Source organism: Lygodium microphyllum, chromosome 28 (genome assembly GCF_053477565.2).
Source record: "Lygodium microphyllum isolate KBCC chromosome 28, Lygodium_microphyllum_v1.1.10, whole genome shotgun sequence".
Taxonomy (NCBI): domain Eukaryota; kingdom Viridiplantae; phylum Streptophyta; class Polypodiopsida; order Schizaeales; family Lygodiaceae; genus Lygodium; species Lygodium microphyllum.
In genome coordinates, this window is record NC_141162.1 from 54,745,308 (window position 1) to 54,817,396 (window position 72,089).

Here is a 72,089-nt window from a genome sequence, read left to right on the forward strand (position 1 = left end):
TGTTTAGCACTCTCATGGACCCTCCACAATTGTGCTTCAACCTCTCTTTGCTCTTGAGTATTGCAAACCATTGCAATAGTCTTCATATGATTTATCAATGCCACCTTAGATGCAAGTCCACTTGCATATACATCTAATACAACCTCATGAGCATCATTGAATGCTTTGATTGTAGTTTCCATAACTTTCATTTTCTTTCTCAAAACGGCCTTTGCAATCCTTTGTTCTTCTTCAAGATCTTCATCATTGCACTCCTTGTCCAAGCCTTCAAAGTCCAAAATGGAAGGCTTGTTGACATTGTTTATATATCGCTCAAAATTGATGAAGCTTTTCTCCATGGTCACTAATGTCAAAACCACAAAAGAATCTATAGATCCAAAAGTAAACGTTCTATCCATTGGTAGGAAATCAACACTACCAACTAGCATGCGATACTTGCAAGAAATGCTTTTAAGAGCATTTTCCAAAGCTGCCATTTGCTTTCGATCAAGAAATGATAACAACGTGAATTGTTTAGGTTCACATGTCATTTGTAGTAGAGTGGATACAACCTTTCCAAACTTTATAGAGTCCCATTTCATTCCCTTAACCCCATGTGCCGCATCTAGAACAACAACCCCAATGGTAATTGGATCTCTATAAACATTATGTATAAGATCAAAGGTTTCTAGATTGCATTCGACAACATATACACGCCAAGGGGAAGTAGTGGAGGATTGAAGAGGATTTTGCTTTTTTCCAATTAAGAAGTTCACAATATCTTTTTCTCCATTTGGTAGGGACCCTGCATCAGCTCCACGTATGAGCTTCTTTGATACCCAATCATTGCAAATGCCTAAAATATTTGTGTAGACTTCATCATTGATATCATAATCATCAACAAGCTCTTCCCAAGTCTTCATCACAGCGCTACTTTCTGGAACTGAAGTATTGAAAAGAGTGACTAATTCCTCCTTTAGGACCCTATCTTGCTTGATTTGCTTAGCCCTTGTTTCCATATCAATCATATCTTCCTTATCCCATTTGTTTCTAAGAAAAAGGATATGACCTTCATTGATCTCCTCTTATAGTGTAAGGATATCTCCATCCTTTAAACCCATAAGGCAACGAAATGCAGCAGGAGAAGGTTGCCTTCCCTTTTTTCTCGAACTCTCCTGTTGGGATATAAGTTCACCTCTAGAGTATCTCTTCATGATTTTGATCCAACTATCAAATATTTCTTGGGAGCTAACAAACATATGGCAATCTCTAGATGCACAATTTTCTCCAATGTATGCCACAAATCTCTGCAAAAAAAAAGATCAAAATAGTGAGCATAGAACAAAAGAAAGAGCATCACACTAATCTTCACAAAAAAAGAAGGTAAGCTTATATATGATTACCTGCCATGGTACTCTTTGAGAGCTTGTCTTAGAAAGCCCTTATTGGGGTTTTGGTGGAGAACCAAATGCTAGCCACTGATCTCTTAATTGTTGAAGTTGCTCAACATAAGGTGCATTCTTCATAACATTATGTGATTCCATATTTGTCATTCGTGAAAGCTCAATGCACATTTCTGTAGGACAATCAACTAATATTCTAGCATTTCTTGTGGTGTATAAATGCTTGGTTGCTAGACAACGTGTAGTATTACTCTGAATATATATCTTTGCTGCATGAATTGAGTGAAGCCCTGATATAATCCAATAACTATAAGTGTCCAACTTATTAGCATCCACCTCATCACGATGCATGAGTCTCTTCTCATTGTTGTCTTGTACAAAAGGCATAAGATATGCTGTTGTTGCTAGGTTCATGGGAGTCTTTATGAAAGACGTGGTTAGCTTCTCTACATAATCCCAACATACTGACCTATAAGCATACAAAGGAGGTACCTCATAACACCTATCAACGAGAATAGGAAATTGTGTTGTTGGCCCAAATGGAAAGAATTTTTCAAACATGTGAAATCCTGATTCTTCCTTCTTTCCCTTCTTCTTAACTATTTCAGGAAAATCGAATGTTCTTTCTACTCCCTTGACCTCAAGAGAAATTATTGGCTTTGCAGGTGTAACTTCTAACATGAAAGGTAAAGTGGCATCATTCTTAGTAGTGTTAGCAGCCATACTAACAACAAGAGCTTGTGACAAGGAACTTTGTTGAGGTGATTTTGACTTTGAGCTTCTGGGATTCCATGAATTATTTTCTTCTTGAGGAGAAGATGAAGATCTCAAGTCTATTTGTTTATCTTGGAGCTTCATTCTTTTGTTGGGGCGATCACATTTTCTTGATAGGAAAAGTAGCTCACTATTTTGAACAGCTTGGAATGCTAATATAATGTCTTCTGTGCCCTTTACCTCCTCAAATAAGGTCCATCCCATTGTTTTCAAAGAGTATTCTTCATCCTCTTTAATACTGGCAAAGTGAAATGACAAAGGATCAAGCTTGTATACTACATTTTTCCCCTTGATCTTAACAAGATTACATGGTATTCTCTCTTTCCCAGCACATCCATCTGTTATCTTCTCTATGACACCATCTTGTTGAAAAAATGTAATATCACTCTTCAAAGTGAATAAGAGAACATTGTCAGCTCTTTTTCCTTGACTATCATAAACATCCACATACCATGGATACACAAAACCACCACTAACTCCATCAATGGTTTGGGTCTCCTTTTTGGATGTGCTATCTTTCTTTGCCATTGAATAGTTCTACAAAGAGAAAAAGTTGTTAGACAAAAGTGGATTTAAAAATATTCAAAATTCACAGAATCCAAATAAATGTGTAAGATTTCTAAGTTGAAAATTGAAAACACAACAACACAAGATTTTACGATATACAAGACAAATGTACTCTAAAGGGACTCTTCCATAAAATGAAATATTGAAATTTGAGATTAAGTGTGGTATGAGATCTAACCATAAATATGTGTGCTTATGTATCGAATCTCATGTATTATCCTGGACCTAAGTTAGCATTAATTATGTTTCTCTTGCAAGAATCATATAGTAAAAACTTTGCCATGGACTTTGGTGAGAAGATCAAATTCTATTAATAGTGAGACTTGACCATGGGCTTAACCAAATGGTCAAGTGATAATGAAATGTTGAGTGTGAGTGTGGTATGAGATATAGTGAAAAATCATTGTGGTTATGTAGAAAATGTCATGGATGATTTTGTCCCTAAGTTAATATTGGATTTCTTCTCCATGTAAGTTTCCTATGCAAGGATCATACTCTCACAACTTTGCTAAGATTTTTGGCCATGTGGTCAAATCCTATTTAATCAAAGAATGAGATTTAGTCCAATATGAGATCCACCTATATATCAATGTGGTTATGTAGCAATCTCACAATTCCATTTGGCCCAAAGTTAACATTTTAATTACTACACATGCAAGTTTCCCTTGAAATGAGCTATATTTAGAAACATTGTCATTGGTTTTAGCCATGTGGTCAAATCCTATTTAGTCATAAGACTTATCTATCAGATTAGAAACTTTGCCATGGTTTTTTACCATAGGGTTCTTAAAGGCTAGTTAAAGGGAGGATGCAGTTTATTGTGATATGAGATTCACATATAAACAAATATAGCTATGTAGCAAATCCGAAGATAAAGCGAAAAACACTTGAAAGGTGGAGATTTGACCTCATGGCAAAACCTACAAGACAAGACGATTTCTATAAACTAGTTTTAACCATATGGCCAAATCTAGTTTCATAACCATATGAAGAAAGTGATTCATTTGTTGTAACATGCTGTGAAATTGGATTTGACTATATATCCAAATATTGTTTTATAATGGAATGAAAAAGTAGTCTCATGGTTTGTAAGATTTATGAGATTAGATTTGATCATATGGCTGAACAAAACAAGAATGGGGGATTCTTGGATGCTAGTATTGATAACAAAATGAAAGATTTGACCATATGGCCAATTTTTATTTTGTAGTGGAATGGAAAAAGTGGCTAATTTGTGGCAAAATGATATGATATTTATAGGAAGTAATGAAAAATTGAAATGAAAGAAATGGTTAATGGAAACAAAGTGGTTTTTTTGTTGCACAACAAGTTTTGACTACATGGCGAGACTTCCTATAAATATAGTAGGTAATCAAGGAGTTCAAGGTAGAACATGGTCTTTCTTTTTTGGAGATAATATAGAAGATGTTTTTCTTAGAACATTTTTCCATACAACCAAATCTAGCATACCCAAAATTTGTGTGATTGAATCCACCATAGATTTAGTCTTAATTTTTTTAGGATCAAATTCCAAAAAAGTGGTTCGTTTGTTGCAAGACAAGATTTTACCACATGGCCAAATTATAGAAAGTAAGGAATTCTAAGTAGAAACTAGTCTTTCCCTTTTTTGGAAGTAAGCAAGGGTTGATAATATAAGAAAGCATTTGACCAAATGGAAAAATGTCATTCTTGTAGTAGTAAAATGAACAAAGTGCTTGATTGGTTGCAAGATATTATGATACTACAGGAGTCCTTATTTTGGCCAAGAGATAGCTTAAGGAGAAGATTTGGCCACATGGCAAAATCTCATAGTATATTGGAAAAAAGAACATAAATTACTTCTTATATTATAAGAAAATATTTGACCTCATGGCCAAATCTCAGATTGTATTGAATAAAATAACAAAAAGTACTTCTTATATTGCAAGAAAATTTTTTACCATACGGTCTAATATATAAATTGATGAAAGATCATGATATGTGTTGTTAGAAAATCAAATTACATCCTATGGCAAAATCATATTGAGTATTTGTAAGTATTGTATAGCCATATGCTTATTGCAAAATTATAAAAAGTGTAACCATAAAATCTTATGGTAATGCTTTTACTATGAAAATGCAATATAATGGAAAGTTCTATATAGTAAAGTATAATACAATGTATAAGAACTTGATAAAATGCTCTAATATTACAAAATGATACAACAAATATAAGGCTAGGTTTAGCCTTGAGGAAAAATCTTGAGGTATATAGCATCACAGAATAGAAAGAAAGGCTAGTATTTTGAAAGCACTCATCATTGATAAAAGCATTGCACAAACCATTTATTCCATATTCACATCTAAGAGACTTTTTGCAACATTATACAAATCATATACTTCATATACACAACAAAAAGAGTATTTTCAACAGTGCAAGAAGTCATGTTTTCAATATTGACGTAGAGTGAAGCTATCACTTGCAAGGTAGTGGTTGAACAACAAAAAACACAAGTACTCCAGGAGATCAATCAAGCAATCGAGAAGAAGAAGAAGACATTGAATTCTCAAGAGTGAGTGCCTAATCTCATTGCTACAGAAATACATATACAGAAATACATATTGCATTTAGTTTTCATACATGATTCTTATTTAGAAAATGCTTTTGGTGTTTGATCTTAATATTATTCAATACTAATCATACAAAAGAGTAGTAGTGTGATTTGTAGAAATTGTATGGATTGAAATGGTCATAATCAATGTAGTTTAACTCAAAATCAGAAATGAAGTAGGGAAAAGTTGAAAACCTGTTGTAATTAGTAGGTCAATAATGTGTGCCAACGTAACAAAAATCACCCGTGAAGTAGGAGCAGACACGGTGTGGACTAGCGATCATTCACTAGCTTGTTGAATTGTTGAAGCCTTGGAGCAAGATTTTTGATTTGAAGACGCACATACTTTTGGTCATAATACCCTGATTCAAACCAAAAATTGCATTGCACAATGTGTTTCAGTTTGAGAAAATGAAACAGTGAAGAGTAGTCAAAGAAATATCCTGATTTAAACCAGAAATTGAACTGCACAATCTGTTTCAGTTTGAGAAAATGAAATAGTGGAGAGTAGTCAAAGAAATACCCTGATTCAAACCAGAAATTGCACTGCACAATCTGTTTTAGTTTGAGAAAATGAAACAGTGGAGAATAGTCAAAGAAGAGGAGGGGGATAGAGCCGCCAAAGATTAGGGCTGCAACACCTGTAGTAAGAGAGAGGCGATAGGAGCAGAGATAAAAATGCAGAGGATCAGAGATGTGAAACCTGCAATTGTAAAAACGCAACAGAGAAAATGCCCAAGTTAAGGAGTTACGTACAAGAGAGAGGGAGGGGAAGAGAAACTCATTTTGAAAAATGTCATGATTAGTTGTAAAGACCGACTCATGAAACGAATCATTTAATGTATCATACTATTCGAATAACCATAACTTGTTACGGAATACGAGTAGATTTAGATCTTATTTTTGTGTCTATTTTTTAATTTTATTAAAGATTTCAAGTCGCGATTTTTTCAAAAATCACGTAATGGCTATACCCCGCCGTTGGGGGCGTTGCCCCCAAACCCCCACAAGGGGGCGCTGCCCCTGAACCCCCGTTGGGAGCGTTGCCCCCAAACCCCCACAAGGGGGCGTTGCCCCCGGACCCCGCCGTTGGGGGCGTTGCCCCCAAACCCCCATTGAGGGCGCTGCCCCCGAACCCTCACTGGGGGCGTTGCCCCCAAATCCCCACAGGGGGGCGCTGCCCCCCGAACCCCCCATTGGGGGCATTCCCCCCAAACCCCCACCGGGGGCACTGCCCCCGAACCCCCGTTGGGGGCGTTGCCCCCTGGACCCCCTGTTGGGGACATTGCCCCCAAACCCCCACACCAAGGGCACTACCCTCGGACCCCCGCTAGGGGCGTTGCCCCCAAACCCCATCAGGGACATTGCCCCCAAACCCCCACACCAGGGGCACTACCCTCAAACCCCCGCTAGGGGTGTTGCCCCCAAACCCCCATCAAGGACACTACCCCCAACCCCTTACTAGGGGTGTTGCCCGCATACCCCCACCAAGGGCCCTACAACTTAAATCCCCCATTGGGAGCTTTGCCCCCAAATCCCTACAACGAGTGCTATCTTGAAACCCCAACTAGGGGCATTGCTCCCAAACCTCCACTAAGGAAGACATTGCCCTCAAACTCTTACTAGGGGCATTTCTCCTAGACCGGCTCTTTCCCCCTCGCCCCTTCTTAAGAACCCACCATTGTGATATTGCCCCTATTTCCACAGCTAGAGATTTTTCCTACATACTCTCTATCCTACCCTACTAGAGATTCTACTCTCGAACTATCACTAAGGTGGGTTCAAAATCCTCAATGATATTACACATTACATATTAGATACATTTAATATACATAATCTTACAAAATATGATTTAATATATTTAAATTATATTTATTAATTATTAATAAATTAATTTAATATATATATATTTTTAAATTATATTTTGATAATATATTCCATAATATGCACATAGTATGATATACTAATATAACATGATTTAGACTAGTAGTATAACTTAAAAATAAAATGTAATATGATACATTTTACTATTATCAACAAGTAGGTAGTATAAGATTTATAAATATTTAACCATGATAAAAATTATCTTTCCTTCTCAAATAGCTTCTAATTGATGCTCAAATTTTCTCAATATTTATAACTAGTGTCATAGTGAATGAAATCTCCTATTCTTTAGAGGTCATTGTGGTTTCAACATTTAAGCACAAGGTCAAAGTCTCTCAAAAATATCTTTTTCCTTGTTGTCATGTGGAATACATGAAATAAAGATTTTGATCATTTGATCAAATATTTTCCAATGGAGATCACAAAAATTATTTATTCTTGTTGACATATAATAAAGGCTTTGAACATTTGGCTAAATCTTGTTCTATGGACATCACAAAAAATTATTATTCTTGCTATCATCTAGGTTAAATACATATTTTGACCATATGGCTAAATTTTTTTCTTGTGGATATCACAAAGAATTTTAATCCTAAGTCTTGTCTAAAATAGTTGCAATAGAGGTTTTGATAATCTGGCTAAATCCTTTTCCATAAAGATCACAATGAACTTTTATCATTGTTATATGTATTTGGCTTGAGTTTTGACCATTTGGCTAAATATTTTTCTATGGAGACCACAATGAGCTTTTATCCTTTTTGTCATGTGAAATACATACAACAAAGGTTTCAATCATTTGACTATGTTTTCCCCTATGGGGATCACAAATAATTTTTATATTTGCTATGGTATGGAATACATACAATAGATTTTTGACCACGTGACTAAATCTTTTCCTATACACATTATAAATAATTTTAATCATTGTTCTCGTGTTGAATAGATATAGTACAAGTTTTGAGCATCTGTTATATCTTTTCCCAATGAGAACACACAATGAAGTTTTTGCTTACTCAAAGAGTAGCTACTAAAATAAAGTAAAATCAAGGCAACTAAAAATAATAGAAGAAACTTTTCTTATTTACTTTAGGGTGGCACAGTTCATAAGAAAGTTTGTTTTTGGCCATATGGTCAAATCTATCCCCTTCTTTCTGTACGATGTTTCCATTAAGACTTTTATTATGGAAGTTGGACTCATTCTATCTAATGTTTAAGTACTTTTTTTGTTTCAATGAAATTTGATACTTCATTGTATTTAGCAATTTCATCACTATTTTCTTCTTTTTGAGAGGTGACAACATAAAAATGATAAAATCTCCATTTTCTCACTTGTACAGGTATCATGAATAACGAATTTTATTTTGGAGAAACTATGAATTTGCTAGTTGATCATGAGATTGTTGCACTTGGTAGAGTGCATGCAATACATCCAAATGAGACATGCCATGGAGAAACACTTGAAGATGGATATATTTCAGTGGCTATTGATAAATATTTAAATGTAGCAGCGTATTTGCCATTCCCAACAATTGATGCAATGAAGGTTCATGAAGCTGTAGGTGGTTTTTCAAAATGGGGAAAGAAAGATGTGGTGGTTGTTTCAAACTCAATAACAATTCATGACAGAGGAGATGATTACGAATCAAACCATGTCCTACCTTCTGAGGATATTGATGTGCTTAGCATTCGTGAAAGTTGGAGAGAACGTAGAGTGATGCTATGGACAGAAGGCAACATTGTGTGTGTTGGGACAGGGGTTATATGCTAGGAGAAGAGGATGTTGGTGTGGTGGTAGATAAAGCCCTTGATCAAGCCACACGAACATACATAGATGACAACCTCCACTGTGTCACTTTGGAAAGATGGCCTATTAATCAAGTCACCTTTGATGATGGAACATCAGTGCTACAACAACAATCATACATGCAATTTGTCTCTACAAATGCTTGTGCCAAAAACATGGAAGATACCAATGAAGATTATGTTTCTGCAAAAAAATCAATTTTTGTTTAGAAGAGATCATATTGTATGGTCAATAGAAAGCCTCGAATTATTGACCCTAAAGGTGCAAACTTGAGGACTTCTATGGACTCCATTTCACAGGTTTCCATGATTGATTGTTGCCAAGAAAAGTGTTGTCAGTCTGTTGATAGAGAAGCAATGCAACAATTACGTAAATACTTTTGGGGATTGCAATTTGAAGACCGCACAAACTATGTTTATGACAAGTTTGAATCATCATGCAGGATTGATTACTTGGGAACAAGGAAGTACATCTTTATCTTCAATGGACAAGTGGTATATGGAAGGACATGGTATGAGATTCATGGAATCCCAAAGACATCTTTTTACAGGTACAAAACACAAATTGAGCATGGCGTGAGGAGGGCAATGCATGGAAATAAGGGAGTAATAAGAGCAACTTGGGATCACATAGAGATGGGAAGAGCCATCCTTAGAGACTTTGTTAAGAACAATGCACAGCAAATGCCACACAAGAGTAGAACAATGCAAGATGGATCAAGGGAGACACAATTGGTCATCCCAGATGTTTATAAGCAGGTAGATATATGGGCAGAAGTAAATACAACATTGAGTGGTATTGGATGTAAGCAAATGTCCTTGTCCACCTTCAATCGTATTTGGAACATAGAGTTCAAGCATGTAACCTTAGCAAAGACAAGTGAGTTCTCCAAATGTAGTATTTTCTCAGAGATCAAAGAGCAACTTGCAGCAACAAAGTGTCTTCAAGAGCGAAATGTGCTTCTAAAGAAGCGTCAATGTCACATGCTACAACAACAAAGTTGTCCGAACATATACTACAGTTGGCGCTTGGCCTTAGCACTAGATCCAAATAAAAACTTGTGCATCATACATGATAAAATGGACCAGCAAAAGACAGCTATCCCTAGGTTAAGGCTTCAATCAAAAGAGACTGAAAGATCTATTCAACTACCAGTTTCTTTAACAGGCATGATTACACATGGACATGGACAAGGTAGATATGGGCATTTCTCACTTGATCTATGGCCTCATGATCCTAACTTCACAATTGCCTCATTGTCATTGTGCTTTAGGAACTTAGAGCGACTACATAGGCATGCAAATGGTGATCTACAAGTAGATGGAATGCCAAGATCAACCTCTGTGCTACTAAATGCCCTCAACTTGAAAAAAGCACTAGACCACCATCAAGGTGTTGCACAAAATAAATCATGCATGGAAGATAATACACCACAGGATGACCATCATCATTTCAAACGATTGCCAGAGAACTTACTTCTACAACTTGATAATTGTGGGTCAGAAAACAAAAATCGCTATCTCTTTGCATATCTATCATTGCTTGTTGCACGAGGAACATTCAAGATGATCCAGCTTGGGTTTCTCATGGTGGGTCATACACATGAAGACATCGATGCAATGTTCAGCAAATTTTCAGAGAAGCTAAGGATGAGCATGACCTTCACTTTTCCTCATCTTATGCAACATGTTCAATCATGCCAGATGACTAGTCCTACACCTTTCTTATTGACACATGTGCCTGACTTTAGGAGATACATTGAGGGATACTTGTGTGATTCGAAAGATACACTTGTTGGTCACTCAAAACCTCTTCAATTTCGGTTTTATATGCAAGGAGATACACTTGTCATGCAATACAAGATGCATCCAAAGTCCCCAGACTGGTTACCAAGAGAAGGTGGCATTGAATTATGGAAGAGAGACCTTGCAGGAAAGCCTACTCTTCCAAAGGGTGTTCCAATGTTACTGCCCATGTTTGAGTACGTTAAGGATCATCAAGAAGTAGTAAGTGGAGTTAAAGATTATCTGAAGTATTGGGAAAGATGGTCAAATGTACAAGGACCTGAAGTAGAGTTCACAAAGTTTATAACACCAGTGATTGATTATTGAAAACATTTGATCTACACTCTTCAAACTCCAAATGTCCAAGAAGATTTATTTTTCATAGATTTTTGGCCAAGAACACAAAGTGATGTAACCAATATAGATGTAGATAATGCAGATGACTTCATTGGATTGGAAGAGTTGAATGATCACTATTGTGGTCCTCTGAGCAAACGACCCAAACATGCATTTGAACCAATGCTTGATGTTAAGAAAGATGACTTTGTGCTTGTTAGACCTTCAAATCCAATATATCCAATATGGCTTGGTGTTGCACAAACTAAGGTCGATACAAATAGACATTCCAAAAACTTCAACAAGGTACATATACAATATTGGGCACCAGTTTGTAGTCGTCAAAATGCTACAGATGTAGAGGTGTATTTTAATTGTTGGGATAAATATTGGATGTGCAACAAAAAAGATCCTGAACGATGGGAAACAATAGATAGCATTGTCTTCTCTTGGATGAAGAAAGGTACAAAATCTCCCAAAAAAATCAAAATTCCCCCAAAGGTTGTATTGAAGGCTAAAGAAAGTCTACATGAATCCATCGACTAAAGATTTTCCTTGAATATTTCAAGGATATTAAAACTAAGGTGTTTATTAACACCACCTTTTTGAGTTTTTTTCAATCTCTTGGAAACAACCATAAGCAGTAATATGTTTAATTGCACCAAGTTCCAAATTAATGAAATTCCCAAAATTCATGAAATCCATTTTGATTTGGTTTTCCCATATTGATGGGAAATTCCCAAAATCTCGAATATGGAGTTTAAATATGATTTGATTGTTTCCTGAATGTTCTTCAAACTCTCTCACTTTGATATTTTTAAGATTAAATATGATTTGATTGTTTCCTGAATGTTCTTAAAACTCTCTCTTCTCTCAACTTTTACTTTTGTCAATGTTTTAGGAAGACTTCTTGGAAACTTCTACCAAAAGTTCACCAAAAAATTATGTGCCATTGTATCCTCTTACAAGGATAGTTCCAATGTTGCATTATATGCAAAGAAATACTCCAAGATCCAAAGAAACCTTTTCCTTCACAACGTACATTTTTTGGGACTCAATGCAAAGTGTTGTATAAAAAATATGCTTTGAAGTTGTACACAATGCTCATTCACATATGGATTGAGAAGAAATGCAAAGCCAGATCCATGCTTATGCAATCATAAAAGCAATGCCCCAAATGAAAAGATGGATGCACTAAAAAATATAGTGCCTAGCCTATCTACAAGTGCCCATGCGATATGAAATATGCAAACACAATTCCTTGATTACTTTAGGATTCGTAACCTCACCTCTCATTGCTCAGTAAGAAAAGAAATATTGTACTCTGCTCCAACTACCTAAAATCTCACAATCACTTAACAAAAAGATGGTCATAATGATGTTAACTAATAAAACAACCATCTCATAACTGAAGGCATCATTCATGACTCTCAAACTCACCCAACCACCTTTCCCACTCAACCAGTGGTTCCTATTTTGGTGTTGAATATCCCACTCTCATGCATCAAAAAAATTGTGCATACATAATGAAAGGTGCACTCTTAAGTGCATGTGCATCGAAAAATTACTGCATATAGCTGCAATAGGCATCATGTCATGCTAGTGCTCAATGATGGCATAAAATATACATCAATCCAACCCTTTGTATGTAAGTAATTGATCAAAGTAGGAGATGACCCCTAAGTAGAGTGTATTTGACAAGTGCAATGTGAAGTGCTCATGAATCCATAATCCTTGTGTAACATGCAAGAGTATCAACTTAGGTGAGGTACTCATGAATATATGTGTGCATCACATGGGTTCAAAATAAGGTTTTTTAAAAATACAATTTAAATATATTTTTTACATATAGAAAGGTGTAATATAAAGGGGTTATTTACTGATTGAATAGAAAACTGTTATATGTTATTCAAGAAAAATTCAAAGATAAGGATATTTATAAATAGGCCTTGAATGCACGTGATGTAGAGGATACACATATAATAGTTTCCCCAGAGTATTAGAGCAAGAAAATATACCTATTTTAAGATTTTTGGTGGCTACTATCTATATCCTTCTTCAATCTATCCAAAAAAGCACTAATATCCAACCAAGGCTATCAAGTTTTCACACTCAAAAAATCCAAATGAAATGAAAAAAGCAATTCCCAATTGAGACAAATACAAATAAATTCTAGCTACAAAAAAACAAAATAAACAATCATACAACCACAAGTAAGCTACAAAAATCCTACCTACCTGAAATTTTTATAAGGGGTTTTCAATTTAAACAAAATTGGTTGATATATTTAACCCTCCCCCTAGTTTTCAAGCATTTATGCACAGGAGTTTCTTTCATAAAGTGATGCTACATCTATCATTCATTCAAGTTCCTCATTCTTTTGTTTTACAAGTTTCTATTGTGACCCCTCTTCTAACTAAATTGTCATCAATACTAAAACATAATTCTTTAATCTATATCCATTGATTCTTTTTTTATGTGCCTTTCCATCTAAATCTTCTAATGCATAAGTCCCATTTTTATATCATGTTTCTATGACCCTGAATGGTCCTTCCCATTTTGTTTGAAATTTATTTTAGAAAGTATGATGGTGTTGTTATACCTTAAAACCACATCCCTTTTTTATCCTTTTTTTTAAATTAGTTTGTTGAAGATTTCTTTCTTGGATCCTTTCATAATGGTCATGCACCTCTTGTTTGTTTAATTGTGGTTCTTGTAATTGCAACAATCTCTCTATGAGATAATTTTTGTCCCCACTCTCACTATAATTTTCAAACATTCTTAAAGTTGGTATTTCTAATTCTATAGGTAACAAGGATTCTCTTCCATAAACCATTTTAAGTGAGGAAAATCATGTACTCTCTTTCTTGGCTAAATGATAAGCCCACAAAGCACTTGGAAGATCAATATCCTAGGTTTGAGGAATGCCTTTTGTCATTTTTGATAGCATTCTTATTAGCTCACCATTGAATTGCTCATTGAGACCATTACACTAAGGATAATATTATGAAGAAAACCTCTTTGTTATCTTCGTTTTCTCACAAAGATAATCAATTAACTCTCCTTTGAAACCTAGTCCCCTATTAGACAAAATCTCTAAAGGTGTTCCAAACTTCTAGCAAATGTCCTAATGTATAAATTTATCCACATCTATGGCTTTGATGTTCTTAACTGCTTTAGATTTTGCCCAAGTAGAAACATAATCAAGTGCGATCAAAATATATATCTTTCCTCTTGATGTATGCGATAATGGACAATTTTCTATGATTGATGAAGGTTGAGCTCTTGAAAGCTTACTGAATAGTTTTTTATAGTTTTGGATGGTTTTAGTATGAGTTATGAGGTTCTGATGTTCTTTGATGATCTTCTATTAACTCTTTGTAGACCTTCTGTAGAGCCGCTGTTCTGTTCTGTTTTGTAGATCTTCTATAAGTGTTCTATGGAATGTATATGTGACTTTGGGAAAGTTTTCTAACTTTTGGAAAGGATAAATCTCTGTTCAAAAGAGCTTTAAAAAATGGAAGAAGTAACTAGTGAAAACTGAAGAGAAGACTAAAGTGCAGTGATAGTAGTGAGCTATGAAGAGATACTGTAGTGGCTTTGGTGCCCTTTCATATCTCCCATACCTCTTGGGAGGTGCATTCACGAACTAAGAAGGATTATTGAGAGTGATTATTGAGTATTGTAGTGAGGAGATGATGTCCTATTGACAGAGAAAGAAAGAGAGAGTCAGAAATAACCAATTCTATCAAAACAATGTATCTATTTATGATAGATTGACAGAGAAAAATATGAAGACAATAAAGATAAATACTATGTGATAATTTTCATTCAAAAATGGTGTATTATTTTGTGTTTCTTGTTCTATTGATGGATTCTATGAAGATGTTGAAGATTATGGTTGATTCTATCAAATCCATGGGACATGTCTACTATGATGCTGCGTGAAGATTTGTTCTTTTCCTTGTTGTGGTTCTCTAAAGAATAAAATAAAATCTTGTTGATGTTACAAGATAGATTTTCTTGCAATAGAAACCCCTTTTCCTTGGTGTTCCTCTTGCGGCTCCATGTTTTTGGTGCACAGATGGGAAAACTTGCCATTAACAAGCATTAGAAGAGGCTAAAAATTAAGGAGATGGCATTGCCAAAGAAGAAATAATTCAATGGATGTTTGCAAAGTTCCTTCTTCCACTATAGAGTTGAATATTCTCATTACCAAAGCCACTTTCTACAAGAAACTCATTGCACAATGGTGAAAACATATAAGCATCATGATGCAAGCTCTATGTGGTGGACTATTTCCTCTTTCAGTTGAAGCAACAGATACATGTATCTTGGTGGCAAATTGTTTGGGAAAAAACTGAAGAGTAGAAACAGAGAGAATGAAAATCCATGGAAGATTTGGCATTCATTAAGAAGTTTCCAAACATCATCAAGTGGGAGATCGTGAAGAAGCTTCAGGAGTCATGGTTAGTGTGGAGGTTCACGAAAATAAGAAAGAAAAGAGTTAGAATTTGTTCGTGAATACTCAATAGTAAGATACGTGGGATGCTTGGTGTTCAGACAATCTTCTATTTGTCTGATTAGCAACTCACCGAAAGTTGGTAGACAGAGTGTTCTTTACATCATACACTGTTGTTGAAACCATCAAAAGCTAGCATTATTATGATGATGGCATAACAAGATCCTAAGAAGAATGATTTCTTATACTTTCAAAATGGAATCTCCCCCTTTGTAGTGGTTTGAAAGTTGAATTCAAAGATGTTGAAAAGAAGGAAGTACAAGAAATGTTAGCCAGAGAGTCCTCTAGATACTGAAGCCCCTCTGATTCTATTCTATTGAGTATAGACCAACTGGTTTGATCCAACCCCCTAATGAATGATACAATCAAGAGGCAATCACTAGAATGAGTCCAAAGGTACACGAGACGAGAGAATGAAAGAATCAAGAATGAGAACAAGCTTGCAGTAGAAGCCTCATTTGATGCCTTAAAAGCACCCTTTACAAAAGTCCCCATGGTGACTCAAGGTCCCCTTCCTAGTTAGATTCGTCCTGGAAATATTGATGACAAGCCAGAAAATGTAGTCCCATTCCAATTTTTAAGGGAGAGTACAATGTAGACCTTGATCTTCATGTAGCAGAGTTTATGGTAGCATGTGTGGACAACAATGTGAGAATCCTTAAGCATTGGTTAGCAATCTTCCCCACCACTTTCAAGGGCGTGGCGTTTCAATGGTACAAGAGACAAATAGTAGGAACTTTTGGCAGATGGGATGACTTGAAGTTAGCCTTCCTCACTAAATTTAGGCGTGAAGGTTTTGAAGAGCGGATGTGAGAGGAGTTCATGAACCTAAGTCAATCCTCTGGAGAAAGAGTAGAAGCCTATTTCTCATGAATGGAATCCATCCTAGTGAGATGGACCAATCATCATTTGAATGAAGGCATCCAGAAAGGAGCGCAAGTTCGTGGAATTGAGAAGACTAGTCAATCTACAAGCTCTAGTGGAAGGTGCAAGACTATATGACAAAGTTGAAGCAAGGCTGTCAATGACTCCAGGGAGAGGAGTCTTACCTCCTCTCATGCCAGGAATGGTATACCCACCAAATGGAGTTCCAAGGATAGTTCCCTACCTCTACCCCTAGATGCAAACAATGTCACCATACAATGCACCTAATCCGCAGTGGCCGCAAATGACAATGCCTCAAATGATGGTTCAACCATAAGAGCAATGGCCTCAAAGAGTTCCTCCAATGGCAACTTAACAATAGTGGAATCCTACCCACTGGAATCAATAACCCCAAGTCCCAATAGGAGCTCTGAATCAGAATCAGAATAGAGGACCTCTTTTATCAACCCAACCTCTGAATGCACTAATAACAGAAACTTCCCAAAACCCTACTACAAGTACTTTAGGAGGTGAAAATATGAAGGACTACCTATCTATCTCAAATTTAAAGGACTACTTCAAGAGCTTATGGATGTGATTACATAACAACTACAACACTGAAGGTAAATACCACCAATATATCCACTCTTGAGGGAGGTGGGAGAGATGTAATGCATTCAAATACATGGTGCGGAAAGTGCCATCAAGTGGGACATTTAGGCACTGAATGTACTAGAAAACCAACCATTCTTGGAGCCTTCTATTCAGATTGTTTGAAGAAGAACCATACAGAGCATATCTGCTCTCTAAAAGAGATGCAAGAACCAAGAAAGAAATATGAAAATACAAGATTCAACTTGCTAGAATTCAAAATGACAACGCAGGACATTGGACAAAGCCTAGGGAGTTTGGTCCTAATTTCGGTCCAAGGAGGTTTCCGTCTCAAAGTTATAGAGGATGACATTTTGGTGGTGGCTAGAGATCAGAAGTGGAATGTTACAGATGTGGAGAAAAGGTTCGTATCTCACTCAATTGTCCAAACCCTAGAAGATCTACAAATTACAAGCCCTTATGCAGTCAATGCAAAGAAGAAGGTCACAGTGCAAAAGATTGTCCAAGTCCAGTCCTTGTGAAATCTACTTCTGATACCCAATAGAAGACCCAAGAACCTGCTTCCAATTTGGTGGAATTGGAAGTGGCCATAACAACACGAGCAAAGAAGAGAGAACCCGTACTTCCAAACGAGAACGTTCCTTCTACCAAGACTGTGAAGTTCAACCTTCCTCGGGAAAAACAGAACAATGAAATCCAAAATAAGGAAGTACAAAGCACTACAGAGCCATAGAGAGCTACAGAGACAGTTGCAAAGACAAGACTAGAGGTCCAAGAAATAGAGATGTAGAAGTACGTCCTCATGAGGAAGAAGCATAGCTTTTCCTGGTCCTGGAAGAAAAAGTGAAGATAAAAGTGGGCGTGGCCCCATTTCCCAATCGATTGGAAAATCGTGTGGATCCTATTAAAGTGTATGATTTGGTGAAAGACCTAGATATCTTTAAACCAAAACTAACATTCCAACAATTGTTGATACTGTCTCCTAGTTGCTGAAAAAGATTCAAAAGGAACTTGACAAGAAGACGCTGACTAAGGATTGCTCCCCCAACCACAACAAAGTACAATAAAGTCTCAAAACCTATGAAAGAAGTGGATGTGGCTAATGCTTTCCTAGATCTTGGAACCCCAAAGATTAATGTATAGATAGAAGGATGCTTTACTTCAGATGCATTGATTGATGGAGGCTCATCAGTAAACATAATGACGGATGTGACAATGAAGAATTTAGGTTTGTAAGGAATTCAAGTTATACAGTTGCTTATTAGATTGGCAGACCAAAGCAAAATCAAACCATTGGGCATTCTCCCACACGTAAAAACAACCCTTACAGGAAGAGACTATTGGTTGACTTATTTGATGGTCAAACTGAATTCCTACAGGACCTCATACCCTCTACTATTGGGAAGACCTTGGCTTTTTGAAGCAAGAGCAAGGACGGACTGGTTCAAAGAAACCATAACCCTTGGTAGAGGACCCAATGAAGTGGTGTTGAAATTGTATGGATCGTAAAAAGGAAATGGATCCACATCCATCAAAGTCATAACAAACTCCTCCAATGAAGTAACAAATGGTACATTAGGAGACGAGGAGGATTTCAAACAAATCTTTCCCAAGAAAATAGATGGTACCTCTGACAACGAAATAGAAGCATGGATGTACTGTTTTCCCTGTTACATGGTAGTTGCAGAGTTAGAGACCAAGTCAGAAGTAAATATAGAGCTAGAGACAGAGGTAGAAGTAGTAGTAGACACAAAGATGGAGGACCTATTCTTCTCCTACAAAGCCTCTACAGACACTACAAGATATAGGCCATATACCAACGTTAAAAGCCACGAAAATGTAAATTACAAAAATTTCCCCCATCGTCGCAAAAAGCGTTGTTATTGGCGACACCATAGAACAGTTGGTATTAGCGTCGCTATTTGCATCGATATGCGACACTGATATCGACACAAATAACGACCATAATAGCGATGCTCTGCGATGCTAATAATGACGCCAATAACGATGCGTGTAGGTAAATTTGCGATGCTAATAGCGACGGTAATAGGGAAAAAAAATTTGTGGCAGGGCTGTAAGCTGTCGTGCCATATATAGCACTATGTGCTTTATTTGGGCCATACAAAATAGTTTGTGCACTGTGTACAATGCTCGTGTAAACAAAAAAAAAGTGTATTTAAATCATAACACTGATACATGAAATAAATACATGATCGCATAATGAAAGCGACTGGTATAATCATGACAAGATATCACTACTACATAGAAAATGTCTACACAGATCAGGCGACCAAAAAAGAAGAAAGTGTGAGCTCTAGGGATCCAAGGGTGAGGTATATATCATCGCCATCCGAAAGCTCATCTTGCCGCAAAGGCGCACTGAACGGACTTTGCAAAAAAAGAAACAAATACACATCAGTCTACCATACAATAATGCATTCTAATTAAACATGGTAACTATGGACAAAAAAGATGAGTGACTTACAGGGCTGTTGTGTCTATACATTCAGTCAATCAATGTAGTGAGATCGTGCCTCTCTGCATATTGAGTCTCAAGGCCGGTCGGATCGCGATTTGTAATGGAGTGCTGCAAAGAAAACAAAATACTAACTGTTAGAAACATCATTGTTAGTACAAAGGATATTGCAAAAAAATAAGTAAGTAAAACAAAAAAAACATACAAAGTCCTCCAGATATGTCATGTGGCCGCCACTCCCAAGATGATGGACCACTCCGGCCTCTAGTCGTGCGCTTGCCACCTCGCGCTACTGACTCCAACATCCTAGAGAGTCTCTAGCCTCCTCCCTCAGTCGGCACCAGTCATCCACATCTAGCCACTCGGGCTTTGCAGCCCCACTCTTGAGTACCTTGCGTGTGTCCGATCGTCTGTGACATATATGCATGCATGCAGTCCATCATCCAACCCCTAGAAAGCCTATCTGTTGTGGCTGGAACCAGAAACTCCTCATGCAAGGATGCTACTATGTAGTCCTTGCTCCCCTCTGGTATGTTTTTCCAATGATCTAAGACATTGTGCTGAAAATCTTGTTGGCACAACTCTCTCATGTGAGCCATCTCCCTCCTCCCCTCATCATTCATGATGATGGCTCCTGACCTATCATCGACAAGATAGGCATATCCCTTTGGGGTATGCCTAAGATGGGTCCTCTCCCACCTATGTCCACGCTCCTGGGCATATCCAAGAGAACCCTATACATCCGGTGTACTGACCAAGGTAGTATCTATCGATGTAGCACCCATAGGGGTGCCACCTACAAACCACTGAGCAAAAGCCGGAGTAACTAGAGTATATGTCCCCACAGGTGTGACAAATCCTGGAGGTGATGCAACTCCAGCAAAATGACGAGATGGAGATGTTAGATATGATCAATTCCCCACCCTCATTAGGTGTCACCAATGATCCATGGTGCTCAATGTTGTAAGGCCCCCATTATGAGGAGAAGACAAATGTGAGCTCGGACATTGGTTGAGTCTTGACTTTATATCAGATGAGGTCTATGTGACCGAATGGCAAAAAAGTGACCGTTGTGGGTCTAGTATTTGGGTTAGATGGAGTGGTTAAGACGATAGCAACTCGTGGCGCATTGCATCGAGTTGCGGGGTAAGAGAGTTAAATGGCACCGACTAGTGGAGACTCATATGGTAGGTCGGTCATGCCGACCTAACGGCCTTCACGGGCTATAAAAGCTTAGCCCCTTCACAGCTATCCATCATTCATCTTTCACCCAGTCAAAGTTGTTGTTCCAGCTAGCCTTAAGCACTTCATCTATCTTCTGTCTAGATTTCCATCTAAGCTTCACATAGTGGAAGCGCACACGTGGATAGAGCCAACTTTGTATCGGTTGTTTGGAGCTAAAGAGTTTACTGATTCTCCTCTTATCTGTTGTGTACTCTCTATCTCTTTCTCAGATTTTGTTTGCTGCACCGTGTAATTTTTTACATGGTATCAGAGACTAGGGGGCTCTAGAGAATTGGAGAGTGTGCAAGAGGCAAAGGCTTCAATAATAAAGAGAAACTATGTCGACTTCCGGAAGCGGTTCTAGTGCATCAGGAAGCGGTGCAAGAGGTGGTGCTGCTGTACCGGCTATTCAAACACTAAGGATTCATCCACCAACCTTCAACGAAGGCAAGTTAGATGGTACAAAATGCACCTTGTGGAAGTTTAAAATTACAAGTATCCTTGATTTTTATGAGCTTCTAGAGACTGTGCTGGGGACTGACGCAGAACGACAGCCTATCCCCGACACATCAAATTCTAGTGTGATGATTCCTCCGTATGCAGATCTTCTACGAGCTTGGAAACGAAGGAATGAAGATGCATTGTGTGCCTTAGTTACAAGCTGTTCTGATAGTGTTCTGACTTTGATTCAGTATACAACCAAAGCATCAGAGGCTTGGAATGTACTAAGGAGTCAGTATGAAATACGAAACCAAACAAGGATTCAAAACTTGGAGAATCAACTAGTAGCGGAGAAGTTTGCTGAAGGAGAGACGGTTGAAGCATTCATCTCAGATTAAGAATCTGCGTGACCAGATAGCTGGCATTGGGATACAAAAGACTAGCGAAGAGCTAGCTCGGAGGTGTCTTCGGATTTGTCCACAAAAGTTTGATGGACTAGTAACTGCCCTTAATACTCAGGTGAGACCTCAAGCTTTGACTTTTGAGGAGTTTTGTGCATTATTGATGGAGGAGGAGTTGAGGCTGAAAGCTAGAGAAGGAAGCAACAATAGAGATGCTACACTCTCTGCCAATGCAAAAGGCAAAGATGGTTCCTCCACCAAAAATGATGGTGACAAAAAGAAGAATGACGGCAAGAAGAAGTTTCAAGGAGAGTGCTTCTACTGTAAGAAGAAAGGACATGCAATTGCAGATTATCGTGTCAAGAAGGTAGATGAAAAGAATGGTACCCTTAAAAGTAAAGGGAAAGAGACAACCAATATGGCTGAAACAAAGTTGGAATTATTCATGGCGACCATTGAGGAAGTATGCTCCTCCGCGCAAGAAGAATCTACCATAGACTCATGGGTGTTGGATAGTGGGGCCTCCCGTCAGATGACCAACAAGAAAGGTCTATACAGTTCTATGCAGCCTCTACAAGAATCCATCACTGTGACGGTTGGAAATGATGCTAAATGCCCTACTGCGGGCACAGGTACTATTTCTTTTGTTGCTGCAAATGGTGAAGCCAAAAATCTTTCAAATGTGTTGTATGTTTCCGAAATCAGAAGAAATTAGTTATCAGTTGTTACCTTAACTGATCTTGGTCATGAAGTGAGATTCAAGAAGATAGGTGCATAAATTCTTGATAGTGCTGGCACAATTGTTGGCAAACGAGAAAGAAGGAACAACCTATATGAGCTAAATGCTCTTACAGCCACCGCTGGAGTGGGCACAAGTAAGCTTTGGCATGAAAGGTTTGGACACATCGGATTTGCAGTGTTGAAGGAGATGCAAAAGCAAGGTATGGTTGCTCACCTACCTACAATAACTGAATTGAAGGAACCATGTGAAGCTTGTATGATGGGCAAGCAATAGAGAAAGGCATTTCCACAAGAAAGCAAGAATAGAGCACAGGCTCCTCTAGAGTTGGTGCATGCTGACTTGTGTGGTAAGATGCCTACACAGGCCTTGGGGGGATCTTCTTATTTTATGTTGATTGTCGACGACTACAATAGGAAGATGTGGGTGTACTTCCTTCGTGATAAGGCTCAAGCTTTTGGTAAGTTTAAAGAATGGCTAAAACTTGTTGAGAATGAAACAGGGAAAAGTGCGAAGAAATTTAGAATAGATGGTGGTGGTGAGTTCAACTCAAAGGTGTTTGAAGACTTTTGCAAGAGCAAAGGGATCAAGCGTCAATTGACGATGCCTCACACACCTCAGCAGAACGGTGTTGTGGAATGCAAGAATTGTACCATTGTGGAGATGGCAAGATGCATGCTAAAGGGCAAGGGATTGCCTAACCATTTTTGGGCTGAAGCTGTTAATACTACAGTCTACATTCTAAATTAGAGCAACACAAAGGCTCTCAAGGGAAAAACACCTCATGAGGCTTACACTGGTAAGAAACCATCTGTCTCACATTTCAGAATTTTTGGATGCGAATGTTATACACATGTTCCAGATGAGAAGAGAAACAAGTTAAAACCAAAAAGCAGAAAATGTATCTTCTTGGGTTATAGTGATGAGCAGAAGGCTTAGAAATTATATGACCAAGAGGCAAAGAAGATCATCGTGAGCCGTGATGTGGTGTTTAAGGAGGAGCCGCATACAATGGAGGAGGAGAATGCAAGTTCTTCCACTTTATCATCAAGCATAGAAGTAGTCCACTATGAACCTGTCCCGAGAGCTGTCCCTATCCTTAAGGAGGAGGAAGCATCATCTTCAAATGATGAGGAAAAAGTTCACCAACCTAACATCACCCCACCAAAAAATCCATTGCTGCGCTGGGTGAAGCAGCTCTATGATCACAATAATCCTATGCTTGTAACTGTTGAGGAGAATGGAGACGGACCAAGGAGTTCTCAAAGAATAGAGGAGCAAAGGAGGGCTTCTGCTCACATAGTCAATATGGCCTTGATGGTTGAGATTATGAGAGAAGTAAAGGGAGTCCAGACGGGGAAATTGCCAAGAAGTTGGGCAAGATTTGAAGAGGTGGACATTGGAGTGGCCAAATGGTCATGACCTTTGGGGAAGGTTGGGGCCCAAATTTTATGACACATAAAATGTAGCAATCGTGGAGAGAGAAGATGAGAAAAAAGCGAGGAAGAAGGCACCTCTCAACCGAAAATTGCGCTTAAAGGATGGGAGATGCCTCATGCTGCCTGTGAACAACCATGCCAACTGATCATTGGCCCTCATTCCCCTCTGTATGCTGATCTTATCGCCGCCCTTTGCTCTTCAATTGATGGCCTAAATACTGAGATGGAAATCTAGTCTTTCTCTCTCCTCCCTCTCTCTCTTCTAAGGGGGAATTCATGTGGGAAGAAGAAGGAAGAAGAAAGAATGGTGGAGGCTTAATCGGATTGCTCCACGGGCTGGAAATGGTGATTTGTGATTATGCTGGACATGAAGTGCTGCTGATTTTCAGATTTGTAGCCATAGACACGAAACCCGAAACACGCAAATAAGCGGTAATTCAATTTTTTCAAAGGAAATTTGAGATTTCATGGCTTTTGATTGATAAAATGTTGTTCATGTGGGCTAAAAATTGTTTATGCTGTTGTTTTCCATGAGTACTTGTTGATCATAATCAGAAAATCAGAAAAACATGCATCTTGTGACTCAAAATAATACACTAAAACACGTAAAATATGGAAAATCAAGGGAAAATGATGTTTTTGGGCATAAAATTGGAAAAATGAATAGGAACACGAACTAAATTTTCATTTTGTTGCAAGAAGGAACTAAGGGCCACAGCCCATAACCTGTTTTGAATTTTTAGTAATAAAATAATGCAGAAAATAAGGAAAAATACAATGAAAATAGAGGAAAATCACTAAAAATAGGGGAAAATGCATTTTGGGTGCAGAAAATTAATGAAAATTAAGAACAATGCTTGTGAATGTTTATGGGGACTGAAGCATGAGGATTTTCCTCAGTTCAACCCCACCTTCTTGTTCTAGTGTGTTTTTCCCGCTTTTTACACATAAAATGATGGCAAAATGCCCTATAAATCTATACAACAATGCAACATTTGATCGATGGGAGGGTAGAGTGGTTAGAATGTGTCTAAATGTGGAGTCAAATGATGAAAAGATTGCTGTTTTTGGTTGCATGCCATATAGGTCGGTGAATAATTATAAAATAAGGGCCTAGTAGCACGAGGGTTTCCTCGGTGCTAGGTTCGTGCAACGCCGCATAAGAATGGTAGTTGAAAATCATTAAAAGGATGTTTTCCACATGTGCACAATATTGATTTTATAACTGTTTGAGCACTTGGCATTCACACTATGCATAAATCATGGAAATATTTAAAGGTATCAGAAATCCTGGATGCACATCAATTGTTTTCATTAGGACCTTGACCCACGTTGAGTGAGAGACAGGACACCCTAAGCCATAGGCTAGTCGTGGGGTCTAGGGAAAAGAGAAGTAAGGGTGGTACATTCCTGTATACGATTAAATGGTACCTTGAGTGGATTTTGTGCGACATGTTTATATGTTGAGCGACGCACCGAGGGGCCAATCCTGAAGGTGTAGGAGAGTCGCAGAGGGGTGGCGGCACTCAGCTGGAGGACCCCCTATGTCTGTGCTTCGTGCCATTAGGCAATGTGTAAGGGACTCCCTCTGAGGAGTAGTAGGTGAGAGAAAAGTGGACTACAAACGACGTAATACAAACGCAAGACATTTAGGAAGGCAATGTATGTGTCATCAGCGCTCCTGGCCGCGAGGTCGTGGGGTTGTTGAGCACGTGAGATAGAGGTCCGGCTAGTGCACGACGAACCAGTGCCGGCCTGTTCTAGGTTCCATCAGTGGTGCGTCTGTCGGGAGCCGCTTAAAAGTGGCGGTCCTCGAATCCTGGTTGTCTAGGGACCAACTAGTAGTTTATGCCAAAGGATACTGAGATTGATCCGTTATTTATCAATAAGCATCATCTAGCAGAAATCCAAAAGCAAGAAAGAGATGAAAGAGCTAGGCGACGTGCTGAAATTTTTAGGAGATATTCCCCCAAGCGTAGCGGGGCTGAACCCTTACGAGGGAGTGGATCTAGTGGTCTTGGGGCCACAAGCAGTAAGTTAGGAGAAGGTGGAAGCTCTAATGCTCCCCTTCCTTCCATAATCCAGTCTATATCAAGTGCGGGAGATGTAACCCCACCGTCCCCTATTCCTAGTGCAAATCCAATCCTCGTCATGGCGCAGCCTATTGCAATTCCAGCAGAAACGATGGATTTGTCGGCTCTAGGTTACCCGCTACCCATTTTTAATGGGCTAGTTGAGGAAGATGCGGAACTCCACATTAGGGAGTTTCAAAAGCTGATGTTTAACTGTCGCATTCAAGAAGAAGGACATTTAATGATGTTCTTCAATATGGCTCTCAAAGGAAGAGCTGCCATATGGTATCATGGTTTAGAAGCCGGAACCATATTGAATATTGATGCATTTTATGGAGCTTTTCGAAGGGAGTTTGCCCCTGAAAGAGGTGAGCAATATTGGTTGCGTGTACTCAACGTGACGCGCCAAGAACCACACGAGGATATTCGTGCTTATGCGAAGAAAATAAAAGAGGTTTTCCGTAAGTTGGACACCTCTATTCCTATCCTGCAACTGCCCAGTTGCAATATTTCCTACATGGTTTAGACTTTAATATCCAATTGCAGTTGAGTAGTGTACCCTTGGGGGATATAGATACTACCATTACACGAGCACAAGAGGTGGAATCCCGACTACAAGCGGCCTATGCTTCTCGAGGCAATTCGAATATGGGTTTAGTATTGGGAAATAATGTGGCAATGGCCAATGGCAGTAGTGGCCAAGGGATAGCGATGGCTAACCCTAATGGGAGAGGGAACATGATGCGGAATGTCCCTTTATTACCAGCTCCCCCTAGCATGTCGATGCAATCAAATGGCTCCAAGTGGTGGAGACCAAGCGATCAATTCTAATACCATGCATGTGGCTCAACAACCAATGCCTAATCGAATAGTTAGGCCGATGGAACGACATGGTAATGACCAAGGATATGAGTCGAGCGCTTCCAATGTTCTTGGCAAGGTTAAGGACATGATGAAGCATTATACCGACATGATTATGGAGCAGTATCGGCAAATAGCCGTTGATGTCAACTTCCTTAAAAAACAACAAAATTTGATAGGAAGTAGATACCCAGAGGAGGGTGCACCTTCGAGGTTTAGTTGCAAATGGTGTGGTGGGCAGCACTATCCAAGAAATTGCCCAAATGTTAAGTGCGACATTTGTGGAAAATCCGGCCATTTAGCACAGCTACTTGCTGGAGTAAGATCAGTTCCCTCCAGCGAGGAAGTCGACAACCAGGGCCTATTAATCATCGTGCGCAAGGAAATGATTCCCAGCGAGAAGATGGACCTAAACAAATACTTCAACGACCAAAGACTACAGTGGAGGAGCTACCAAGTGGTAGTGGGGTTAGTTTGATTGAGGCTGTACGCTTTAACGATGCTGAAACCTCTAATCTGCGAGCTGTTCTTACAAGAGGTCAAAAGGGTAGAGAAGCCGACAAGGATAAGCCTGTCGACGGAAACCCTAAACAAGGCGACAAAGGAACGCAAGTTTTGGATCCTGCCATGGAAGGGGGACCTTTGAAGCCCATGGAGAGTAAAGCCGATAAGGAACCACCAAAGAAGAAGGTGAAAGTTAAGAAAGAGGCAATAAAGCCAGTTCAGCGACCTAAAGAGCGGATGGTTTGGCGTGAAAAGCGAGCTCTATCGAACTATCATGAATTTGATTTGGCGAGCTCTCTTTGCGAAGTCAAGCCGGATGTGAATCTTTTACAGCTTATTAAGCTTTCCGCAGGAGTACACAAGGAATTTAGAAAGATCCTACGTACCGGGTATATCGTAGAACCTTTGGGTATTGCGTGAGTTGGTGATGATTGGTTCGAGCATGCTGAGAAGCATTGCCCAAGGATTGCAGCCTATGTCGATGGGATATTAGTAGATTATGCCATTGTCGACACGGGATCATCTGTTAACATTATGAGTTCTGAACTGATGGAAAGGTTGGGTCTTGCGATCCAAGAAGGATACCTCCACAATTCTCAAAATGGCAGATGATAGTTTGAGACAGCCGGAAGGCCGCATTACTAAGGTCCATGTCACTGTTGCAAATGTAGAATGCCTGTTGGACTTTAGGGTGATTCGTTTTGCAGGCCGTCCAAGTTACCAAGTATTACTCGGACGACCTTGGATCTTGCAAGCGGACTGCCAAGTAGATATACCCGCCGGTCGACTAATATTCGGCAGAGGTGCCCAGCGTGTGGTGGTTGATGCTTATCCTGAGTCCCCGCAGAGTGAGAGAACTCCTCTATCTTCTACAGAATTGGAGACATTAGAAGATTTATCTGCCAATGAGACATCATCGAGTGATGAGTCCAAAGAGGGATCCACCATGGAGGGCCAAGATCGTATAAGAGATGCAGATGTTATCGAGCTAGACCTTGGTACGCCTGATGATTCGCGGCTAATCAAATTAGGTTCTATGCTCAGCACAGCAGAAAGGGAGGACTATGTGGCCCTGATCCAAGAATTCCGTGATATCTTTGCCTGGAGTTATGATGAGTTGAGAGGCATTCCTTCTAGTCTTGCTGCTCATACAATTCCGTTGAAAGAGGGCAGTCGTCTTGTACGACAGAAAGTAAGGCGTATGCCTTTCGAACTGAGGGACGGGCTGTTTGAAGAGTTACAGAAGCTTCGGAAAGCAAGTTTGATTTTTCCTGTGCAACACACGGAATGGTGTTCGCCAGTTGTGATCAGAAAAAAGAAAAATAATCAAATTCAATTATGTGTAGACTTTAGGGAGCTGAATAAGCAGACAGTTAAGGACTACTACCCGTTGCCATTTATTGACCAGATTTTGGATCAATTAGCGGGTAGGGAGATATATTTGTTTATGGATTGCTTTGCAGGATATAACGAGATGGAAATTGCAGAAGAGGACAAGTTGAAAACAACTTTTATTACTGTATTTGGTACTTTTGCGTACCATGTGATGGCCTTTGGTTTATGCAATGCGCCTGGTTTGTGGCAACGAACAACAGATAAGACATTCGGTGACATATCCCCTGAAGAGTTGAAGGTGTTTATTAATGACTTAGGGGCCGCCACCGTGAGAGGAAGGCAGCTGATCATTTTAAGAAAATGCTTTGAGCGCTGTAGACAATTTTGCATCGCCCTAAACCCACGGAAGTGTGTTTTTGGAGTACCTTATGGGCTATTGCTGGGTCATGTGGTCAGTTCGGTAGGAATTGCGACAGACCCCGAGAAGGTCAAAGTTATAGTTGCCATGGGTCCACCACGCACTCCGAAAGAAGTTCATAGCTTTCTGTCTTCGGTTGGTTACTACTGTAGATTCATAAACGCCTTGGCAGAAAGAACGTCGCCGTTTACAAATTTATTGTCCTTTAGCTGTTCATTTGTGTGGGGCGACCCTTGTAAGATAGCATTCGAGGATGTGAAACAGGAGCTAGCAAGAGCTCCCGTTTTAAAAGCACCTAAAAGAGGTGAGGTGTTCTATATATTTTCGGTAGCCACCATGTATAGTATCAGCTGCTGTTTAGCCCAAACTTGGGAAGAGAAGTGGTATCATCCGATAGCCTTTGCTAGTCAGAAATTGGGCATTTCAGAGATCAATTATACCTACATGGAGAAGTTGTGTCTAGCGATGGTCTTTGGGACCAAGAAATTCAGGCATTATATTCTCTATGAGAAAGTCGTGCTTTATACGAAGGTGGAGGGACTTCGATTATTGATGAATAAGCTACAACCGCCTGATCGTCTAGCGAAGTGGTTAATCACTTTGCAGGAGTTTGATTATGAAATCAGGAGTAAGCCACCAAGGTTGCAAGGCATCGTGGAATGTCTTGTGGACTTTGGGGAGCCGAAAGAATCTGTGGGCTGAAGGTAGTGACATGGAGTTGTTATTTAAAATAGATACGACATCTATTTCCTCCTGGTATGCTGCAATAACGCATTATTTATCAATGGGAGAGGCGGGATCTGAATTATCTAAAGCTGAGAGAAGGAAAATTAAGTAGCAAGCGTTAAAGTTTGCCTTGATCGCAGGTATATTATATCGACAGGGGGTTGATGACATCTATCGCCGATGTGTGATGCTTGACAAGGTGCCATTCATTTTGGAAGAGTGCCGTGATTCTGCTTGCGGTGGCCATTTTGCTGGACGGCTTACAGCACAAAAGGCTTTAAGAGCAAGTTATTGGTGGCCTGCCATCTTCCAGGATGCGTTTGCGTATGTTAAGAGATGTGATATTTGTCAACGACATGATAGTCGAGAGAATAGGAAACGACCACTCACCCCTATTATGGCGATACTTCCATTTGAGAAGTGGGGAATAGACTTTGTGGGTCCTATTACTCCGTCGTCAACTACGCAAAAGAGGTACATCATTGTAGCAACTGACTACTTCACGAAGTGGTCAGAAGCACGTGCAATAAGGAAAGATGATGCTAAAGAAACTGCTGGTTTCCTTTTAGAGCAGATAATATGCCATTTTGGTCCGCCAAAAGAATTAGTGTCGGACCGCGGAACCCATTTCCTGAATAAGGTGATCAAAGGTTTGACAGAGATGTGGTAAATCAAGCATAACAAGACAACCCCATATAACCCGCAAGCCAATGGGCAAGTTGAAAGCACCAACAAGCAGCTTGTGGGCATCCTGTCCAAAATTGTGTCGGAAAAGAAACCGGATTGGGATAAAAAGTTATACGTGGCAGTGTGGGCCTATAATACGACCTTCAAATGAGCCACTGGCCATACCCCGTTCAAGTTAGTATATGGGGAGGAGTGTGTCTTGCCTTTAGAGATTGAGCTGCCGACTATTCGGTTTGCCATCAATTATTCTTTGAGTGATGAAGACGCACTTTTTGAGCGCTCGACGACACTAGCACATTTAGATGAGCTTAAGCTGCAAAGCTTGTTACACCAAGAAGTGGCGAAGCACCGAATGAAGCAGTTACACGACCTCAAAGCCAAGAAATACACCTTCAAGAAAGGACAGCTTGTTTTGTATTATGATGCCCGACGTGAATTATTTCCAGGCAAGCTAGAGCCCAAATGGGACGGGCCTATAGGATCGTTAGAATAAGAAAGAATAAATCTACAGTCTTGTTAGCTGACCTTGCGGGGATAGAATTTAAAAATAAGGTTAATCTTAATAAGATTAAACCTTATTATTTCTGATTGCACTAATGATATGACTGCCTTGCAGGTCTAGGCGAGATCGATTAAACATCTGCAAGGAAATCGTGATAGAGGTTGATGGGTCGTCTGATCCCTTATTTAGAACACCCATATTTAGAACAGAGGTATCATCAGGGAAAGCTCATTTGGTGGAGCAAAGGATATAAGGTGACTGAGCAAGAAGGCGGGACATTTATTTGGGAGATCAAGGTCTTCTGCCATCACTGCCTACAAATTTTGACGAGGATCCCTATTGAATTCAATGATGATGGAGGGATGGAGCCTATGGTCCACCCGTTGAATATGCTGAATTTCGATTACCATAATTACGAGTAGAGTTCAGGATGGTGGGATATGTAAACCCTTTATGGACGTACACCTTGTACTTTGATGGGGCGTCCAGGGGTGCATGCAAAAAAGGAAGTGTAGGAGTTGTCATCCGAGACTCCCGACGACGCATTGTCATGAAGTTAGCTGCTTATCTCATGGTGAATTTTACCAATAATATGGTAGAATACAAAGCATTGATTATGGATTTGAATATTGCAAAGAAGGGTGGTATCCGCCAGTTATTGGTGAAAGGGGATTCTCAGTTGGTTTTAAATCAACTCAATGGGACGTACATGGTACGAAACCCCATCCTTTGCATGTACCATCATACTGCCATAGCCCTGCTAGACGAATTCGATAGAGTGTCTTTTCAGCTGGTTCCACGAAATCGGAATCAGTTCGCCGATTCATTGGCTAATTTGGCGTATGAAGAAGACCTCTTCTTTAATTGTGGCCCTTGTCCCTATATATCTATTGATGATGAGACAAGACCTGGTCGTTTGTGGGGTATGCTTTCTGGACATGCCCTCTTTGGCAGACGATGGTTGATCTGGGTGATGCAAAGGGTTAGTGAGACTCATCTGCCTTTATTATTTTGGACCCACAGACTGATTAGACGACATGTGATGCGAACACCTCTTGCGATATACGCAGGAGGGATGGGTCATAATTTAATGCACCTAGTTTAGGGCTACGAGCCTTTGTTCCCCTGGGAATGGTATGCTTTGATGTCTATCATAGTTGTTTCTAGGAGGATGTTATGCGTAGTATTATTTGATTTCATTAGGCCAAGAGGGCCGATTCAGTTTTGTAGTGAAGTGGTTTATTTCATTAGGCCAAGAGGGCGGATTCAGTTTTGTAGTGAAGTGTTTCATTTCATTAGGCCAAGAGGGCCATTTCCCTGTCTAGTGCGGGTGCGTTTAATTGGGTTTTTGTTTTAAGTGTTGTGTTGGACAGATTTCGTGGTTCGTGGAATTTGGTGGAGCCTGGAGGAGCCTTTGCTGCAATGGAAGCTTCTTGTGGCCAATCCAGGTGATACCTCTCCTTTACGAGTACCTTTCTTTCCTGTTGTATGTGTATTTGTACTTGTCAAGGGGATACATTTTGTTGGGGACCGGCAACCAAGGCATGAAGTCCCAGGTTCAGGCTCAGTATGTTTGAGGGAGGTCGGAGTAGTCACTGCCTCCTGTAAAGACATTGTCAGGCGTCGAAAGACTTGTTTTGGAAGGAAGACCTAGTGGCCCTGTTCTGCTAAGCCTGCTAAGCAGCCATTCTAGGAGTTCTTATTAGTAGTGAGGTAGTTAGAGAAGCCTGCCAGCATATAATAATGATGATGCCAAGAAACCCTGAACATCTCAAAAGATGAATATAAATACGAAGGTGTGTAAAAAGGGGTTCTAACCCCTATCAAAGAAAAGAAATGGAATGAAAATTATAAGCAGTTGATCATTGCCTTGCGAAGGCCTGGTAGGTTCCTGGGGACGAGTCAGACTCGGGGCCGATACCTTGTCTTCCTAGGGGTGGCATCTTGCTGGAAAAGAAGAAAATAAGGTTGGAGCGAAAATAAAAGTGAGCGTCAAAAAATGATTAAGTATCGCCTTGCAAGGGCTTGGTAGGTTCTTGGGTGCCGAGACAGGTCCTGAGGTCGATGCCCTGTTCTCCTTGAGTCACTACGCTCAGCTCCCTCCTTTTTACATACCCAAGTATATTCATAAAATAAAAACCCTAAAAGAAGACATGTACTGAAAGAAAATACTCCTTGATCAAGCTATAGGAGTCCTCACCTTGTAGGAGCTCCTAGTTGTGTTGTCTTTAGTTGGTAAGTAGTTCAGACTACCACTAGGGCAACCTCTTTGGTAGGGTTTTTAGTTTGGCTGTGTGGGAGCAGTTGGTTAGCGATTCACTTCGGAACTTCTATTAGATGATGCTAGCCCTACTCCTTGTGGATGTCATGCCTTGGTTCTGCCCAGGGGTAGGGGGAGCATTGTGCTGAGTTTTATTATATATTTGTTTTGTATCAGTTTGATACTTCTTTGGTTATTTATGTGCAGATATGTTCGTGGATTCAACGGGCTGAGTCGCCCTATCCCGTGGTCGCCAATGAGAGCGAAATTTTGGTGCTGAGAAGTGCTTAAAAATAGCTAAAAATTATGAATATCAAGGGAAAAATATGCAATGTCAAAGGCGGCGGCTCGATCTAGGACGATTTTAAGCGCCAAAGTGCTTTAAAGGTGCCCAAGTGACACTTGTGATTTGTCTAAAAATTACGACATGTGACTTAATCTTTCCATGCATAATCAAAGGTGTACTACAATAATCTCAAATTTGTAATGATAGTCATTAGTAATTGTTCTAGATTCGTTACTTTGCAATGCACAAAGGCTACTTGCTAAAAATGCATAGATACCTTACGTTCTTTTTCATTCATTCCATTGAAAAATACAAATGACCGATCTTCAATCGTGAGTTACTTCCTTTAAAAATGGCCAATGTAATTCATTCGCATCAACTAGGTGGATTTGACAAGCAAAAGTGCATCCTAATTCCATGAATTAACCATGCATAATTGCAATACTTCGACATAAATCAAAAATAGGAAGAAAACCTAGACTTGTGGGTTCGGTGAAATATCCACATGAATATTAGGAGATTATCCTCCTGTGGTTGGGCCTTGTGACTTTTTAGGGGTCATCGTGAAATCCACTTCTAGTTTACCTTTGTGAATTCAAACTTCTTGCCTTGGCTTGCACTCTTATGATCTTTGTCCATCTCCCTCCTACACGCAAATCCCTTTGAGGTACGGCAGAAGTACCGACTTGCAGAATTCGGCTTTGGAAGGCCTTAGGGTTCTTGTGAAGGCCCTTGCAGAAAAGGGAACTTTAAATCCCAAGCCTAGGGGCTTGTGGATGATTGGTGTTTACACTTATTTTATTCAAAAATCCCGGGGTTTAAAGATCTTGTGGACAAGGGGGTTTAGGGAAATTCTATTCTTCTCTACAAGACCCAAGGAAAAAATAGGGATGGGCTTATGGGGGAAATCTAGTGGGAAGGGCTTTGTAGCTTCCTATCCTTCAAAGCCGAGATGTGCTTATTGAGGATCTAATGGGAAGGGGGACTTTAAAACCACGCTACGGAATGGCTTGTGTGGGATCCAATGGGAAGGGGGCTTAGAGAACCCCCCTTAGAAGCTTGTAAGAAGCTTCTGGGGGATGTGTGCTAGGCCATGTGAAGAAAAAGGGATTAATGACTACGTGTATGATGAGGATTTGGAAGACCTTGATGGCGGCCGTGAGGTGGAATGGCAGCAGCGAATCTGGTCGGCAGCTTGGCGGCAGCTAAACGAGCCACAAGCAGCGGCATGTCAACTGGCGTCTCCCTCTCCTCCACGGCACTGCACAATGTCTCGTCACTCCCCCCTCCTTCCTCCACACACGTTATAGTTGTCGCAACACGGCGAGTCGTCACTCCATTCCTCCTTCCTCTACAATGGCAGCTTCGAGTCTCCCATAGTTTGGCATCGTCTCCTCCTTTCACCCCCTTAGAGGGGTGTATTTATAGTCAGGGGGAGAGGGGACCTTCCCCCCCACGTGGCCCCCTTGCATGGCGTCCTCCCCCCACCTCCTCATGTTGCCCTTAATAGCCCATCCCCTTCCCTCAGCCACGCATCGGCTAGGGAAGGTAAATAAAAAAACTTTGCAATAATTTTATCTCAACATTATCCTCTTAACCTCCTCCCAAGAGGGAGTTCACCTACGGTTATGCGGGTTTTGAACCTCAGTCCTGATTTGCCAATGGGGAGGTCATGATTCCTCGTGTACGGTTTATAGATTGCACTGCCGGTAGCTCCAATGCCATAATTAACCTTTGCATGAGTTTCATGCGGGGTGTGGAAAGTCAGACTAGTAATATTTTTCAAACGGGAATATTACATTCTCTCCCTCTTGGAGGAATCGAGATGTCCTCATCTCGAGATGAACTGGGAATATAGTTGGTTGAGAGTGCTCTCATCCATCCAAGTGGCATCCTCCTCCAGATAATCTTTCCATTGGACGAGGTATTCTCTCAAGGTTCTAGATCTCAGCTGTCTCTCCCTAACATCTAAGATCATGTCAGGCCGTAGCTCAAGGACTCCTTGGCTAGGCATTTCAACTTGTTGGTCATCAAGTACATGGCTAGGATTAGGTATATACTTCTTCAGTAGGCTGATATGGAATACATTATGAACCTTTAGGTTCTCAGGGAGTTGCAGTTTATAAGCATTAGGTCCTAGGCACTTGAGGATCTTGTATGGTCCACAATACCTTGGACTTAGCTTCTTGCAATCTCCTAAGGATAGAGAACTCTTCTTTGGCCGTACGCGAATGAAGACCATGTCTCCTTCCTCGAAGATTCTATCTTGACGCTTCAAATCTGCGTATGTCTTTTGTCTATCCTTGGTAGCTTGGATGTCCTGTCTTATTGACTTTACTTGGTCATCCATCTCTTCCAACATCTACCTTGAAGCTTCAACCCTCAAGTTTGGATCTGAGAAGTTTAGGGGACTTCAATAGTCATGCCCATACAATGCTTGAAAAGGGGTCATTTGAATGATTTGTTGGTAAGAAGACTTGTAGGCAAACTCAACCAAGGGCAAGTATTGAATCCACCTTTTTGGTTCACGGTAGCAGTGTTCCCTTAGCATATCCTCGATGACTTGATTGACTCGCTCCATTTGGCCATCAGTTTGGGGATGGTAGGATGTACTAAAACACAGTTGAGTCCCAATGGCTTCAAAGATAGCTCTCCAGAAGTGTGATGTGAAGAGAGAATCACAATCACTAATGATTCTTCTAGGTAACTCATGTAGCTTGAATATCTCCTTGATAAACAACCTTGCAATGTCTGAGGCTTTATAGTTTGCCTTGAGAGGAATAAGGTGTGCAATCTTAGTAAGCATGTCAACCACAACCATGATGGAGTTGTATCCTCCCTGAACTTGGGGTAGGGCAACAACAAAGTCCACACTGATGAATTCCCATTTCATTTGGGGAATGTCAAGTGGTTGCAACTTCCCTGGCATTTTGACATGTTCGGCCTTGATACGTTGACAAGACAAACACTCAGTGACATATTTGAGAACATCACCTTTAAGCCTCTCCCAATAGTAGCTCTTCCTAACTACATTGAGGGACTTGGCATAGCCAAGATGTCCTGAGAAAGGGGAATCATAAGCTTCCCACAGTATCTTCTGCTTAAGTGATTGGCTTGCCGGTATACATAATCTCCTTCTATAGTAGACAAGTCCACTATTGATAGAGAATTCATGATACTTAGCCTGTAGCTTTTGGTCATGTTCTTTGATAGGGATCTCCCTTAGCATGTTTTGATAGGCTGGATCATGGCATGCTTCTTCTCTCGCTAGCTCAAATATTGGGTTATTTGGCATGGATACCTTTGTGGCTAGAGATCTAGTTGTTGATGGATTTTGTAGGATTAGAGAATTAAAGAATGCCTTGCGACTAAGTGCATCGGAAACTACATTCTCCTTTCCAGGTCGATATTTGATTTCAAAATCATACTCCGTTAGCACTTCAATCCACCGACGTTGCCTCATGTTGAGCTCGTTCTGGGTAAAGATCCACTTGAGACTTTTATGATCCGTCACTAAAGTAAACTTGTTACCGAACAGGTACTGTCTCCAAAGCTTTAGAGCATGGATGAGAGCTAACAATTCTAGATCATGGGTAGCATAATGCTTCTCATGGCTCTTCAATTTCCTTGAAGAGTATGCTACAGGATGACCTTCTTGCATGAGCACATATCCTAAGGCAAGCATGCTAGCATCAGCTACCACTTCGAACTCCTTACTAAGATCTGGAAGTTTCAATATAGATGTTGATACCAAACTTTGCTTTAATATATCAAAGCTATATTGTTTGGTAGCTGACCATGCAATGGATGTTTGCTTCTTCAGTAAATCTCTCAGAGGTGCTGCAATCAAAGCATAGTTTTTTATGAAGACCCTATACCATCTTGTCAATCCAGGAAAACTGCGTATTTCTTTGACAGTTGTTGGTATTGGGCATTCTAGAACATCTCTGACTTTGGCTGGATCCACTGAGGTTCCTTCCGCTGATACAATGAATCCAAGATATTTAATCTGACGCTTGAAGAACACACACTTCTTTATCTTAGCATAGAGCTTGTGTGCCCTCATTGTCTCAAGGACAATGCAAAGCTGGGGTTCATGATCTTCCTCCTGTTTGGAATAGACTAAGGTGTCGTCGAAGAAGACAAGTACAAAGTCATCAAGATATGGCCTAAAGATATCCTGCATTAACCTGTTGAAGGTGGCAGGCGCATTCGTGAGCCCGAATGACATAACTAGAAACTCAAAGTGTCCATATCTTGTGTTGAAGACCGTCTTTTGGATATCTTCTTCCTTGATCCTTATCTGATAGTAACCAGACCTGAGATCAATCTTGGAGAAGATCTTTGCACCCTGAAGACGATCAAGAATCTCATCTATTCTAGGAATAGGGTACTTGTTCTTAACAGTTGATTCATTCAACCCTGTATAATCAATATACAATCGAAGCGTTCCATATTTCTTTTTCTGGAATAGCACTGGAGCTCCCCATGGTCAACTGCTAGGACGGATGTAGCCCTGATCTAGCAGTTGCTTGAGTTGCTCCTTCAGCTCAATTGCTTCCTGGATGGACATCCTATAATGCCTCTTTGCAATTGGTGCAGCTCCTGGCACTAGCTTGATCTCATGATCCACTTCTCTCTAAGACGGGAGTTCTCTCAGCTCTTCAGGAAATACGTCTGCGTAATCCTTTAGCCATGAAGGTTATTCACTAGACTCCTGCTTCTGATCTAACTTATTGAGCTTAATCAAGTAGACAAGTAGTCCCTTTCTAACTCCCTTTATAATCCGAGATGCTTTGGTTAATTGAATTTTCGGCTTTCCAGCCTCACTGTGAGTTGTGACCAATTCCCCTTCAGAGTTTCGAAAGGAAACTTGGCCCTTTCCATAATGGATGTGGATATCCTTAGATTTAAGCAAATCCATTCCAAGTAAACACTCATGGATACCTAGGTTCATGACTCTGAATTTGACCGAAGTTGTCTTTCCTCCCATAAAGAATTCCACCTTAGCAGTTTGCCTGGTATAAGTGACCTCATGACCATTTGCTAATTCCACAAGCAGGGTAGGTGCTTCTATTATGGCTACTTCTAATCTTCTTGCACAAGCTGGTGAGATAAAGGAATGTATACTACCACAATCAATCAAGGTTTTGAAACCTTTACCTTGATAGTCTGATGGTGTCTGAATCACCGAAAACCGGTGATTTGGGCCTTTCTTATGAAGAGCGGCATGGACTGTCGTCCTTTCAAACTTTGCTTCCATGGTCGAATCTTCTTCTTCGTACAATTCCCTATTGGCAACATAGGCGGTTCATCCTCTGCCTTGGGTGGGGGCTCCCTGGCCACACGGCCAGTTCCTTGGAAAGGTGCTTGACGATGTCCTCCGCCAAGCTTGGGACATTGCCTCTTGAAATGACCAAGCTCGTTGCAGTGGAAACAACGGAGATTTCGGCCATTGCTTTGGGTAGGGACAAAGTTGTTGACATTATTAGTCCTTGCTTTCTTTCTTTGTCCCAGGTTTTGACCTTGAACTCTCTTCATTTGAGGCCCATATGCTCCTTTGTTCGGGTCATTATAAGACCAAGTTTTATTACTTCTTGGCCTAGCCTGCACCTCTTGAATTATGGGCGCAGCTCGACTGAGTGCATCCTGTAGATCTGTTGGGCGCATAGATTCAAGGTGGATATTAACTAATGGGTTTAAACCAACACAAAATTTCAACACCTGTTGTGTCATGTTCATCTGTGGCGCATACTTCGGAAGTGAAACGAATTTTGAGTAGTATGCGTCAAGAGTCAGTCCCAGCTATTTCAGCTTGTAGAACTCATTCATTTTCTACGTGCGATACACAGGTGGTAAGTATCTTGCTTACACAGCTTTCTTCACCTTTTCCTAGGTAACAAATCCTTCCGAGATCCCTTGATCTCTTGGCTTCGCTGGTGAGCTTCAGCTTGGTGAGCATAGCTTGGTTGGCAGGTGCAGTACCAGCTACTTCAAAGTAATCTTCCATGGACTCTATCCAAATCTTAGCATCCGCTTGGACAGTCCTACCTTTCCCGTCAAATTCTGGTGGCTTGATTTGCTTGAGAAGAAACTTCTTCTCCTGGATCACAACAGTACTTAATGTAGGGGGCGAACTAGGAATCTATACCTGGGGTTGTGCCTGGATAGAGGATTCTTAACGTTATAAATCACTAATCATTATGATTTTTATATTTCATACCCAATTTAGTTATCAACCAAGAAACCTAGCCACTTAACTTTCTATCAATTCTCATAGACAAGACAGACATTGATAAAAAGAAGTATTATTCCATTTATATGGGCCTAGCCCTTTCGGAGTACAATATTTCATGGGATGATAGAGAAACTATTACATTTAGTTCGGGGATAATAATATTGTATTACATTTAGCTACGAGAACTAGATAATAGTATGGTTTTGGGTCATGGATCTTCAGGAATTGGTAAGTCATCGGAAGATTAGGGTATCCTTTCCTTTGGTACCCATTCTTCTCGTAGCATCCCAACACCTTGATCCTGTCGACAAGGATTACGGGGGTCACTTCCTCGTATACATATGAGTTTAGCTCAACCCTCCGACCTTCAATATGTAAATTTTAGTTTATGTGAGCCTCCACAAAAATGAACAGCTTCATGATCTTCAGATCCTCCAACCACTTGATCCTCTTTAGGTTGGTTCGAAGGTATGCAAACCAGTGGGGCAGCTATGTAGTAGATTCCTGATTCACCCGTCCATCTCCATTCCACGTATAAAGGTGGTGGATTATAAATATGGTCTAGGATGTTCATCATATCGATCCTTTGTCGATAATCCGGAGAATGCATTGCGATCATAAACATGACTCGGAACACTAAGAACCTATTCCATGCTTCATAATTCTGCAAGATAGCATCGAAAGTAAGGAAATGTTCTCAACATTTGCTTTACTTATTCTTATTAAGATTTCTTTTTAAAAAAATCCTTCGTTGGTTTGCTCTGATAGTAACTATAACGTGTCCACATGTTCCCTTCACGACACGTCTTAGCAGTCCATCGGAAAGAAGGTCTAGAAAGCTCCGCCCGGCACTCCCATTGAATGTTACGGGGTTTGCGATCTAGGACTTTCTATGTCTGCTACATAGCGGAAGTATTCTGGCCATTCCCACTTAGGACCGACCTGAATCAGGGTTTTCCCTAATGGTCATTTCCTAAACGGCAACTAGCGTCCAACCCCGAGTGAACTACTTTATGCAGAAACACCAGGGCCAAAGTGGATTCACACTGTCAAAGAGTTTATTGTTCATAATATAAATCATGGGATTCTTAAGAACACAGAAGAACTTTACTAGGATTTATATGAGGAATTTGCATACATAATTCAGTCATTGTTACCGAATAACCAACTTAGTTACATAAGTTCTTTTGTATTTAGCATACAATTTTCAGTTGTACTATGTATATTGATTAAAAAATAAGTCTATGGGAACCTACAACTTGGTCAACTAGAAGTTATTGTCGGTCTACAGGATAAATCACATTGATTTAAGTGCAAAATATGGTTAGAACTCAAGAAAAATGCCAAAAGTCCATTAGGTTCATGGGGGACCTGAAATAATGGACTAAAGTGACCTGTAAGTGACCTAAGCAGGTCAAAAAGTAAAGTGGAGCTGAGTAGGATGCAGCTCGCATTTTTCAGCGCAAAATGCAGGCCTGCATACCTACAACATCTGGAGAAGACTCGAGCTATGGAGCACGCTTTGGAGCATGCAAACTAAAGATAAACTAGAGCTGAAGATGAAGATACAAACAAGAAAGGTGAGAGCTCCTCTTACCCATCCATTTGGTCTGATGAAAATGCATGGTATGACAGTCTATAAAAGGGAAAAATCTGAGAGAAAGTATTCAGCGTGCTCTTTTGTACGTCTTCTCTCATTTTATTTACCTTATTCATGGTCCAATGAAGCCCGACTTGTACCCAAGTACTTGAATGACTTTGGGGCAAGCAAAGGAGGAGGATTTTGAAGGTGTATGGGCAGTTATGGGCTAAAAAAACCAGTCATAAATAGGGCACCCCACTGTTCTTGACCATTTTGATGAGCAAACAAGTGATTCATGTGGATGTAATAGAAGAAAATGACCTCTTAACATCAAGGCTTTACCCATTAATGATTAGAGGAGCTTATTCTTGAGTTTATGTACACTTTTTGAGCTTGATTATGGGCTGGAATTTTCTATTCTAAAACAGGGCTAAAGTTAAAATTATGCTCCATCAATGCATTTCATGGACTATTGGTCCATGTCTTGAATGTACTTGAGTATACCATCAAAATACTAGTTTCTTGGAGTTGTAATCCGTCTATGTACATGAGAGTAAAGCCATTGGAGCTTGCATTTGGTATATGCATTTGGATTAAAAATTTGAGAATATCCTTTATGTAATGGCTTATTTTTCCAAATGCATTTGATGTAATCAAGTTAGAGACATTCATTCCATTCATGTATGCTAAATACACAGAAAAAGCTTGAAATCTTCTTCTTCATCTAAGTCATTTCTAAAACCCGAATCTTGTCAAAGTCCATTCTTTTTTCCCTCTCCAAACCTTGAATCCCATACTCTTCTTCTGCTCTAAGCCCCGGTGGTAGACCTTCAACCCTTAACACGACGACAATGGTGAACCCGATGTGAAGGTCCGCTGTGGCAGAGGAAGTACAATGGGAGAATCATCAAGTTCGGGAGGCGATGCCTTGCAATAGTTGGTTCGATTGATGCAAGAAAGCCAACAACAATAATTGCAGTTTCAGCAGCAGTTGCAATTGCAACAACAACAAAGACAAGAAGAAGAGCGGAATGATGCCGCCGCCATTAAAGCTTTGGAAGCAGTTGGACAAGAGCTAAAGCAATTTAATGGGCAAAATGTGTCCTCTTTCATCCACCTCTATACTCATAAGATGGTCTTCTTTGGAGTTCCTCATCATGCCTGGAGCCGATATTTTGCCTGTTTGGCTGTGCATCGTCTTCAGGACTGAATTCATGGTCTTTTCCAAAAAGATGCGGGATGGTCCGTGTTCAAGAAGGCTCTTTGAGAAGAATTTTTTCTTGAAGATTCTAGCCTTATGACAAAGAAAGTTTTCATTGAATGGGTCGAAAGGCCCAATAAGGGTCTAACCACCCCCACTGCTCTTCATCGCGAATTTGAAAGCAAATTTGCTCAACTAGATCCTGACGATCAGCAAGGTATGGAAAGCTAGAAGATTGAATTATTTCTAAAGGCTGCAGATCCCTTCCTTCAAGAGAAGCTAACTGATCGACTTGAAGATCCTGGATCTGAGACGGGATTGAAGACTGCTTGGAGTGATGTCACTAAAGCAGTTAATATGATTGATCAAAGAGAGCGATTGCGCCTAAGATGGGGATCAACCCTGCACCAACTGAATCTATGAAGGAGCCTGTTCTTGTTTCTCGACCTCCTCTCTCTATGGCCGAGCAACCAAGAAATTCTACTGTTCCATCTCCAAAGAAGGATGTTATGGACGAGCTAATTAAAAGCATGCCGGATCTCCATCTTAATCTAACGGAGATTAATTCCAAAGTGGAAAGGCTTGATGTGAAAGTGGAAGAAAGGGGACGGGGTCAACTGTCCAAAGACCTATACGAGAAGGCTTCCAAAGACGCTATATCTTATGTGATAGCCTACATCATGATAAGAGGGAGTGCGGTGCATTCCGTGAAGCTGAAGCAAAAAACTTAGTCTTTTGGAAGGATGATAAAATTCATGCAACCGAAACCGGGCTTCCTCTTGAGCCAAATTTCGGCAACGGTGGTATGAAGAAAAGATTGGAGGATTTGGCAACAAGAACAGCCTATGCAGTTGTTGATGTAGCAACCTATGACTGAAAATTGAGCCAACTAATGAAATTGTTAAAGCATGTAAAACTAATGCAAAATCTAAAGTGTGGATGCAGGCCTTAGATCGCAAGGAGCAAGGTAAGGCAATCAAAGATGATTTAACTACTGCCAGTCAATGCATCCAAGGAAGAACCGGATGGACCGAGCCAGTTGATTCATTTTCAGCTTTTGCTTGGTTAGCTGAAATTAATAATCATGAAGCCATGATAGAAGAAAAGAGATGAAGAGATGAAGATGTTGCCGGTCCTTCTTCTTCAGGGCCAACTAAACGCGTGACAAGAAGTAAATCAGACTAGTAGAAGGCTGCTGAAAATCCATCACCGCGAGAGCTTGATATGGGAGATGCCCCTCAAGCAAAGAAGACAGAAGGAAAAAGAAAAAGAAAACATCCTAGTTACAAGTTGCAGTCTGATATAGAGACCACAATGGATCTCAAGCGGATCCTAGAAGAAAGGATTCTTGGAAGTAGAATTGAATTTACATTAGGTGAAATTCTCGGAATTGCAAAACGAGGATTTCATGATGTCATAATTGATGTAATTAAATGAAAAAGACAATATGTTGGTGAGGAAACTGAAGAATCTATGCATGCCTTTTTGCAAGCACTTCATGTGTATTTGCAGGATGAAGAAAAGCTGAAAACTCAAGGGATTCGATTGGAGGCAATCAAAGAATTGATTGCAGCCATAGAAGCCAAAGATGAAGACATCTATGAAGCAGAAACTGAAGAAGCTATTATGGTGGAGACTTCTCAATCTAAAGTGCAGCCCATGCTTAAGAAAGAATTTCATCTTCACAACATGCAAGAAGAAAGTAATGCTCACTTTATTCCTAGTAGTCACTACTCCCATACCCATTGGGCAAGGGCGACCACTGAAACCGTTGTCAAGATTGGAGAAAAAGAGACTCCATGCATTGCCCTTATTGACCATGGCTCGGAGATTAATGTCATGTCAAGAAGTCTCTACGAGAATGGCGGATGGCCCATTGATGTGGACCTAGGATGGCGCATGAAAGTAGCCAATAACTCTTCTGGCGATCTTTATGCAACATGCCCTTATGTACAAGTTACTATTGGTAATGTAAAAGATGAATTTCATTTCTTTGTTCAAGATTCCTGCATCTATCCTATCATTCTTGGACAACCTTTTATTTTCGAGTCCCGTTTAGAGACAAAAGGCATTGATGATGGTTTATCATATGCTCGGATAAGAAGGATAATGACAAAGCTGTCCAATTCTTGACTGTATGTGTAAATCATCACCGGAATAGGGATCGATTGAGAGATCATCCTATTCCTCCTAATGCTCGAGAATTTAAGGGTTTTCGGGTAGCACTGCTATAAGTGGAGGCTATGGTAGTGCATCATGCTATAAAAAATTGCCTCCACATATAAAGGAGGCAAGGCCAAAACTGACTTGCAAGTTTTTACGGCCAATAGTGTGGGTTGTTATAAACAATTTTTAGCCATGAATAGGGCTGAAAGAAAGCATCTATTTCATGTGGAACAAGAATTGAAGCAAATTGATGTTTTGCCTAAAGATGAAAAAATTTCAAGGCTATTTAATGGGCTGATTTATAATGATACAATGGTTGAAATATATGCAACTGTTCATGCAGAAAATCAAGCTAAAAATCAGTCCATACAGGTATGCACATTGGATATGTATGACATAATTCAAGAATTTGCAGATCATGAAGCTTTTGGATAGCCAAACAAGAAAGAGATAAGAGTAGAAACAAAGTATAAGACAGTTGATAAAAAGGTCAAGCCAATGGCTACGCCTCTACCACCTGAAAGCGAAGGACTGGCAGAAAGGGTATCCAAACAACCAAGCCTTCGTGAACCCAAAGATATTGGTCATTAATTTACCGCAAAAAGTCTACAAGAGCTGAAAATTGGTGAAGACTCTTTTCTCTTTCCAGCTGAAAAGCAAAACTTCATGCAGATGTTAAAGAATCATGGAAAAGCTTTTTCATTTTAGCCACATGAAACTGGCTGTGTGGATCCAAGCGTTGTGGCACCAATGGTGATTTTTATAGTCCCGCACATTCCTTGGAATCTTAAACCAATTCCGCTACCAAGGGCTCATTTGCCTAAGTTATTGGAGCTTCTAAATGAAAAGATAAAAATGTGAATATTGGAGCCATCTTCAGCTCCATATTCCAACCGATGGTTTACCGTGCCTAATAAGAATGGATCTTTGCGATTCATTCAAGATTTACAACTGTCAATAAAGTCACTATTAGAAATGTTGGTTCGGGGCCAATTAATGATGAATTTGGTGAAGCTTTTGCAGGTAGAGCAATTTATTCCATGGGAGATTTATATTCAGGCTATGACCAATTTTAGCTTGCTTTGGAAAGTCAAGACATTACCACAATGAAGACGCCTCTTGGCTTAGTCTGCATGTGTACTCTACCTCAAGGGGCTACGAATTCAGTAGCTCACATGGTGAATGCCATGCATAAAATATTGAGAGATTATATTTCTCAATTAACTCTTCCTTTCCTTGATGATGTACCAATCAAAGGATGTGAAGTTCATGAGAAGAATGAAGAACTCAATGAACTTGGATGTCGCAAGTTTGTTTCTGATCATATTAATGATTGTGCTCAAATCTTGTGTAAATTAGAAGAAGTCCATCTTACTCTTTCAGGTGCTAAATCTATTTTTGGAGTTGAAGAAGTTCTTGTGGTAGGGCATATGTGTGGTCCATATGGCCGAAAGCCTTCTCCATCCAAGATTGATGCTATCAGGAAAATGCAAGAAATATGCACAAATGTTTCGGAGGTGAGAAGGTTTCTTGGTGCATGTTTCTTCTACCTTGTTTGGATCCCACATTTTGCTCATGTTGCTAAAAATCTTTATCAACTGCTAAGAAAAGGCCAAAGGTTTATATGGGAAAAAGAACATACTCAAACTATTCAGAAACTGAAGAAATTGCTGATTTCATCCCCCACCTTAAAGAGGGCTAATTACTCTAATGGATAGCCTATTATACTCACAGTGGACACAAGTCCTATTGGAATAGGATGGGCAGTTGGACAAGATGACCTTGAAAGCAACAAATATGCAATTCGCTTTGGAGTGAAGGTTCTTAATGAACGACAAAGAAGGTATACTCAAATTAAAAGAGAACTTTGGGGAGTAGTAACTGCATTGAAATGTGACCGGGAGTACTTCATGGGCGCACATGTAATAGTTGAAACAGATTGCCTTCCACTCTTGGGCATGATTGCCAACTGTTCCACTCCCGACATAGCTATGCTAAGATGGATAGCCTATATTAAATCCTTAAATCTTGATTTGAAATATATTGCAGGAAGAGATAATCTAGTTGCTGACATGCTTTCGTGTGCCAGATATAAGGATGAAGAAGAAATGATGGATGAGGAAGAATCAGATTCTATATTTGCTAAAAATGATGCTGTAAATGCAGATTCAAATCTGAAAACAACAAGTACAGCTATACCTAATGATGGTTTAGCTGTAAAAAATGCAGGTATAATAATAATTACATAAGTACAACAGGTTCAGCTGCTAAAACAAATTTCACATCAGCAAGGAAGGAAGAAACAACCAAAGAAGGACAATGGACAGCTGATAGATAGCATGCTCAATGTTTTATTATGGTTTTTTTACACTTTAAAGAAGAATATTATGTAGATGATTGGCTAAAAATTGCCCAATTTTTTAGCACTATGACAAAGAAGGAAGATTGGACTAATGAAGAATTCAAGAGAATCAAGAGAAAATATTATGGCTTTTTTCTTGAAGATGGCTACCTTCAGAAGCATGCGAAAAAGAAAGGAAGGGCGGCTGTTCGTGTCTTAGGAGACAAAAAGACTCAAAGATAGGTCATGCAATAATTTCATGAAAGCCTATTGGCTGGTCATAGAGGCATATGGGGCACTTTTGCCAAAATAAAAGAGAAATTTTGGTGGCAAAACATGTATAAAGACATTGAGCATTTTGTTGAGTCTTCTCATGTTTGTCAAATGTACTCTATGGTTAAGCATAGAGATGGGCTTCAACCTACCTTTCCTTTATCCATTCACTATAGATGGGTTATTGATTTAGTAGCCATGCCTACAGGAATTTGGAACATGAGATATCTAGTACTTGCTAGAGAAGATCTCACAAATCAAGTGGAAGGAAAAGCCTTGACAACAAAGTCTACTCAAGCTATTTGTAGATTTTTACTTGAAGAAGTATTTTGCAGGTATGGCTCTGTTGCCAAAGTAACTGCTGATAGAGGAGAATTGGATGCTGATGAGGCTCGCCGTTTCTTTGCTCAATTGGGAATCAAGCTATCTCTTACATCAGTCTACAACCCAGAAGGCAATGGTAAGAGTGAAAGAGGTCATCAACCAATTCTTAAAGCTTTAGCAAAATCTTGCAAAGGAAAGATGAGGGAATGGCCTAGAATGCTACCATTTGCATTATGGGCCGATATAACTACCCATAGTGCAGTAACAGGTTATATGCCGGCTGAAATAATATATGGACAGCCACCTATTATGCCTATTGAGGAGTCCATTGTCATATGGAGTATCTTACCATGGGATGAAGGCATGAATAGAGAAGAGTTGCTGACTCTGCGCATAAGGAAACTTGAAAGAAGGCCAGAAGATGTTAAGACAGCCATTGAAAGGCTGAAAACAACAAGATTAAAGAATAAGAAGAGGTTTCACAAGCATCATCGACTCCGTCCAAGAGCTATTCAAGAGAATGATTGGGTACTTGTCTATGATAGCAGCCTGGACAATCAATATAGTGCTCATAGAAAGTTAGCGACCATATATAGTAAAAGTAGTACATAATAATGCTACTTTTACTATATATGGTTTGGACCATATATAGTAAAAGTAGTACATAATAATGCTACTTACTCTTTGGCTGAAATGGATGGAACCATGGTAAAAGTAGCAATAGCCGGGAAACGAATCAAGCTCTTCAAAAGAAAAGAATCTTCAACTTATGAGCTTGATGACTTGGATATGAGCCATCTACTTGAAGACAAGCAAGAAGAAAAAGACTTAGAGGATGAAGATGAAGATATATAAGAAGAAGACCCTCCTTAAACCTATAATCTTATGAAATGGCACATGTTGGAGGATGTGCAGGTTAGGAGGGGGTGAATGTCAAAGAGTTTATTGTTCATAATATAAATCATGGGATTCTTAAGAACACAAAAGAAATTTACTAGGATTTATATGAGGAATTTGCATACATAATTTAGTCATTGTTAACCAATAACCAACTTAGTTACATAAGTTCTTTTGTATTTAGCATAAAATTTTCAGTTGTACCATGTATATTGATAAAAAAATAAGTCTATGGGAATCTACAACTTGGTCAGCTTAAAGTAATTGTTAGTTTGCAGGATAAATCACATTGATTCAAGTGCAAAATATGGTTAGAACTCAAGAAAAATGCCAAAAGTCCACTAGGTTCATGGGGGACCTAAAGTAATGGACTAAAGTGACCTAAGCAGGTCAAAAAGTAAAGTGGAGCTAAGCAGGATGCAACTCGCATTTTTCTGTGTAAAATGTGGGCTTGCATACCTGCAACAACTGGAGAAGACTGGAGCTATGGAGCATGCTTTGGAGCATGCAAACTGAAGATAAACTAGAGCTGAAGATGAAGATACAAACAAGAAAGGTGAGAGCTCCTCTTACCCATCCATTTGGTCTGACAAAAATCCATGGTATGATAGTATATAAAAAGGGGAAATCTGAGAGAAAGTATTCAGCATGCTCTTTTGTATGTCCTCTCTCATTTTATTCACCTTATTCATGGTCCAATGAAGCCTGACTTGTACCCAAGTACTTGAGTGACTTTAGGGCAAGCAAAGGGGGAGGATTCTTTTTTAGCTTGATTATGGGCTGGAATTTTCTGTTCTAAAATAGGGCTAAAGTTAAAATTATGCTCCATCAATGCATTTCATGTACTATTGGTCCATGTCTTGAATGTACTTGAGTCTACCATCAAAATACTAGTTTCTTGGAGTTGTAATACATCTATGTACATGAGATAAAAGCCATTTGAGCTTGCATTTGGTATATGCATTTGGATCAAAAATCTGAGAATATCCTTTATGTAATGGCTTATTTTTCCAAATGCATTTGATGTAATCAAGTTAGAGACATTCATTCCATTCATGTATGCTAAATACACAGAAAAAGCTTGAAATCTTCTTCTTCATCTAAGTCATTTCTAAAACCCGAATCTTGTCAAACTCCATTCTTTTTCCCCTCTCCAAACCTTGAATCCCATACTCTTCTTCTGATCTAAGCCGCGGTGGTAGACCTTTAACCCTTAACACGATGACAACGCTGCACTTGGTTCAAGGAGATCAATGGGAAACAAGAGGGATGCAAGGCTCGACCTCTCTGCCATAAGGCAAGGTCCCATTCTGTTCCCCTAAAATAGCATAAACCGGGACTATTATAACCTAGAATCTAGGTCAGCGCCCTTGCTATTCATTTCCTTTGAAAAGATCTCCTTGCTCATCCACCGCACTTTCCTCAGGTTGTTTTAGTTTTCTAATTATCTACCACATTTAGTTGGACATGCATCAAGCAGCTTCCTTAATTAGCCCGTTAGACACCGATTCCTTCACGTAATCTTAGCTCTTGACATAGAAAAGCAGTGTCAAACAAGTTCCTTTTCAACAAGTTATCATATTTATCTTTGGAATACATTCATAAAGTCCAGCCCGCAGGCTTATCCATAATCTGCCCAAAGGCTATCCATCAATCCACAGGGATTATTAATCCAAGATTCCGCCCGTAGACTAGTATGCGGGCCTCGAGATCCAATCCCGAGTCACATTGGCCTCTTGTGCAGGGCCCGAAAGGCAAGGGATTTATGACCAGAGCCCCCCTGGCACCCAAGCGTCCTCCTTCTCCAAGTAGCACTCAACAGGGAGACCTCATATAGTGTCATCGTGTTAAGGGCTGAAGGTCTACCACCGGGGCTTAGTGCAGAAGAGGAGTATGGGATTTAAAGTTCAGGAAGGGGAAATAGATTGGGGTTTAATAAGATCTGGGATTTAGAAATGATTTAGATATGGAAGAAGAATTCAAGCTTTTTCTCTATGTATTTAACATACATGAACGGAAGAAATAACACTATCTTGATTACATTAAATGCCTCTGGATACATACATCATTACATGAAGGATATTTTCAGATTCTCAATCCAAATATGAATATCAAATGCTAGTTCTAATGGCTTTAATAGACGAATTTCAACTCTTTGGGACAAGTATTATGTTGATAGACTCCAAATACATTCAAGATTTGGGCCAATGGTACATGAAATGCATTGAAGGAGCATAATTTTAGCTTCAATCCTATTTTAAAACAAAAAATTCCAGCCCATAATCAAGCTCAAAATGAGTATATAAACTCATGAAGAAGCTCCACTAATCATTAATGAACAAAGTCTTGATGAAAAGAGGTCATTTCCTTCTATTACAACCACATAAATCTCTTGTTTGCTCATAAAAATGGACAAGAACAGTGGCCTGCCCTATTTATGACTGGTTATTTCAGCCCATAACAACCTATACACCTTCAAAATCCTCACCCTTTTCTTTCCCCAAAGTCACTCAAGTACTTGGGTACAAGTCGGGCTTCATTGGACCAAGAATGAGGTAGACAAAATGAGAGAAGTCGTGCATAAGAGCAGGCTGAATACTTTTCTCTCAGATTTCCCCCTTTTATAGACTGTTATAACATGCATTTTCGTCAGGCCAAATGCACAGATAAGTGGAGCTCTCACCATGTTTACATCTTCAGCTTCTGGTCCTGTTGATCTCCAGTTTGCATGCTCCAAAGCATGCACCATAGCTTCAGCTTTCTCCAGTTGTGCTCAGGCTATGCAGCCCGCATTTTGTGCCAAAAAATGCGGGCTACTCCTTGCTCAGGCCTTGGTCATTTTTTGACCTACTCAGGTCACTTGCTAGTCACTTTAGTCTATTACTTCAGGTCCCTTGTAAACCTAGTGGACTTTTGGCAACTTTCTTGAGTTCTAACCATATTTTTGCACCTGAATCAATGTGATTTATCTTGCAGACTGTCAATTACTTCCAATTGACAAAGTTGTAGGTTCCCATAGACTTAATTTTCATCAATATACATGTTATAACTGAAAATTATATGCTGAATACAAAAAAACTTATGTAACTAAGTTGGTAATTGGGTAACAATGTCTGAATTTTGTATGCAAATTCCTCATTTAACTCCTAGTGAAGTTCTTCTGTATTCATAAGAATCCCATGATTTATATTATGAACAATAAACTCTTTGACATTCACCCCCTCCTAACCTGCACATCCTCCGGCATGTGCCATTTCAAAAGATTACAGGTTAAGGAGAGTCTTCTTCTGATATATCTTCATCTTCATCCTCTAAGTCTTTTTCTTTCTTCTTGTCTTCAAGTAGAGGTCTCATATCTAAGTCATCAAGCTTATAAGTTGAGGATTCTCTTCGTTTAAAGAGTTTGATTCGTTTCCCGGCTATTGGTATTTTTATCATAGTCCCATCCATTTCAGCCAAAGAGTAAGTAGCATTATTATGTACTACTTTTACAACATATGGTCCAAACCATCACTTGGCTAACTTTCTATGAGCACTATATTGATTGTCCAGGCTGCTATCATAGACAAGTACCCAATCATTCTCTTGAATAGCTCTTGGACGGAGTCGATGATGCTTATCAAACATTTTCTTATTCTTTAATCTTGCTGTTTTCAGCCTTTCAATGGCTGTCTTGACATCTTCTGGCCTTCTTTCAAGTTGCCTTATGCGTAGAGTCAGCAATTCTTCTCTATTCATGCCTTCATCCCAAGGTAAGATACTCCATGTGACAATGGACTCCTCAGTAGGAATGATAGGTGGTTGTCCATGTATTAGTCCAGTCGTCATATAACCTGTTACTACACTATGGGCAGTTCTATCAGCCCATAATGTGAATGGTAGCATTCTAGGCCATTCCCTCATCTTTCCTTTGGATGATTTTGCTAAAGCTTTAAGAATTGGTTGATGACCTCTTTCACTCTTACCATTGCCTTCAGGGTTGTAGGCTGAAGTAAGAGATAGCTTAATTTCCAATTGAGCAAAGAAATGGCAAGCCTCATCAGCATCCAGTTCTCCTCTATCAGCAGTTACTTTGGCAACACATCCATACCTGCAAAATACTTCTTCAAGTAAAAATCTACAAACAGCAAGAGTAGACTTTGTTGTTAAGGCTTTTCCTTCCACTTGATTTGTGAGATCTTCTCTAGCAAGTACTAGATATCTCATGTTCCAAATTCCTGTAGGCATGGTTACTAAATCAATAACCCATCTATAGTGAATGGATAAAGGATAGGTAGGCTGAAGCCCATCTCTATGCTTTACCATAGAGTACATTTGACAAACATGACAAGACTCAACAAAATGCTCAATGTCTTTATACATGTTTTTCCACCAAAATTTCTCTTTTATTTTGGCAAAAGTGCCCCATATGCCTCTATGACCAGCCAATAGGATTTCATGAAATTCTTGCATGACCTGTCTTTGAGTCTTTTTGTCTCCTAAGACACGAACAGGCGCCCTTCCTTTCTTTTTTGCATGCCTCCAAAGGTAACCATCTTTTAAAAAAAAGCCATAAGCTTTTCTCTTAATTCTCTTAAATTCTTCATTAGTCCAATCTTCCTTCTTTGTCATAGTACTCAAAGAGTGGCCAAATTTTAGCCAATCGTCTGCATAATACTCCTCTTTAAAGTGTGAACAAACCATAACAAGATATTGAGCACGCTGTTTACTAGCTGCCCGCTGTCCTTCTTTGGTTGTTTCATCCTTCTTTGCTGATGTAAAATTTGTTTTAGTAGTTGAACCTGTTGTACTTGCTATAATTATTATTGTACCTGCATTTTTGACTGCTGAATCAACATTAGATTCAACTGCACTTGTCGTTTTCAGATTTATACCTGTATTACAACATCATTTATAGACTCTGGTTCTTCCTCATCCATCATTTCTTCTTCATCCTTATATTTGGCACGCGAAAGCATGTCAGCAACTGGATTATCTCTTCCTGCAATATGTTTCAAATCGGGATTTAAGGATTTAATATAGGCTATCCATCTTAGCATGGCTATGTCGGGAGTGGAACAGTTGACAATCATACCCAAGAGTAGAAGACAATCTGTTTCAACTATTACGCGTGCGCCCATGAAGTACTTCCTGTCACATTTCAATGCAGTTACTACTCCCCAAAGTTCTCTTTTAATTTGAGCATACCTTCTTTGTCGTTCATTAAGAACCTTCGCTCCAAAGCGGATTGCATAACTCTCAAACCACTTCCAAACTAATCAATCATCTCATAAAATCAACCATTCAGCTCTCAAAAACAACAAAAATCAGCCAAAAAACAAGTCATTTCAACACTCAACACACATAGACGATCCGACGCATGCAAGGCAATCAAGAGTGGGGCTGCAAAGCCCGAGTGGTTAGAGGCAGTCGACTAGCGCCGACTGAGGGAGGAGGCTACAGATTCGCCAGGACGTTGGAGTCAGCAAGCGGGAGGCGGCGAGGGCACGACTCGAGGTTGGAGTGGTGCATCATCGTGGGAGTAGCGGCCATAGGACATATTTGGAGGACTTTGTAAGTTTCTCTTTTGTTTTGCTTATTTGTTTTTTTGAAATATTCTTTGTACTGACAATCATGTTTCTAACAGTTAGCATTTTGTTTTCTTTGCAGCACTCCATTACAAATCGCGATCCGCAAGGCCTTGAAACTCGATATGCAAAGAGGCACGGTCTCAATGCATTGATCGACCAATGGTATAGACGCGGCGGCCCTGTAAGTCACTCATCTTTCTTGTCCGTAGTTACCATGAGATATTTGAATGCATTATTGTATGGTGGATTGATATGTTGTTTCTTTTTCTGCAGAATCTGTTCAATGCTCCTTTGCGGCGGGACAAGCTTTCGGGGGACGAGGATTTCTAGCTCGCCCTTGGATCCTTGGAGCTCACACACCTTTAGTTTTTAGTCGCCTGATCTATGTAGACATTTTCTATGTATTAGTGATATCCTTTCATGATTGTACCAATCACATTTTATGCCATCATGTATTTATTTCATGTATTAGTTTTATGATTTCAGCGTACATTTTTTTAGTTTGCAAGCGCTTTGTATGCAATAGTGCAGAAACTATTTTGTATGGCTCTCATACAGCACACAGTGCTATATGTGGCAGGACAGCTTGCTGCCCTGCCACAAAATTTTTTTTCCCTGTTACCGTCGCTATTTGCGTCGAAATTTACTGCTCGTGTCGCTATTGGCCTCGCTATGAGTGTCACAAATTTATTGGTTGTGTCGCTATATGCGTCGCTATTTGCATTGCTATATGCGTCGCTATTTGCGACGCATATAGCGACGCCAACAGCGACGTTTCTATGACGTCATCAATAACGACGCTTTTTGCGATGACAGGGGTAAATTTTGTTGTTTGTATTTTCGTTGCTTTAAATGTCGGTATAAGGTCTATATCTTGTAGTGTGTGGACATTTCACCGAGCCCACAAGTCTAGGTTTTATTCTTATTTTTTATTTATGTCAAAGTATTGCAATTATGCATGGTTAATTCATGGAATTAGGATGCACTTATGCTTGTCAAATCCACCTAGTTGATGCGAATGAATTACATTGGCTATTTTTAAAGGAAGTAACTCACGATTGAAGATTGGTCATTTGTATTTTTCAATGGAATGAACGAAAAAGAACATAAGGTGTCTATGCATTTTTAGCAAGTAGCCTTTGTGCATTGCAAAGTAACGAATCTAGAACAACTAATGACTATCATTACAAATTCGAGATTATTGTAGTACACCTTTGATTATTCAAAATGACTATGAAGTAGGTTAACTCTAGCTTCAATGTCATTGTAGAACAACTAATGACTATCATTACAAATTCGAGTTAACCTTTGAAGCTAGAGTTAACCTACTTCATGTCAATGAAAGATTCTAGGGCTGCATGAAGTAGGTTAACTCTAGCTTCAATTGGCATAAATCTCATTTAACTGTGTAGTAGTTAGGAAATGTTGTGTATTTCTCATTCAGTGTATGAATATTTCATTCAGAAATGTAGTTAGGGAAAGGCTGTATGGTTCATTTTAACATAAAACCTTAAAAGCTTAGTAGCATGAATCATGAATGCATGTCCTACTAGGATCAATGGAAGTTATGCGAATTTTAACATGTGATTGGTCTTAACAAGAAAAGTTAGGGATTGCGAATCTAGAGAAAATGAATCGCGTGCTTACGTGAATTATGATGTAATGCAACTAGTTTTTCCCCTCTTTGATCAAGACAATATCTTTAGGAATAGTTCGTCCTTGTCGTAAGACAAGTAAGTTGGATTACCCAAAACACCTAAACTGCAAAAGATTCGCTTACGATGGTAAAATCGATACAATATACTCCAAGTGCTAACTAGGGTTTAGTACATTAAGGACTTGACCTAGTCGCACTTATTGCCAAGTCGAAAATCTTATACCCCAAAGTCATGCCCACATTCACAGACTGTAGGGACAATAGGACGTACTTACAAGAAACGATCTAGGGATTCTGCCCTAAGGATCACTCGTTCAAAGATGAAACTCGGATTAAGTTGGAACCCCTAGGACCGCCGGCCTAGTGTAATTGGGAATGGATTGGATATGAAGACACCCTAAACCCTGTTTCTTATCTAATCATGATTTCGTGATTAGAAGACGCTGCTCGATGGGTGAAATAATCCCATGGATTAGATGCGACTCTTGTGCAACAAGTTGCAACGTCACATGAACTTGTGGTTTGATCACAAGAGAATGGCCAACTCCTCGGAATGAGATTGACAGATTCTTGCGTAAGTTTAACTTGTAAGAGGATAAGTAGTCATCCTATTATATCACCTTTCTTGGGAAAAGTTGCCAAGATAAGGGAATTAAATATTTACTTCGAAGCAAAGGACCAATCAATAATTTGGAGCAACATAGTCGCCATGATTTACTGTTAATAGAACCTAAGGTATTGGTTAAGTTGGGTTAATAGGATACGGCCCTAACCCAAGGACATAAGGGTTAACAAACAAACCCTTGGGGATCTTGCCGAGTCGCAATGGATCCCGGATCGAATGCTGGATGCATTCGGAGAGAAGGATTCATTCCTTAGCAGTTGGCCAAATTAACGACCACTGGAAATGATTGTGCTTGTAATAGTTTAGAGAGCACTGTTTGCTTTGTTTGCTCAAGGAAATAAAGGATGAAAAGTTATCTAATTCTTTCAATTGAAGGCTTGAAGGGAGAGGCAGCCTCAGTTACCCCCGACTGTCTGCCTGACCCTAACTAAGGGGGTTGTTAGCCGCGCCGGGAAGGTGGACCGAACCCGCAGCTGTCAAAGAGTTTACTATTCATAATATAAATCATGGTATTCTTATGAATACAGAAAAACTTCACTAGGAGTTAAATGAGAAATTTTCATATAAAATTCAGACATTGTTACCCAATTACCAACTTAGTTACATAAGTTCTTTTGTATTTAGCATATAATTTTCAGTTATACAATGTATATTGATGAAAATTAAGTCTATGGGAACCTACAACTTGGTAAACTGGAAGTAATTGACAGTCTGCATGATAAATCACGTTGATTCAGGTGCAAAAATATGGTGAGAACTCAATAAAATTGCCAAAAGTTGCCAAAAGTCCACTAGGTTCACAAGGGACCTGAAGTAATAGACTAAAGTGACTAGCAAGTGACCTGAGTAGGTCAAAAAGTGACTTGGGCCTAAGCAGGGAACAGCCTGCATTTTTCCACGCAAAATGCAAACTGCACAGCCAGAGCACAACTGGAGAAAGCGGAAGCTATGGTGCATGCTTTGGAGCATGCAAACTGGAGATCAATAGGACCAAAAGCTGAAGATGTAAACATGGTGAGAGCTCCACTTATCTATGCATTTGGCCTGACAAAAATGCATGTTATAACAATCTATAAAAGGGGGAAATCTGAGAGAAAAGTATCCAACCTCCTCTTATGCACGACTTCTCTCATTTTGTCTACCTCATTCTTGGTCCAATGAAGCCCGACTTGTACCCAAGTACTTGAGTGACTTTACATCGCTAATGGCCGTCGCTATACCCTCATATCGTAGTGAGAAATAAAGGCAGATCCTCCAACGAGGAAGAGGATGAAATTGATGAGGAAGTAAAAGAAGCAAGTTATGAAAATTCAATTGAAGAAGTTTCTCTGATAGTGGACGATCTTGTTGATGTCCCTACAGAGACCTCAGAGGCTGAGGATCTCGGGGTGTTGGATGAAATGACCATGGTTCCATTTGGGTTGACCAATGGATCACAAAGCATGCAAAATATACATAAGCAATGGATCAAAGGTATAAAAATTAAGTTCGCTAGTGGCTCCTATCGCCTTGCCCATTCATTCTAGAGAAAAGATAATGATGATACCCCTTTTCAATAGAAGCTAGAGCCATTAGAGCCATCGCTTATAGAAGGTTCGTGCTATGTGACATTCCTGGATGCATCCTTTGAAGATGAATCCCTAAGTCGAGAATAAATCCCCACTCACACAAAAAAAACAAAGCTCTGATACCCTTCCAGCAATTCCAACAGACAAATGAGTCATTTGTTCAAAAGGAGGAGACTAGTTCTAGTGGAACATCATACGATGACAGTACTCCCTTGAAGAAGTCATACCTCTTCCAGAAAAAATCCATGGGACTTTTATCCGTGAAGTAGAAGGTGAAAGGCAATTGACGTTCCTGCATACTAATGGTACTAAATGTCACCTGAAAGTGGGTCTCAATTTTCTAGAAGAAGAACTAGTGGTCGTGCGAGACCTAGTAAAGGAGAACTTAGACGTGTTTACTTTGTCGTATAAAGATCTAAAGGGGAATGATCCCATAGTATGCCAACACCACATCGATCTAGAGCCTGATGCCAAAATTGTGAGGCAAAGACAGAGGCGTATGAATTCCAATTATTTGAGTTTGGTGAAGGTTGAATCATTCAAACTTCTAGAATTAGAGTTCATTTATCCCGTGGCTAATAGTGAATGGGTTTCGCCTATTGTGTTCGTAGCCAAGAAGAACGGAAAACTTTGAATATGTGTGGACTTTCGAAAGTTGAACTCCAAGACAAGGAATGATCATTTCCCTATGCCATTCATAGACTAACTGTTGGACACAGTGGCAGGCCATGAGCTCTATTCCCTCTTGGATGGATTCAACGGATATAACCAAGTCCAAATTGTAGAAGAGGACCAATCCTAAACAACCTTCACAATTGAATGGGGAACCTATGCTTACAGAGTGATGCCATTTGGGCTTTTTAATGCTCTTGCTACCTTGCAACGACTAATGATGGCTCCCTTCAAAAACAATCTACATGATTTCATTGAGGTGTATCTCGATGACTTCTGTGTCTATAGCATAATCCGTGAGCATTAGGGTCACCTAGAGAATGTTTTGACAGATGCCAAGAGTATGGGATCTCTCTCAACCCCGACAAATGTATCTTTGGCATCTCATCAGGAGTTCTTTTGGGCAATATTGTCTCTGCATAAGGGATTGCAAGACCCGATGAAGATTAAGAAGATTTCTTAGTCATGTGGGCCACTACATAAGATTTATTGCACATTTTGCAACCAAGGGGTCCCCTTTGCACAAGCTTCTAAGGAAAGATGCGGATTTCCTTTGGACTGATGATTATGAATAAGTTTTTAATATCCTAAAATAGTGCCTCATCAGAGCATCCATCCTAAAACCTCGTGATTGGACAAAGGAGTTCTATGTGTACACAGATGCATTCGTCAAAGGGCTAGGTGCTGTATTATGCCAGAAGGGTTCTTCCAAGTTGGATCAACGAATATATTATGCAAGTCGAAAGGTCACTGATAGAGAACGAGACTACAAAGTGACAAAGCTTGAGTGCTTAGCAATGGTATTTGCATTGGAGAAGTTTCGACACTATCTATTGTCAATGCATTTCAAGTTCTACGTGGAGAAGCTCTATCCTTCCTGATGAACAAATAAAATGTCAGGACGAATGATGAGATGGTTTCTCCTGTTCTAGGAGTTTGATTTTGAAGTAGTCACTAAGCCTCGCCATTCCCATGTCCTAGTTGATCATCTGTCATGGATCCCTCAAACTGTAGAAGAGGAACATGATGATCCAAACCTTCCTGAGGCTTTCTTATTTCTAGTCAAAACAGTTATCCCATGGTACGCACACATAGCCAACCTCCTAGAAACTCAACACTATCCCCCTAGCATCTAGAGCCATGAGAAGAAGAAGCTTCTATTGGAATCAGCCCCCTACACCTTGCTAGGCACTGCATTATACAAGAAAGGTAAAGATGGTGTTGCGAATATGTGTTGCAGGAGACAAAATCGGCATAGTATTGAATGCATGTCATGATGAGCCATGTGGTGGATACTTTTGCAGGAGAAGCGATAGCCAGAAAGGCTTTGCTCTCGCAGGATACTAGTGGCCGACCCTCCATAAGGATGCCTATGACTACTGTAAGAGATGTGATGCTTGTCAAAGAATGGGAAAACCTACCAAGACCAGTGCCATGCCACTGTAACCTATCCTTTCCCTAAAACCGTTCAAGAAGTGGGGGATTGATTTTGTGGGTCTCATTGATCCGTCCACCAGATGGAAGCATAATAGATACATCCTAGTATGTACGGACTATGTCACCAGGTGGTGTGAAGCTAAATCTCTAAAACAGGATGATGGAAACAGCATAGCCCTGTTCATATACGAGAATATCATCACCCATTTTGACAGTCTCCTAGAGCTTATAAGTGATCGAGGTACTCATTTTCTTAATAATATCATGGAGGAACTGACAGAACTATATAAGATCTGTCATCTCATGTCCACCCCCTATTATCCCAGAGGCAACGGCCAAGTTAAAGTCACCAATGGCATCCTTTACTGGATCCTGACAAGGACAATTACCGCACATCGCCACGATTGGGATGATTGACTTATAGAGGCCCGTTGGGCATACAGAATCTCTTACAAGGCTGCAATAAGAAAAACCCCTTTCCAACTGGTGTATGGCATATAAGCTACCTTCCATGTTGAGCTAGAGTTTCCCTCTTTGCGAGTGGTAGTCAAAGAACGCCTCGGAGATAATGAGTCTCTCCAACACTGCCTGCTACATTTGGAATCTTTGGATGAGATTCAACGGATGGCCCTATAGTGTATGGAAACCACTCAAGCGTGATGCAAGGCCTATCATGACAACTTCATCAAGCATAAGGAGTTCAAAGAAGGTGATCTTGTCTTGGTCTATGATTCCCAATTTGGCAACTTTCTTGGCAAACTACAACAACAATGGATGGGTTGCCATTAATCCGAATGGCTCCGTCCAAGTCCAGACAGTTGATGCCTCTAATGATCCCTTTCGGATCAGTGGCTATTTCCTAAAGAAGTACTTTCATCCCTAGGGATCTTGACAATCATAGTCAACCTACCCTGTCCCTTTTGGGCATTGCACTGTCCTTCTCTTCATGCTCCTGATAGCCCTTATGATCTTCCTCATGCGACACTCTCATTCTACTAGTCCCTCCTAAACACCTCCAATCCTTACTCTATTCTCCTCTCCTCTGATCTAGCAGTGGTGATGAGGATGGTCCTACTACATGGAATTTCTACCATTCTCTTTATTAAAAGAAAAAAAATTAACAAAGAAGGAAAGAAAGAAAAAACCAAACGGTTATGGGAGAATGGAACAATTCCCTGTCATAGCAAGCCTCGTTCCAAGAAAAGGTAGTAAACAACCTTGGGCGGGAAGTTGGCTGTGGAAAAGGTGGTAACACCCCATAATTCAGGATAGCTGACTCACCAGCAAAATTTCTTCAGATACAATTTCAAGCCACCTCCCTTAGTGCGCTGCCCCTGCAACTTCATCACTCCGTCTGACCCTCTTTAACCAACAATCTTTCATATAAATCATTGAAGCACTAGACGTGTTGGCTGCCTCCCTGGGTACGCCTTATCTTCAACACCCTGATGACAATAATAGATAAAGTGATCTTCATCGATAACCCCTTGAGTGCTACGATCTTTCATCCTAACTAGATGGGGATGGGAGTATGGTCTGCCCTCTATATCTATCAATGAGTGTGAGACAGAGGGTGGGGCAAGTGACTAGTCCTTCTAAATTTTCACATCCTCTGGTATGTGCCAAAATCCTTGTTGTCACCAGATTCTAAGTGCTCCTCATCCTCTACAACAATATCATTTGCTTCTTCATCTTCCATATCTTCCTTGCTAGCCCTTGAATCATGGCCACTATTTTCTTCTAATTCTGATAACTCATAGGTAATAGATTCTTACCTCTTGAATAATTTGATTCTTTTCCCTGCTACTGGAAGTTTTATGGCTATCTCATCGAGCTCATTTAATGCATAAGTAGCATTATCAAACACCTATCAGTCTTACCCCATAGGGTCCAAACCATCTTTTGGAAACCTTACACATGGCACTATACCGGTTGTCTAAACTACTATCATAAACCAATACCCAATCCTAAGATTGTATGGTTCTTAGCCTCAATCTATGTCTTTTGTCAGACCATTTCTTGTTTTTTATCCTTGATGTCCTTAACTTTGCAACTGCTACCTCTATGTCTTCTAACTTTCTTTCCAAGTGTCTAATGTGTAAGGACAACAAATCCTTTCGATTAAACTCCTCTTCCCAAGGTAGCACACTCCATGTGAGTGTCATATCTTCTATCGGCATTATAGGTTTTTGACCATACATCAATTGAGTAGCCATATATCCTGTAACAACACTATGAGTTGTTCTGTCAGTCCACAAAGCATAAGGGAGTAATCATGGCCACTTTTTTACCTAATGCCTTCACAATAGGTGGATGATCTCTTTCACTTTTTCCATTTCCTTCAACGTTATATGCTGAAGTTAAATCAAGCTTTATCCTCAACTGTACAAAGAAATCATGAGCTTCATTTACATCCACCTCACCCCTATCTACTACAATTTTCCCCACATGGCCACACCGACAAAAGATATCTTATAAGATAAAAGTACACACTATATTTGTTATCTTAGTACGTAGACCTCTCCCTTCCACTTCATTAGTCAAGACTTCATATGCAAGTACAATATATCTCATTTGCCAAATACCTTTTCATCGTGACTAAATCCACCATCCACTTAAAATGAAGAGACAAGGGATATGTGGGCTACAATCCATCTTGATGTCTCACATATGAATACATTTGACATGTCATTCATGTTTACAATAATTGAGCAACATCCTTATACATACCCTGCCACCAATATATTTCTTTGATCTTCACAAAAGTATCCCAAACACCTCTATGGCCAGCCCATAAGCTTTCATGAAATTCTTGCATAACATTTACTTGTGAAGCTCTATCACCCAAAACTCACAATGTCATACCATGTTTCCTTTTGTTGAGAATCAGCAATCACACTCAAACAGCCTCTTTGTATGGAGTCTCAGGGTCAAGGATATGCAGGCTAACTTATCCCATATGCACAATGGTGCTTACTGCAGTTTCCTACTTTCCTATAAAGCATTGTACTTGCTTCCTTTCTTAATGCAATGATAGTACTCTTTTCATTTCAGTAAAGTGTCAATGTCATTGTCCACATACACAAGATTGTGTTTATGAGTCCAAGTCTCAATCTTGGAACCTAATTCACTTGTGTAACAAACAGTGTCCATTCCATCATGAGTCTACACTTCTCCTTCCATCCTCCATAGCTTCCGGTTATGTCATGCTCTAGATCCCGCATTTCTAACATGGTATCAGAGCCCAATTGGGCATGGCATTGCTTCTCCAACCTCTCTTGATTCTTCTGAACCTCCATCCAGCTCAGTGTCAGTGTATGACTTCTTTTCTCAACTCTACTCTCACTGAAGCTTCCATGGCAGCCATAGCCAGCAGCACCCTGTCAGATTGAACTGCTTATATCTCACTCCACAGGTCAAATCGCTTGGAGCTTCCTTCTGGAAAAGTATTCCCCAACTCATAAAGCTTCCCTGTATCACATCAATCCAAGACATTGGACCATCTGGAGCTCAGCATTGTGAAAATCCCCAATCTCTGTTCTCTGTCTGCCATAGCCAGACAGGACCTACCTTGCTTGGAGCTTCCATAACTCTTCAACCAGGCAGAATTTCAACACGATTTCTTCTGGAGAAATGTTCCTTGGCTCAGGGCGCAGCTTCCTGTCACTTTAAACACAAACATTGATGATCTACAGCTCCAGCATTGCTCAAATTCGACCTCGCTGTCCAGATCTGCGCCGATTCTGTTCGCGGAACCTGCGCGCTGTATACTGACCACGATGTTGACAATCTCCATGGGGCTTTGGTAGCCCATGACATAAGCTTCCTAGATATGTAAAAAGTTTTGAAAATGATGCACTGTAGCTCCTGCAATCAGCAAAAAACCAGGCCCCTGTCTCAGAAACCCTAATTCCACCATAGCCAAAAGCTTCAAAATCTTGACATTTTTCACTGTTTCTCTCACTGAAGTTATCAACAGTGATTTTAATCACTGAGCAATACTCTCTGAAGTTTGTTAAAGTACTGTCACTCAGATCTGAAGGCATCAGCATCAAATCAAGAAGGGGAAGATCACTTGGAGTAAAAGACTTTTGCAGATTTGGTATTCATTGACACTCAGTTAGTGCTTTTTAGCACTTGTGTCTCTCAATCAATTCTTCTGTTGCTCAAATCTAATAAAGTTTGAAGTTGATTTGCTACTATTCCCGTAAATCTAACATGGGCAAAGACTCGCCAAATGCTTGATTCAAAGGAGTCGGATTCCACACTTGGCAAACCCGCATCAAGCTCATCCTGATGAAGAAGGGTCTCTGGGCCATCACAAATGGCAAAGAGAAGAAACCGCGGGACGCGGACCTTGCAACTACTTGGCAAAAGAATGATGACAGAGCCCAGGCCATTATCAAATTGGAGCTAGATGACAGTTATATCCATCACGTGGATAACTGTGAGACCTCACAGGATACATGGAAAAGACTTGACACCCTGTTCGGTGCACAATCTAAATCATCAAAGTATGGTCTCCTAATTGAATTCTTCAGGCTTGAAATGAAGTCCAGCACATCACTTGCCACACATCTTAATTACATGGAAGGACTCCTAACCCAACTTGCAGGAATCAACATTAAAATGGATGAAGATGTTTGCATCGGTGTTCTACTTAAGAGCTTGCCTCCTGAATATAATAATGTATCAACAACTTTAATCAACATGCCAAATCCTGAACTTGTTGATATCCAGGCATCACTGTTAGAAGAAGAAAAGAAGCTAAAAACTAAAGAAGAACCAAGTACCTCTAGAGATGAGCATGCATTATATGTTGGCAACAGGTACAAAGGCAAGAAAGATCAGCTCTTTTGTGACTTCTGCAAAAGGACCGGACACACCGAGAAGTTCTGCCATGCAAGAAAGAGATCCCAAAAGGCCTATCTAGTCGCAGTCAAAGAAGAAGAAGAAAATGAAGCAAAGGAAGAAGAAGATGAAGATCACCAGGATCGGAAGGACAAGACTCATCAGTCCTTGTACTCTCATAATTCTGATAGACTGTTTTAATAGCCTTGTATTTTCCTTGCCCTAATGCTTCCTGCCATAAGCTTTGTAAAACTCCTTATGTAACTTGGCATTACAGTCCCTGTACACTTTGTGAGGCCCCTGTTACAGCCTCTCGATGTCCACCATGTTTATGGTACCCACACTTAGCTTTTTCTGCAACAGCCTCTGGTGTTTTGCCATGTCTGTGGTATGCCCACACTTTGCAGGTGGTTCTCATTACAGCCTCTACACACTTTGTGGCTTTACTAGTTGTGATTGAGGAGGGGTGTTGAGAATCAGCAATCACACTCAAACAGCCTCTTTGTATGGAGTCTCAGGGTCAAGGATATGCAGGCTAACTTATCCCATATGCACAATGGTGCTTACTGCAGTTTCCTACTTTCCTATAAAGCATTGTACTTGCTTCCATCCTCCATAGCTTCCGGTTATGTCATGCTCTAGATCCCGCATTTCTAACACCTTTTAGCATGTTTCCATAAGTATCCATCTTTTAAGAAAAACCCATAGGCTTTCCTTTTGATCTTCTTAAACTCCTCATTTGATCATTTGGCTCTCTTTATTAATGTACTAAGATATTGACTAATTCTAAGCCACTCTCTTGCATATTTGTCTTCCACAAGCACTTCTACACAAGATACATAACATCTAAAGTGTCTTCTCTTTGCTCTCTAACCTTGTGTTAATGCTTTAGCAACTCCTTGCATTGCTATATTTACTCTTACAACATCATTTTCAATTGCAAAAAGTCATCTTCTTTCTCCTCATCCATCATCCCATCTTCATTCTCATAGCGTGCTTGAGATAACATGTTTGCCTGGGTTATCTATTCTTGTAATTTGATCAAATTGAGGGTTCAAAGATTTTATGTACGTAATCCACTGAAGAATAACAATGTTTGAGGTAGTGCAACTAGTAATTATACCCAATATAGGCAAACAATTGGTCTCAATGACTACACGAGCACCCATAAAATCTCCATAAAATACTCCTTATCACATTTAAGGGTTCTCACAATTCCCCATATTTCTCTTTTTACTTGTGGATATCTTCTCTATCCTTTAATCAATACTTTAATACCAAATCGAATTGCATATCTTTTCCCTTCCTCATCATCTTTCCCAATTGCCCATCCAATCATGATTGGGCTTGTATCAACAGTAACAATGATTGTCTTTTCATATGCATAATGAGCCTTTCTCAATGTAGGAGCATATTTTAAGACCTGCTTCAATTTCTTCATTGCTTTCTGATGCTTCCTTTCCCAGTGAAATCTCTGACCTTTCCTCAGGAGCTAATATAGAGCATCAACTACATTTGCAATGTGAGGAATCCATATCAAATAGAAAACACATGCACCCAATAATCTACACACCTCTAATACATTCATGTATACATCTTGCATTCTATCAATCCCATCAATTTTTTTGGTGATGTTCTTTGCCCATAGGGCCCACATGTATGACCAACAATCAAAACCTCTTCAACTCCAAATACTAAATTTTGTCTAGCAAGAGTTAACTGCACCTCTTCGAGATGCGTCAAAATCCTTTCACAATTCACAATTCACAATATGGTCTACAACAAACTGTCTACACCCATAAGCATCCATCTCTTTATTCTTTTCATCCACTCCACACCCTTTTATTGAAACATCATCCAAGAAGGGCATTGTGAATTGTGGTATAAAATCCCTGAGTACCCTATTCATAGCATTTGTCATGTGTGCCATTGAGTTTGTTGCACCCCATGGGAGAGTACACATCCGTACTAACCCCAAGGGAGTCTTCAAGGTTGTGATATCCATGCTCTCAACTACAAGCTGAAATAGATCATACCTCGAGTAAAGATCACACCCAAAGAATAGACTGCTCTAATTGCAAAAGCCTCTAAAAATTCATCAACCACAAGACCTGCACCCACATCTTATGGTGGTCACTTTATTGACCGGTTACATGTCTTCAATAAATCTCAAAGCCCCATTCTTTTTGGGCACAATAAAACAACGATTTGAGTACGCGATTGAAGATGGCTCCAATATCTTCATGCAAATATTTTCATTTAGCAAATCCATTAGCTTTGGCAAGTAAGATGTAGGCATACAACCTATTTCAATTGGTTGAAATGCAAATGCTTTTTAAAACCTAGCCAAGGACTACATAAAACATTCTCTTTCAGCAGCAGGCAAAAGAAACCCTTATGCACCAACTTTCAGTTCGTGTAATGTTTCAGATATAAACCGATGACCTATATCTTTAGGATCCCATAAGCTTGGCTGCCTTGGTACTCTTTCATACAGACCCTCACTTTCTGGTGGAAGTAGCAAAGCAATTGGTTTCACCTTTTTGTCAATTGTCTTATACTTTGTCTACACAAGTGCTTTAGCCCATTGCAATCCTTCCTACTGGAACAAACAATGCTATAACATCAAAGAACATACCAACAACACTCTATTTTCAGCCTCATTTTTTGCATGTATAATTGCTAAAATTTCATCCATAGTGTCATTAATATTCAACCCATAAAATATGCCTAAAATGCCTTCAATTTCAATTAACAGGCCCAATGCTCTCGATTCCTTAGTAGCATGTTTCATAGATATGTGTTCGGCCTTGCACATAGCGTCCATAGGCTTAAACCAACATGGACTATTTGCTATAAACTGAGAATAACCAATAGTAAATACATGCTTCATTCCATCAAGAGGTGAGTACATCCTCCAAAAAATAGTATTGTAGCTCATCATTATAGCAGTGCTTAATGAAAATATAGGTCTTTGAATTCTCTTGCATTGGGAGAGAAGGAGACTCTCAAAGCATGTCTCGATTCCTAGGATGATTAACACAAATAGTAGGAAACTGGATTGCTTTCCTCCCATCCTTGCTTTTGACTCTTGCATAAGAAAAACCATCATCAAGCACCTTTGTTTCCGTATGCACACCTCTAATATAGGGTTGTCCCAAAATCATTGCAATTGAGGATTTATCTTACACAAAGAAGTGTTGCTCTTCTTATACATCACCAATCCTCACTTTTACATTAGGATATGCAGTATAGAGCTCCCCCCAAGAATTATTTGCAGCGCTCATATGCCAACCATGATCAGTGTCCACAAGTCATACACCATTTTCATATAATCCACACTCAATGACATTAATCTCAAACCCATGGTCAAGCAAAGAAACACAAGGAGTTTCATGCCACAAGACAATGCATTTTTAGCTAGTTTTTTTTCTTTTCCACATGCTATCCCCACTAATTAGTAGCATCCTGTATAGATAATCCAATACTTATATCATGCTCAAATTCAGCCCCAATACCCAACAAACTAGTTTCCTCTTCAAATTGTAGCAATGCACTACTGGTAATACCAAGCAACTAAAGCTTCCTCTTAATGATGCCAAGCGCCTCTTCCAAGGTGAATTCCACCCGACTGTTTAAGATCTATTTTTCAAGAACCTTCTTAAGATCTGTGGTTGTCTCAATATCAAACTGCAAGTTATATCCTAGTTACTTGCCCTTGTTTTTTCCCTCTTGTTTGCTATCTTGTTTTTGCTCCTGAGACTAACCTATTCCATAACATGCTCAGGAGGTGGTTGATTTGTAGCTTTAGGTTGATCCACACCTCTTCTTGTCACTCTTTTTTATGACCATGCATTATCTTCATCTCTCTTTCTTTTCTCTTCCAGAAGTAGATTTTTTTTTTTGTACCTTTGCTCAATATGTATACACTGAATATGCATCTATTGGTGATTCCAAACCAATTATATCACAAATTTCTTGCCCTGCATGAGACATTTCACTACGAGTAACTTTTCTCTTTTCAACTGCACGCAAAGCATGTGTCCATATTGCAAACTTTGGACAACCATCACTTGGCCATGCATTCTATCCAACTCTAGACCAAAAGTAGAAGCATGTACATCCGCATAAGCATTTCGGACAGCCAAGTCTTCCAATAACTTTTGTATACCTCTCTTTCCAAAATTCAAAGCAAGAGGCAACACTATTTCTTGTGCATGGAACTTTCCATCTTTCTAAAAGATGAGATGTCGTGCCAAAGCATGCTGATAAGCAGCACAATCCTTTCTCTTATGCTGCAAACTATCACACCACAAACATCTTATTCCTAGTTTAGGGGCTGCTGCCCGCCCCCTTTCCTCTTGTCCTTTTTCATCCAATTTTGTGACCTTCAATTGAAGATCTCGCATGCCTTTAATCAATTCATCTAATACATCTTTCCTAACATTGGGAACAATAGGCGCAGCCATAGGTTTAGCCACAAGAGTGGGTGGCTTATTGGATACATCAATTGTTTTACTCGTAATAGTGGGCAAGCTAGAGACATGTAATCTTTCTCTTCTTCTATGCTTTTTCAAAAATGTAGTAATAGCTTCCTTGACATGCCTCCACTCTGTTTTAAGACATGTCTATGTAGTTTGATCCTCTAGTAAATCATCAAGATTCTCTTGAAGCTCAGGATTTGTTGCTTGTAGAAACAATTCAATTTTGTGACTTCCAAGACAGTTCTACAAGATTTAATTGCTCAAATGGACTTTCAAATTCTCTTAATAATTCTATAGCCATAAGACTCTTATTGGGTTATAAAAATCACTCTTGAAAAGTTTTGCAGATAATCAAACTTGTTTCCTCAATGTCAAATTCTTCCCTAAGTGTCTTCTTGAAAGCTACCTAGTCAACATCCTGCATGTACAATTCAGTAATTCACACTTTTAATTCATCTATAGTAACCCGTACAAAGTACCGGCTCCATGCAAGTTGAGCCACCCCAAATAATTTCATCTTTTGTGCATAGGTATGCACATATACAGATACTTTCTTGCCATTGAACAACTTCATCTCATGCTCAACTGCTTGCAAAGCATTCATCACAAGAGTTTCTGTTTGAGCAGAAGCCTGCATCACCTATTGTTGTTGTTGTACATACATAAGCATGTTCATATTCTGCACTAATTGCTATAAAACATCACTGGAAATTGTGTTGAAAGGTTCTCCCATCTTGTCTTTTGTTCTGAGACGACCTTTCACGTCGAGTTCACCAATGTTGGAGGGGTTTTAGTCGAAAGGTCATATGCATCGGGGACTAGAGATAGAAGGAAGTAGAGAATAGAAGATGGAAAAGAAGAAAAGGAATAGACAAGAGGTAAACACAATAAAGACAAAGAACAATGAATTAAATCACTATGTACTGATAGAACCTGAAATTCCTTGTCTGGCACTACTCAAAATCAATCTCCAAGCATTATATCTCTTGGAGCTCCCTCGTAGACCAAAAAATGTTTATCTAAACATGAGCTTCCTCTTTGCTATTCGAAACCCAAATCTAATGGTTCTATTGGCTCCAAAAGGAGAGTAAAACTTCAAGATACTTGCTCAAAATTATCCTAGGTCACTCCTTCGTCTTCTCCCAGTTTTCAAATTGATGTTCATTGTGACCACGACTGCACGTGATTTTAACAATCTTCATTTTTCATGAAAAATCCAAAACAGGCTAAAAAAGTAACTTGCTTTTTGCATGCCACCCTAGTCTAGAAGTTTTCCTAGATTTTTAGGATACTTGTAATAAATAATATAAAAAATAGGATAAAATTATCTGAAAATCTAGTATTTTTGAAGCATCAATGCCACGAACTCTAGCACTAATGACTTAGATGTCATTGACTCTCTAGATCAATAAGAAAGTCGGATGATGATGCACTCCAAAAAATTTTACATTGTGTCTGTGTAGTGGCATGGCATCCACCCCTTCTAAATCTACACATCCTCTAGTATGTGCCAAAATCCTAGTTGTCACTAGATTTTGAGTCCTCCTCATCCTCTACAACCATATCCTTTGCTTCTTCATCTTTCATATCTTCCTTGATAACCCTTGTATCATGGCCACTATTTTCTTCCAATTCTGGCAACTCATAGGGAGTAGATTCTCCCTCTTGAATAATTTTATTCTTTGCCCTGATACTGGAAGTTTTATGGCTATTCCATTCAACTCATTTAATGCAGACGTAGCATTATCAAACACATGTCTTGCCACATAGGGTCCAAACCATCTTTTGGAAACTTTCGGCATGGCACTATGTTGGTTGTGTAAACTGCCATCATAAACCAATACCCAATGCCCAGCTTGTATGGTTCTTGGCCTCAATCTATGTCTTTTGTCAAACCATTTCTTTTTCTATATCCTTGTTTTCCTTAATGTTGCAATTGTTGCTCTATGTCTTCTACTTCCAATTGTCTAATGTGTAAGGCCAACAACTCCTTTTGATTCAACTCCTCTTTTGAAGGTAGCGCACTCCATGTGAGTGTCATATCTTCTATCGGCATGATATATTTTTTATCATACATCAATTGAGTAAGCATACATCCTATAATATCATTATGAGTTGTTCTATCAATCCACAAAGCATAAGGGAGTAATCATGGCCACTCTTTTACCTTCTCTCCACATGCTTTTGCAAATGCCTTCATAATAGGTGGATGATCTCTTTCACTTTATCCATTTTCTTGAGGGTTATAAGATAAAGTTAAAGAAAGCTTTATCCCCAACTATACAAAGAAATCATGAGCTTCATCTGTATCCACCTCACCCTTATCTGCTGTAACTTTTCCCACCTGGACACAGCGACAAAAGATCTCTTATAAGATAAAAGTACACACTGGATTTGTTGTCTTAGTGTGTAGAGCTCTCCCTTCCACTTCATTAGTCAAGTCTTCATGGAAAAGTACAATATATCTCATTTTCCAAACACTTGTAGGCATCATGAGTAAATCCACTACCCTCTTAAAATGAAGAGACAAGGGATATATGGGCTGCAATCCATCTTGATGTCTCACAGATGAATACATTTGACATGTCGTACATGTTTCTACAAAGTACGTGTGCGCAACATCCTTATACATATCTTGCCACCAATATCTTTCTTTGATCTTTGCAAAAGTACCTCTATTTCCAGCCCATAAGCTTTCAAGGAATTCTTGCA